This window comes from Helianthus annuus, chromosome 17 (assembly GCF_002127325.2).
Source record: "Helianthus annuus cultivar XRQ/B chromosome 17, HanXRQr2.0-SUNRISE, whole genome shotgun sequence".
NCBI lineage: Eukaryota > Viridiplantae > Streptophyta > Magnoliopsida > Asterales > Asteraceae > Helianthus > Helianthus annuus.
Genome location: NC_035449.2, coordinates 177,413,966 through 177,486,054, shown reverse-complemented (window position 1 = coordinate 177,486,054; position 72,089 = coordinate 177,413,966). Strand labels below are relative to the sequence as shown.

Genomic DNA, 72,089 nt, shown 5'->3' with positions numbered 1-72,089 from the left:
GCTTTTCTTATGTCATTACTGCATCATAAATCGGAATATATAAATCACTTTAAAATACATTTGATTTCAAACCACTGCCCTGTATTCAAATGTCAAAGGTCTGGCCCACATTCAAAAGGGCAAACCACTGCCCATCTCCAAGAAAGTATAACTTAGCAGATGTTTCCTTTGGCAAACGTATACCTTAGCAGATGTTTTGAAATTACCGGTAATTTCAAATTCAAAATGCCTGGGGATATGTAATTTGCAATTGATGCATGTCACTCACTCACTTCTGTCTTATGGTAAAGGCATCTTATGGTAAATGAAGAGGTTAATTATAATAATGATAACGTGTTTAATTTTATACTTTTCCCATAGAAACACACTTTTGAAATGTTTTGCATTAAAAGCCTAACCATCGTCGCATCATATTCTTTAACAGTATGTTAGTCTGACGATGTATTTAGTCATAACCGCCTTCATTGGGTATATAAAATACATTGGGCAGAGGCTTTCATCATTACCTCTTTCATCCATTTACTCAATCAACTTCAAAAGTTTTTTTGTTTATCAATATCATTACAATTTCTTTGGCTTTCAAACACGCATTTGTTCACTGCAAAATGGAAAACATTTGGTTTCAAGTGATTGTTGACGAAATTTTCACAAGGCTCTTTGTAGAAGATATTGGTCGTTTGAAATGTCTTTCCAAGAATTTTTATAGGGAACTGTCAAGTCATGCATTTGAGATGATGCATGCTCTCCGAAGTGGAGATTCACTACCAAAAGAAACTACTCTCCTTTAAAGACACGTCAATTGTCGTTGACGACATAGTTGCTGGTAATTTGGATGTCGTTAGAGGCAAAACCTTAAGTTTTCCTAACAATGTCCACCCTACCTTCTTACGTATTCTATTGTCATTTAATGGTTTGTTGTTAGTTTGCAATGAAGGCATTTGTTGTGAGCTGATCCTTTGGAATCCAACTACCAGGCGCTATAAGGTTTTGTCTGACGACTACTTAAATTATATTCATGATCGAAACTCTGATACAGGTGGAATTTATTTTGATTAATCCAATGATCTGAAAGTGCTGACATCAGATGTTACCGTAATGTGGCTACTGCTCGTGTTTACTCACGACGTCGTGAGTCATGGAGAACAATAAATTTCGGTAGCGGAAATAATTATGGTTCAAGCAGTTATTCATGGTCTCCAGGAATTTATGCTGATAAAACCATATATTTCATGGTTTCAAATTATTGGTATCAACTAGGTGAGAGGAACATCGTTGCTTTCGATGTTCTTTCTGAGACTTTCAGAATGCTTCGTTTTCCAGAGAGTATCATAGTCAATCCTTGCCAAGGGCATTTTTTGACCATCGCAAAGAGGCTGCATTTGATTGTTATTGGAAAGTCTGCTGAGCTAACTGCTGATTTGCTCAGATATGAAGAAGAAGGCTGGATCAAGGTGTTTGCTTTCAATAATCCTCATGTAGCTGATTTGCTAGGATATGAAGAAGAAAGACTAATTGTCACACCCCGATCGCGTATAACATGCAACCGCGGCGGAAACGTCGGGGAGTGTTGAGACAGAATTATTTGTTTCACAACTATGGCATACAAAGTTATATTTTATTTATCAACCACGAGTGTTACATTGTTTCAAAACAGGAAATAAAGTGTTTAGAACATATTCAAACTAAGTCTATCTTCGTTTTATGTCTCTAAGTCACAGGTCCGCCCTAGTGTCACAATCGTCATCCTAAGCGATAGCTCCTGAAAACACATGTGAAAGTAGGTACGTCAGCATAAAAATGCCTGTGAGATACATAGGTTTTGTGAAAATGGGATTCATGACTTGAGTTTAAAGAAAACGTTTAAATACAGTCAGTCATGAACCTTGTAAATTGTTTTGTTTTGTAAATCGTATGAAAAACGATAAGATCAGATGATATGTATAAATAAAGTGTAAGGTTAAATGAATAACCTAGTAAAATGAGTTTGTATAAGATAAGTTGTTTGTAAAAATAATGTCTTGTGAAGAATATGTTATTTGTGTAAAACGTAATATGTCTAAATTGGAATGATTTAAATAATGCTATGATAGGTAATATTATACAAACATTTATATATAGGAAGTACCAGCGGCGTATCCACCATGTTTGTATCATATTACATACGCCACGTTACTCAAACCATTTACCCAAACCAACCACCATGTAAATTGTTTGTGTATAAATCAATTGTCAAGTGTTATTGTGTAAACCATATCAAAATGTTCATGTCTAATGTAAACCACCAAATGTGTATATCAATGTCAATTTGTTTATGTTTAATGTAAATCATATAATGTGTATCCAAAATATCGTGTATGGCATGTGAAATATATCAACTAGGCCATAGGTAAAAATGCACAAAAACAGGGTATTGAATTAAACATAGTTTAAGTCAAGTTATGTTTTGTGGAAAAATTGCATGCTATACTGATACAAACATTTATGCGGTATTGTGAAAATGCATACATTCAAGCCTTTGTGACTGTGGTGATAGACCTTTAAACAAATTAAAGGTCTATATGTGTTATGTTCATCGTATTCGGTCATTCCTTCCAATCCAAACAAACCCAAGATTTCAGGAATGGGAGTTGTCAAGTCCTATGGTACCATTACCTACTAACGGGCGGCATGATCGGTGTTAATGAATGTACATTGTATAAGTTGAACAAACCAAATGTCATACCAAAATGTGAGCATGTGATGAATAAATGTACTAAGTACGCACACAATGGGCATACATAGCATAAAAGTCATGTAAATCAATGTGCTAGCATGCTATCAGTAAACACACATAGCAGAAATGTACGTAAATCAATGTACTAAGTATGCTAAGTAAACATACATAGCGAAACAATGTAATGTAAATCATGTACTAATAGTGTACTAATGAGCATAGCAAGTATATGATGTGAAAACAGGAAAGCACGAAAGTAACAAGTAGGCACATGTGTTTCTCCCCAAATCAGTATGGAAAACAGTAAAAGAGGGGACTATGTACTCACCTGAGATTGCTTTGAAGTTCTTGTATAACAACGAAATAATGCTAGAGATCATGGATGTCAAACGGCACCTAATATAGGTAACTATGTTAATGTACCGGACCTAAATCGGAGGATTTGGATAGAATGAGGGTTTGTAAACCAAACGAGTATGGAGACTCGTGTAATATGGTTTAACAAAGCCTACTTACTAAAATGAAACCTAGCCTAAGTGCTTACGACCCACTATGACCCGTTTAGGTAGCTTATGCTACCTTAACGCGTCGTTCGCGTAGAACGCGTTTGGAACGCCTAACATCGTGACCATAAGGTATAACCTCGGAAGGTTACAGCTATGGTCACCTAATGTGTTTGGTCGGATCCTAATGATCGACCAAGTGGGTCGGGTTCGAAAGTATAAGCGATTGTTTAGATCGCTTACCTTACGACCCTATATAAGCACTAAACTAAAAGTGACGAGCTAAGCATGTTAGAACATGCTTAACTAAGTTTAGAAAACAGGTTTGGTATCAAAACAAACGGTATTGATACTCACGAGTAGTTTGGTTACAAAATAGGCAAGAATGCGCATTTTGGCCGAAACTACGACTCGTCACTGAGCCTAGATAACGTGGTAATCAGTAGGTATAGTCACTACGGACTATAACCATCGTGATCACGCTCACGTTATGAAGTTCCAACGAACTTCGTGTTGACCATAAGCTGGTCAACGCAGAAAGTCAAACAAAGTTTGACTTTAGCACTAGAAAGCGATTAAAAGAACGAAAGAACACTTACGAAGGGTCCCCGAAAGCTAAACTTGATCCAGGAGCTCAGGTATGAAGCAATGGCATCAACTTAGAGCTCTTTGATCAGTTTTGTGGGTTTTACACCAAATGGGGGGGGGGTATTTATAGGAAAAGCAAAACTGTTAGGATCGTTTCTTGAATTTCGTGCCATGATCTCATTCATACACTTGTCAAGATGTTGTGGTATCACATTATGACCCTAACTCCAGAGATTGTGAAGGGGCATTGCCCTTTGGAGTGATTGAAAGGCCAAAAACAGCAAAAAAAACGAGTTTCTGCATCTGCAGGGCTGACGCGGCCTGCGTAAGACTTGGACATGGTCTTACGCGCCCCGCCTGGGACTTCTGATCTGCAACCAACTTTCAGAAATGACAGTTTAGGTCCCTGTTGTGGTTTAAGGCCATTTCCGACACGTTCAAGGCCCGTTAAGTCATCCTTAAGGCCCTAAAATGATGCCTAAACATTGAGGACATGAAACATGCTCAAAAATATGTCGGATGTTGGTTCGTTTGGCCGTACGATCGCGATGTTCGGTTAATTATGATGGAATGCGCATAAGCGCGAAAAACGATCCAAATTGCGCGACGAATAGATTTTTGACAAGCCAAATATTAAAACATAATATTAGGATGCTTACATAAATTTTTGGATGTCCAGATGTATTCAGAACGTAAGTTATGCGCGAAAGTGCAAACTTATGCACTTTTTGACACTTTTAGTCCCTGAATGATCCAAAAGTTTATTTTAGCATACCAAACCCCTCAAAGCCTATTTCTAAGCTATGTAAAGGATATTTATAGTATGTTTAACTTATGGACATGTTCCGGAATGTTTGTTACAGTTCAAATTGGCATACTTTCACAGTTTGTCAAGTTTAGTCCCTGTAGGCGAATTAACTTGTTTTTGCCATACCAAAGCCTTCAAAACTTATTTCTAAGTTATGTAAAGGTTATTTAAGGTATGTTGAGTATATGTTGGTGTTCCGGAGTATTTGTCGCATTAAACTGAGTACGTTTACGCACCAGTTTGCGTGTAATTCTCCAGAAAGTGATGTAGAGTTTGAAATTGAACAAAAGTCAAAACATGAAAAATGTAAAACATAACCAAACAAACATTGGGATCAAATAACATTGTTTTATTGATAACTGAACTGTTCACAATGATTTCAAGCACAAATGTTACAGTCTCCCCTACTTGTGGAAATTTCATCCCCAAATTTATTTAGAGGAAACTCGTGGAAAAAGATGCGGATACTTTGCCTTCATTTGATCTTCGCGTTCCCAAGTAAACTCGGGTCCACGTTTAGATTCCCAGCGAACCTTGACCAAAGGAATGCGCTTGCGTTTAAGCCACTTGACTTCACGTTCCATGATTTCCACCGGTTTCTCAACAAATTTCAGTGTTTTATCAACACGAATTTCGTCAAGCGGTATGTGGAGGTTCTCATCAGCTAAACACCTCTTGAGATTGGAAGGTTGGATGAACATTTCCAAGTTCAGGAGGTAACTCAAGTCTATAGGCTACCTTACCGATTCTTTCGACGATCTTGAATGGTCCAACGTATCTAGGTGCAAGTTTTCCTTTCTTTCCGAATCTGATCACACCTTTCCAAGGTGAGACCTTAAGTAATACACGATCACCGACTTGAAAATCCAAGGGCTTGCATTTTAGGTCCGCGTAACTCTTTTGATGGCTTCTAGCTGTCTGAAGGTTATCAAGAACTTTCTTAACCTTATCAGTTGTCTCTAAAATGAGGGCAGGTCCAGTAAGCTGGGCCTCGCCGATCTCATTCCAGCAGACTGGTGAATGACATTCTCGACCATAGAGAGCCTCGAAAGGAGCCATGTTGATGCTGGAGTGATAACTGCTGTTGTAGGAGAATTCAATCAATGGAAGATGTGAATCCCAACTACCACCAAAATCGATCACACAAGCTCTAAGCATATCCTCCAGTGTTTGGATTGTTCTTTCAGATTGACCATCCGTTTGCGGATGATAAGCTGTGCTCAGATTAAGTTGGGACCCCATAGCAGATTGCATGGTTCTCCAAAAATGAGAAGTGAAACGAGCATCTCTGTCAGAAATGATGTTCAAAGGAACACCATGTCGAGCTACTATTTCATCCACGTAGATTTTAGCAAGTTTGTCAGCCGAAAAATCCTCACGGATTGGCAAGAAATGCGCTGATTTAGTAAGACGATCAACAACTACCCAGATGGCATCGTGACCTTTCTTTGTGCGCGGGAGTTTAGTAATGAGATCCATAGTAATGTTTTCCCATTTCCAAACTGGGATCTCTGGTTGCTCCAATAAACCAGAAGGACGCTGATGTTCAGCCTTAACCTTAAGACAAGTAAGGCATTTTGATACATATGAGGCGATGTCTTTCTTCATACCAGGCCACCAATACTGAATACGAAGATCCTTATACATCTTATCTGAGCCAGGATGAATAGAATAACGAGACTTATGGGCTTCATCCATAAGCAAGGTACGAAGATTATCTTGGTTTGGGACCCACAAACGGTCCATGAAGTAATACGATCCATTGTCCTTCAGTTCAAGAGCAGGTGTTATGTGATAAGGAAATTCCTTATCCATCAAACCTTGTGAAACACAAGCTTGTTGAGCCTGAGAAATACGGACTTAGATATCGGATTGAGCTTGAATAACAGATTGGACACGAACACAATGAAGCTTAGAACGTTCCTTGCGACTCAAAGCATCGGCCACGACATTCGCCTTACCAGGATGGTAGCGAATTTCGCAGTCATAGTCATTTAGAAGTTCAACCCAACGTCGTTGCCTCATGTTGAGCTCTTTCTGATTGAAGATATGCTGAAGACTTTTGTGGTCCGTGAAAACCACACATTTTGTACCGTACAAATAGTGTCTCCAGATCTTAAGAGCGAAGATAACTGCACCCAACTCAAGATCATGAGTGGTGTAGTTTTTCTCATGTATCTTCAACTGCCTCGATGCGTAAGCTATGACTTTGTTTCTTTGCATCAGGACGCAGCCAAGACCCAATTTAGATGCATCGCAATAAACGACGAAATCATCATTGCCCTCAGGCAAAGTTAGAACAGGCGCGTCGCAAAGTTTTTGTTTCAAAGTCAGAAACGCTTCCTCTTGTTTGAATCCCCAATCAAATGGCTTGTTCTTCTGAGTTAGAGCAGTTAAAGGAACTGCAACCTTTGAGAAGTTTTCTATGAAGCGGCAATAATATCCCGCTAGACCAAGAAAAGAACGAACTTCAGTAGGAGTAGTAGGTGTATCCCAATCCTTAATCGCACTGATCTTGGAGGGATCTACATGAATACCTTGTTCGTTGACAATATGTCCTAAGAATTGAACCTCTTTAAGCCAGAATTCACACTTGGAGAATTTGGCGAAAAGTTGCTCTTTCTTTAGGAGTTCCAACGGAAGACGAAGATGTTGCTCATGATCAGCTAGCGTCTTAGAATATATCAAAATGTCATCAATGAAAACGATGATGAACTTATCCAAATAAGGCTTGCAGACCCTATTCATCAAGTCCATGAAAACAGCAGGAGCATTAGTCAAACCGAACGGCATGACTGTGAACTCATAATGCCCATAGCGAGTGCGGAACGCTGTCTTTCGAATATCTTCTCCATGCACACGGAGTTGATGATATCCAGATCGCAGATCAATCTTTGAAAAATAAGAAGCGCCTTGCAATTGATCAAAGAGATCATCAATGCGAGGTAGGGGATATCGTTTCTTGATGGTAAGCTTGTTAAGCTTACGATAATCGATACACATCCTGAAAGATCCATCCTTCTTCTTGATAAAAAGAACGGGAGCACCCCAAGGTGAAAAGCTAGGACAGATAAAGCCTTTGTCAGAGAGCTCCTGCAGCTGCTTAGACAACTCTTGCATCTCGGACGGTGCAAGACGATATGGAGCTCTGGCAATGGGATTTGCACCAGGTACGAGATCAATACGAAACTCGACTTGGCGTGCTGGGGGTAGACCAGGTAACTCTTCAGGAAATACTTCAGGATAATCCCGAACAACAGGAATATCTTGAATAGACTTACCTTTGCCCTTATCTGCTACCACATGTGCCAAAAATGCCACATAGTTCTTCCGCAGATACTTCCGAGCTTTAAAACAAGACATGAGTTTGAGACCACCAGCAGGTTTCTCACCACGAACCTGTAGGATCTCACCTGACGAAAGCGGCATACGAATGATCTTCTCGAAACAAACTATCTCTGTGTGATACTTGGCTAACCAATCCATACCCACAATAATGTCGAAGCTTCCAAGTTGCATAGGCGTGAGGTCAATAGGAAAAAGATGGTCGTTAAGGTTCAATTGGCAGTTGCGGAGAACAGAATTAAGACCAACGGGTTCACCGTTCGCCACTTCTACTGTCAATGGTTTACCTAGTTTTGTTCTAGACACGCGAAGCAATGGTTCAAAAGATAACGACACAAAACTCTTATCGGCACCCGAATCAAAAAGAACAGATGCTGGCTGATTATTAATAAAGAACGTACCGTTCACCACATTATCATCTGCTTGTGCCTCTTGTGCGTTCATGTTGAAGACTCTACCTCGAGCCTGAGCCTGATTCTGATTGGCATTCTGATTCTGGTTGGCTAGCCTTGGGCACCGATTTCTGTAGTGGGTCAGATCCCCACAATTGTAGCACGAACCAGGAGGAAAATGAGGTCGTGCAGCTTGACCTTGTTGCTGAGCAAGAGGCTGAGCTTGGTTCTGGTTAGCAGGAATGCGGCAGGTGGCAGCAAGATGACCATTTCTTCCACAGTTGGTGCATTGACGACACTGAACCTGTGGTGGGTGATGGCTGTTACACCTGTTGCACAAAGGTGCATTGCCAAGATAAGGCTTCTTGGCTGGAGGTTGTGCGGGTTGGTTGGGAGCTGCCTGGTTAACCTGGGCAGTGACAGCAAAGTTTTGGGAAGCCTTACGCTTCCTTGACCTCCTAGTAGAACCAGAATCTTTTCCCTTCTTGTTTTGACCTTTCTTGCTATCCTCGTTGTCAGACGCCTGCTTCTTTCCCTTGTCACCCTTTTTGTGCAGCTTTCCCTTTCGAATCTGCGACTCAGTCAGTGTCGCTGATAACTCGATTGCCTGACGGAGTGTGGTAGGGTTGCTACCAGTAATAATGTCTTGTACCGAGTCAGGTAGGCCGACGGTGTACCTTTCGATAGCCTTGTCGAGTGGGGCAACCATTGTCGGGCAAAGCAGACTCAACTCTTCAAACCTGTCAGTATATGCCCGGTGCTCGCCACTGTATTGTTTTAAGTCATCAAACTCTTTCTCCAAAGCTCGCTGTTCATGACGAGGACAGAACTCCCTCATCATTAGGGCCCTAAGTTCAGCCCACGTCTGAGCTAGAGCAAATTCTGCACCGCGATCCCTCATAACCCCGTTCCACCACGTAAGAGCCCTCTTCTGAAACACACTCGAAGAAAATTCGACCTTGCGATTGTCAGGACACTGCACGTGACGGAAAGTATTCTCAATGCTCTCAAACCATTGAAGAAGCCCAGTTGCTCCTTCAGAACCACTAAACTTGAGTGGTTTAGCCGAGTTAAAATTCTTGAAATTGCATGGAGCATTGTTGTTGTTGTTGGCTTGATTCCATTGAGCAAAGGGGTTTGGAAGTGCAGCAGCCATTTGTTGTGCAATAATTTCTGCCAGTTCGGCATTTGCTACTTGATTGTCGCGTCGAGGAGGCATTCTAGAAGAGGAAAACATGAAAGGAAACGAGTGAGATGATTGGATGAAGAGAATGAGATGAAACAAAATCAACAAAATCAAAGATGGTGGTTATGCATCGCTAAGCAAACAAGCGACACACAATGTCTAATCAAAGTAAATGGGTCAATAATAATGCATCGCGAAGACATGTTCGCCTATAAGTGAACACTCGCCCCAAGAGTTCCCAGGTAAGAGTGACTGGTCCGATTATGTGGACTTATACGAACACTCTAGCCTTAGACAGAAAACTCAGGGTACAGGCATTCACTCTTCCGGTTCGCACGTGTTCACACTATTAAAACCCAAAACTTTGACGAGATTTTGAAAATTCAAAGGGGTTCAAAACCATATAACAGAGGGTTCAAAACCTAGTAATCAATCATCCTAGAACAGATGATTAATTTTCAAAGCGGATTCGGAATCGCTATTCTCGTTATGGTTATCACCTAAGGATAGGTGAAGTGCATGTTTTAAAATCTAAACACAAGATAACTTGTGTTAGGGTCCTAGAAAGTTATAGTCTAGGTCAAAGCATTACGAATAACCTAATTCCCTATAACCATTGGCTCTGATACCAACTCTTCTGTCACACCCCGACCGCGTATAACATGCAACCACGGCGGAAACGTCAGGGAGTGTTGAGACAGAATTATTTGTTTCACAACTATGGCATACAAAGTTATATTTTATTTATCAACCACGAGTGTTACATTGTTTCAAAACAGGAAATAAAGTGTTTAGAACATATTCAAACTAAGTCTATCTTCGTTTTATGTCTCTAAGTCACAGGTCCGCCCTAGTGTCACAATCGTCATCCTAAGCGATAGCTCCTGAAAACACATGTGAAAGTAGGTACGTCAGCATAAAAATGCCTGTGAGATACATAGGTTTTGTGAAAATGGGATTCATGACTTGAGTTTAAAGAAAACGTTTAATAACAGTCAGTCATGAACCTTGTAAATCGTTTTGTTTTGTAAATCATATGAAAAACGATAAGATCAGATGATATGTATAAATAAAGTGTAAGGTTAAATGAATAACCTAGTAAAATGAGTTTGTATAAGATAAGTTGTTTGTAAAAATAATGTCTAGTGAAGAATATGTTATTTGTGTAAAACGTAATATGTCTAAATTGGAATGATTTAAATAATGCTATAATAGGTAATATTATACAAACATTTATATATAGGAAGTACCAGCGGCGTATCCACCATGTTTGTATCATATTACATACGCCACGTTACTCAAACCATTTACCCAAACCAACCACCATGTAAATTGTTTGTGTATAAATCAATTGTCAAGTGTTATTGTGTAAACCATATCAAAATGTTCATGTCTAATGTAAACCACCAAATGTGTATATCAATGTCAATTTGTTTATGTTTAATGTAAATCATATAATGCGTATCCAAAATATCATGTATGGCATGTGAAATATATCAACTAGGCCATAGGTAAAAATGCACAAAAACAGGGTATTGAATTAAACATAGTTTAAGTCAAGTTATGTTTTGTGGAAAAATTGCATGCTATACTGATACAAACATTTATGCGGTATTGTGAAAATGCATACATTCAAGCCTTTGTGACTGTGGTGATAGACCTTTAAACAAATTAAAGGTCTATATGTGTTATGTTCATCGTATTCGGTCATTCCTTCCAATCCAAACAAACCCGAGATTTCAGGAATGGGAGTTGTCAAGTCCTATGGTACCATTACCTACTAACGGGCGGCATGATCGGTGTTAATGAATGTACATTGTATAATTTGAACAAACCAAATGTCATACCAAAATGTGAGCATGTGATGAATAAATGTACTAAGTACGCACACAATGGGCATACATAGCATAAAAGTCATGTAAATCAATGTGCTAGCATGCTATCAATAAACACACATAGCAGAAATGTACGTAAATCAATGTACTAAGTATGCTAAGTAAACATACATAGCGAAACAATGTAATGTAAATCATGTACTAATAGTGTACTATTGAGCATAGCAAGTATATGATGTGAAAACAGGAAAGCACGAAAGTAACAAGTAGGCACATGTGTTTCTCCCTAAATCAGTATGGAAAACAGTAAAAGAGGGGACTATGTACTCACCTGAGATTGCTTTGAAGTTCTTGTATAACAACGAAATAATGCTAGAGATCACGGATATCAAACGGCACCTAATATAGGTAACTATGTTAATGTACCGGACCTAAATCGGAGGATTTGGATAGAATGAGGGTTTGTAAACCAAACGAGTATGGAGACTCGTGTAATATGGTTTAACAAAGCCTACTTACTAAAATGAAACCTAGCCTAAGTGCTTACGACCCACTACGACCCGTTTAGGTAGCTTATGCTACCTTAACGCGTCGTTCGCGTAGAACGCGTTTGGAACGCCTAACATCATGACCATAAGGTATAACCTCGGAAGGTTACAGCTATGGTCACCTAATGTGTTTGGTCGGATCCTAATGATCGACCAAATGGGTCGGGTTCGAAAGTATAAGCGATTGTTTAGATCGCTTACCTTACGACCCTATATAAGCACTAAACTAAAAGTGACGAGCTAAGCATGTTAGAACATGCTTAACTAAGTTTAGAAAACAGGTTTGGTATCAAAACAAACGGTTTTGATACTCACGAGTAGTTTGGTTACAAAATACGCAAGAATGCGCATTTTGGCCGAAACTACGACTCGTCACTGAGCCTAGATAACGTGGTAATCAGTAGGTATAGTCACTACGGACTATAACCATCGTGATCACGCTCACGTTATGAAGTTCCAACGAACTTCGTGTTGACCATAAGCTGGTCAACGCAGAAAGTCAAACAAAGTTTGACTTTAGCACTAGAAAGCGATTAAAAGAACGAAAGAACACTTACGAAGGGTCCCCGAAAGCTAAACTTGATCCAGGAGCTCAGGTATGAAGCAATGGCATCAACTTAGAGCTCTTTGATCAGTTTTGTGGGTTTTACACCAAATGGGGGGGGTATTTATAGGAAAAGCAAAACTGTTAGGATCGTTCCTTGAATTTCGTGCCATGATCTCATTCATACACTTGTCAAGATGTTGTGGTATCACATTATGACCCTAACTCCAGAGATTGTGAAGGGGCATTGCCCTTTGGAGTGATTGAAAGGCCAAAAACAGCAAAAAAACGAGTTTCTGCATCTGCAGGGCTGACGCGGCCCGCGTAAGACTTGGACATGGTCTTACGCGCCCCGCCTGGGACTTCTGATCTGCAACCAACTTTCAGAAATGACAGTTTAGGTCCCTGTTGTGGTTTAAGGCCATTTCTGACACGTTCAAGGCCCGTTAAGCCATCCTTAAGGCCCTAAAATGATGCCTAAACATTGAGGACATGAAACATTGTCACACCCCCAAAAATCCACACGCGGAGTATCACCGCTTGGGAGCGTGACTGACCAGGATCAAGCCACCAATCATATTGAACATGTAATTAATATTAAGTAAAATAAATGTAAACCATCCATTCAATACGATAGGTGTTCAAAACATAACCGTAGTTTCAAAGTGTAGCGGAAGCATAGTAAATAAACCAACAATAGTTAATAGTTTTAAATGTCATAATAGTTCAACGTAGAAACCACGATCCTTGCCCACAACGACCCGCTTCTCCAGTGCAAGCTCCAAGTACCTAACGATCTGCAAGGCATGTAACAGAATGATCAACAAACTAGTTGAGCGAGTTCACAGTAAGTAAATGCGTAACAGTAAGTAACGGGTGGCTCTACAGGGCCAATAGTAAGTTATACAGGTGGGGGCTTCCCATGTTATGTGACCACTAGACTATTCGTATCATCCCTGTTCTTCGTCCGAGAACAGTAGCGCGTATGGGGTGTGCGTAGGTTTTACGCACGTATCCTTCATAACCGAGGATAGAAGTAAGTAATGCGTACACGTAGGTTTTACGTGCGTGCCTGACATCCGAGGCAGTAATTGGCATGTGACCACGTAGGTGTTATCCCAACCTACGGAACCGTCCTGACATCCGAGGACCATGATAGGTGATAGTCTAGGAAAAGCATATATACGTTCTTAGTCAATGATAACCTTTAACCCATTCCCACGACCCGGGAATCCCATGCCTTAGTAGGAGTGTGAACTCACCTTGGTTTGCTCGGTATGCTAGGTTATGCACTCACAAGTAATTAATCACGTCCTATTGTATGCACGTATAACAAATCAGTTCATGTTCGCAATGATACGCATGCAATCTAATGTCACATAGTGCTTGATAGCCAATATCATGCATCAATCATGTATCACATAACAGTCAGTTTGCATATCGGCACAACACGTATCATTTCACATTTAATCATCAGCTAGTGTACACGAATACAAATGTTAACATTCATCACCAAGCATGGCATGCCAAATAAATCAAGCATACATTCCATCATTCAAAGTATGTTTATAACCCCCCATTATCTTTCGACCCAACTGTTATCTTTCGACACAACAGTTATCTTTCGACATATTAGTTATCACAGTTATCTTTCGGACCAATTGTTATGTTTCGAACCAAATGTCATCTTTCGACCAAAAGTCATCTTTCGACCACGCTGTTATCTTTCGGTCAACATAACTATGTTTCGGTCAATGCTATCCTTCGGTCAACACTACTATGGTTCGGTCAATGCTATCCTTCGGTCAACACTACTATGGTTCGGTCAATGCTATCCTTCGGTCAACACTACTATGTTTCGACTAACAAGTATCTTTCGGTCACAACTATGTTTCGAATAACTAATATCTTTCGGTCAATATCAGTTACGTTTACTCAAAGTTTCCAAGTTTATCCGTGATTATCAATTAACACAAATTCAAGTATTCGGTTACCTCAGAATCGATCAAACAGGGAGTTTCATATTAAACCTCATGAACCCTAATTTAACCACATGAACAATAATAACACTTAATCATATTATGTTCCGGTTCCATGAACAATAAAAATTCCGAATTGCATAATATCACAGCCGATCCACAAAACATTATCAATAAACATCATCACAACAGATCCGATTAACATACACATCCGATTAACATCCATATCCGATTAACATACATATCCGATTAACATCCATATCCGATTAACATACATATCCGGTTAACATACAAACAACATATTGCAAGACAATTGATAAATCATGAAATCATATACACTCAAAGCATCATCTATTAACATAGACAACATCCCACACTAACCGGAAAAATCTGGATTACGGAACGAGATCTTCGAACAGAGAATGGGTCTGCTATGCCGTCACACACACACAATGGAACTAGGGTTTTTGAAATAACTGTCGACTTACATGCATTCACGTATATAAAACGTATCACAGGAATGGGCCAAGCCCATTAGAAAGACTGGGCCGAAAGATGTCGAAGGATCCTATCTTTGCTCGAAGGATATGTTTCGTGATCCTTCGAACCGAAAGTTGATCCTTCGAATCGAAGGTTATCTTTCGTGATCCTTCGATCTGTAAGTCATGTTTCGTGATCCTTCGAAGGTTGGACCTATCCTTCGAAGGATCTTTGTGTTTCACACTAACAAGTTCACACATTTGACAAGTTTCACAAATACAACCAAACAATCAAACCATAACTAACTTCATGGCAATCAATACATAATCGTGCAATAAATACGAAATAGAAATTTTGGAAATTTGAGTTGTCACATTATCCCCAACTTAAAAGAAATTTCGTCCCGAAATTTGGTACGCACTCACTGAGGAAGCTGGGTAAGTTACATCGTTCACTGGTTTTCCTGGGGTGTCACATCATCCCCCCGTTGATTTGGAATTTCGTCCCGAAATTCAGTAGTAGTAGCTTCAGCCTCAGAAGTGGATGCATTGGTTTCGAATAGCTGGGGGTACTTTTCTTTCATCTGGTCTTCGCGTTCCCAGGTATACTCTGGGCCACGCTGGGAGTTCCAACGAACTCGAACAAGAGGGATTCTCTTGTGTTTGAGGACCTTAACATCCCGGTCCGTGATTTCAACTGGTTCCTCGACGAACTGCAACCGCTCGTCGATAGTGAGTTCCTTAAAAGGAACTATAAGGGTCTCATCTGATAGGCATTTCTTCAGATTCGACACGTGAAATACATTGTGAACTCCACCGAGTTCAGCTGGTAGGTTTAATCTGTAGGCTACCTTGCCAATCTTTTCTAAGATTTCGAATGGTCCGACGTACCGCGGATTCAGTTTGCCTCGTTTACCAAATCGAACCACACCCTTCCAGGGTGAAACTTTCAATAAAACCCGGTCCCCGGCCTCAAATTCCAATGGCTTTCTACGCTTGTCCGCGTAGGCTTTCTGACGGTCGCGTGCTGCCGCCATGCGTTGTCGTATCTGCGCAATCTTTTCTGTGGCGTCCACTACAATCTCTGGACCCGTAATTTGACTATCCCCCACCTCTGCCCAACAGAGAGGTGACCGGCATTTACGTCCGTACAATGCCTCGAATGGAGCGGCTTGAATGCTGGTATGATAGCTGTTATTGTATGAAAACTCCACTAAAGGGAGGTGCCTTTCCCAGCCGTTGCCGAAATCGATAACGCACGCTCGAAGCATGTCTTCTAGAGTTTGGATAGTTCGCTCAGACTGCCCATCCGTCTGAGGATGATATGCTGTGCTCATGTCTAATCGTGAGCCGAAGGATTTGTGCATCGCTTGCCAAAGCTCTGACGTGAATCGTGCATCGCGATCCGAAATAATAGAGGTGGGCACTCCGTGCCTCGAAACAACTTCTTTAAGATAGACGTCTGCGAGAGTGGAGAACTTGTCCGTTTCCTTGATCGGCAGGAAGTGTGCAGACTTGGTGAGTCGATCAACTATGACCCATATTGTATCGTTCCCACGCTGAGATCTAGGTAGACCTGTAACAAAATCCATGGAAATTTCTTCCCATTTCCATTGCGGTATCTTAGGCTGCTGAAGTAGACCAGCTGGTTTCTGATATTCAACCTTGACTCTCGCACAGGTTAAGCATTTTCCAACGTACGTAGCGATGTGAGCCTTCATACTAGGCCACCAATAAGTAGTGCTGATGTCGTGGTACATTTTATCCGACCCTGGATGTACCGAATAGCGAGACTTGTGAGCTTCATCCATTACAAGTTCGCGTAGACCGCCATAAAGTGGGACCCAAATACGCCCCGTTACATAGTAGGCGCCGTCTTCCTTTTGTTCCATGCGTTGCCTTGAGCCGCGTAAGGCTTCAGCTTTGACGTTTTCGGGTTTCAGTGCTTCTAACTGAGCAGCTTGTATCTGTGCAGGAAGACTGGACTGAATAGTAAGCTGTAGCGCTCGCACGCGCTTAGGTAGAGTGTCTTTCCGACTGAGGGCATCAGCCACAACATTGGCCTTGCCTGGATGATACTTGATGGCGCATTCATAGTCGTTTAGAAGTTCAACCCATCTCCGTTGACGCATATTCAAATCCTTTTGCTTAAGAATATGCTCGAGACTCCTGTGATCGGTGTAAATCGTGCACTTGGTACCGTACAGGTAGTGTCGCCATATCTTAAGCGCGAAAACAACAGCTCCCAGCTCTAAATCGTGCGTCGTGTAGTTCCGTTCATGAACCTTGAGTTGCCGCGAAGCGTAGGCAATAACTTTATCCCGCTGCATCAATACACAACCAAGCCCCTGTATCGATGCGTCACAATAAACCACGAAGTCATCCGTGCCCTCTGGCAATGAGAGAATAGGTGCGCTGCAAAGCCTATCCTTTAAGTACTGAAAAGCGGTCTCTTGCGTATTACCCCATCTGTAAACGACACCTTTCTGTGTTAGCATAGTAAGTGGTTGCGCGATCTTTGAGAAGTCTTTAATAAACCGCCTGTAGTAACCCGCCAAACCCAAGAATTGGCGTATTTCTGTTGGTGTTCGCGGTGCTGGCCAATTCCTGATCGAATCTACCTTGGATGGATCGACATGAATCCCATCCTTGTTCACCACATGGCCTAAGAAGTGGACTTCATGAAGCCAGAAGTCGCATTTTGAAAACTTTGCGTACAGTTGCTCCTTTCGAAGAAGTTCCAAGATAAGACGTAAGTGCTGCTCGTGTTCCTCCTGACTCTTCGAGTAAATCAAAATGTCGTCGATGAAAACAATGACGAACTTGTCGAGATAGGGTTTGCACACCCTGTTCATAAGATCCATAAAGACTGCAGGCGCGTTCGTAAGCCCGAATGGCATGACAAGAAACTCGTAATGACCGTAGCGAGTTCTGAAAGCGGTTTTGGAGACGTCCTCATCCCGGACTCTCAGCTGATGATACCCTGACCTTAAATCAATCTTGGAATAGTAACACGACCCTTGCAACTGGTCGAATAGGTCATCTATGCGCGGAAGAGGATAACGGTTCTTCACCGTCACCTTATTGAGTTCGCGGTAGTCGATGCACATCCTGAACGTACCGTCTTTCTTCTTCACAAATAACACTGGAGCTCCCCAAGGCGAAGAGCTTGGACGAATAAAGCCCTTTTCCAAGAGCTCTTGTAGCTGCTTCGACAGTTCTTCCAGTTCGGTTGGAGCTAAACGATACGGTGCGCGGGCTATTGGTGCTGCTCCAGGAGCTAACTCAATCTGAAACTCGACTTGACGATGAGGAGGTAAACCAGGTAAATCTTCAGGAAACACTTGAGGAAAATCACGCACAACTGGTATATCCTCCAGCTTCTTTTCCTTTGCTGATGCGTCAGTGACAAGTGCCAGAATGGCAGTATGTCCCTTTCGTAAACATTTCTGCGCCTTTAAGAAAGAGATGATGCCAACCACAGCACCACTCTTGTCACCTTGTACTTCGAGAGGTTCTTGACTGGAGCGAGGAATACGAATAACTTTTTCTTTGCATAAGATCTCCGCGTGATGTTGGGATAACCAATCCATACCGATGACGACGTCGAAACTACCCAAAACTATGGGTATGAGATCAATCGAGAAAGTCTGACCCGCTAGAACAATACTACAACCCTTGACTACCTGTGCGGCTTCTACACTTTTACCATTGGCTAGTTCTACGACGTGTTTGGTGTCTAGGGGTGTTGGTGTACGTTTTAATAATTTACTCATTTTCAATGACATATAGCTTGTATCAGCACCCGAATCAAATAAGACAGTAACATAAATATTGTCGAGAAGAAACTTACCCATAACCACATTGGGATCATTCACTGCGTCACCCCGACCTAGCACAAAAGCACGACCCCGAGCTTCGTTGCCATTGTTGTTGTTGTTTCCCCCGTTATTGTTGTTATTGTTCCCGTTGCCCTGATTGTTATTGTTGTTGTTCTGGTTCCTGTTTAGCTGAGGGCAGTGTCTCTTGATGTGACCTTCAGCACCACAATTATAGCACCCCTTGTTGCCCTGTTGCTGATTCTGCTGTGCCGGTGGTTGCTGCTGATCCTGATTCGCGGGACGAGGGCTTCTACAGTCTTTGGCCTCGTGACCCATCTTGAAGCATCTTTGACAACGGCCCTTGTTACACTGGCCGTTGTGGTGCCTGTTGCAGTTGTTACACTTTGGAAGGTTTCCTCGGTATCCACCCTGCCTGTGGCTACCTGACGACTGCTGGTTAGGGCTTTGATAGTTGCCAGTCTTTCGTTGCTGATTCTGGGACTGAACCGAAACTGATGCTTTGCTTGAATCCCCCTCCCATTTCCTCTTGTTGTCACTGAGGGTAACGGGAGTAGCTGAAGGAGTGACTGTAGCAGTAGCGCTGACGCGCTTAGGCAGTTTATTCTGATCCACTGCCTGATCGGTGATGCGATGAGCGAGACGCTGGATTTCCTGGATGTTGTTGAGGTTAGCCGAGGTAACGTGGCTCTGTATTTCTGGTGCCAAACCTTTGAGATACAACTCAATACGCTTGTATGGAGGGTCCACCATAGTTGGGCATAACACAGCCAACTCATTTGATCTCTTGGTGTAAGCTTCGATTTCCGAACCAACCATTTTCAAGTTATACAACTCGTCCTCCAACTTGTGAATGTCTTCTCTAGTGCAATATTCCCTCTTGATCAGTTCTTTGAAATCATTCCAGGGTGTGGCGTTAGCAGCTGCCAACCCTAAGATCTGCACTTGTGCGTTCCACCAAGTGAGCGCAATCCCTTCAAGTGTGCCAGTGGCGAACTTCACCCTGCGAGCCTCAGGGCATTCACACATTTCGAAAACCGACTCGAGCTTTTCAAACCAGTGGAGGAGTCCAACTGCTCCCTCCGTGCCACTGAACGAACTAGGACGACAATCCATGAAATTCTTGAAGGTGCACCCAGGTTGTTGCTGAGCGGGTTGACCTATTGTGTACGAATAGGGCAAAGTTAAGTACGAGAATTAATGTAGGATCTAAAGATCCTAGTGTCTATACTGCAGGGTATACTACCTGCTTGGGCGGCTGCAACTGCCGCAGCAACGAGAGCCTCTAGCTGGGCTTGAGTCATGTTAATTCGTGCGGCCATTGATCTTCACATCAAAGGCAACATAAGTGAGAAAGGTTCGCGAATAGTGCGATGACAGAAGAGTGTAAGCACATAAGTATTCTCATGCAATGACAAGTTGTGAGCAAGGTAATGTAAGCATACTACGAGCAAAGTTCTATGCAAATTCTAGCATGTAGGCAATAAACATAAACCTTAGTACCTAGGAAGTTGAGTCTTGCACGTGGAGCGAAGCGTCGTTGTGGATCGTTGAGAGCACTGTTCTGGTTATAGTCTGGTTTTAATAAAAACGTTTTTCCATATCAAAACCAAGTTCTCTATAACCAATGGCTCTGATACCAATCTGTCACACCCCCAAAAATCCACACGCGGAGTATCACCGCTTGGGAGCGTGACTGACCAGGATCAAGCCACCAATCATATTGAACATGTAATTAATATTAAGTAAAATAAATGTAAACCATCCATTCAATACGATAGGTGTTCAAAACATAACCGTAGTTTCAAAGTGTAGCGGAAGCATAGTAAATAAACCAACAATAGTTAATAGTTTTAAATGTCATAATAGTTCAACGTAGAAACCACGATCCTTGCCCACAACGACCCGCTTCTCCAGTGCAAGCTCCAAGTACCTAACGATCTGCAAGGCATGTAACAGAATGATCAACAAACTAGTTGAGCGAGTTCACAGTAAGTAAATGCGTAACAGTAAGTAACGGGTGGCTCTACAGGGCCAATAGTAAGTTATACAGGTGGGGGCTTCCCATGTTATGTGACCACTAGACTATTCGTATCATCCCTGTTCTTCGTCCGAGAACAGTAGCGCGTATGGGGTGTGCGTAGGTTTTACGCACGTATCCTTCATAACCGAGGATAGAAGTAAGTAATGCGTACACGTAGGTTTTACGTGCGTGCCTGACATCCGAGGCAGTAATTGGCATGTGACCACGTAGGTGTTATCCCAACCTACGGAACCGTCCTGACATCCGAGGACCATGATAGGTGATAGTCTAGGAAAAGCATATATACGTTCTTAGTCAATGATAACCTTTAACCCATTCCCACGACCCGGGAATCCCATGCCTTAGTAGGAGTGTGAACTCACCTTGGTTTGCTCGGTATGCTAGGTTATGCACTCACAAGTAATTAATCACGTCCTATTGTATGCACGTATAACAAATCAGTTCATGTTCGCAATGATACGCATGCAATCTAATGTCACATAGTGCTTGATAGCCAATATCATGCATCAATCATGTATCACATAACAGTCAGTTTGCATATCGGCACAACACGTATCATTTCACATTTAATCATCAGCTAGTGTACACGAATACAAATGTTAACATTCATCACCAAGCATGGCATGCCAAATAAATCAAGCATACATTCCATCATTCAAAGTATGTTTATAACCCCCCATTATCTTTCGACCCAACTGTTATCTTTCGACACAACAGTTATCTTTCGACATATTAGTTATCACAGTTATCTTTCGGACCAATTGTTATGTTTCGAACCAAATGTCATCTTTCGACCAAAAGTCATCTTTCGACCACGCTGTTATCTTTCGGTCAACATAACTATGTTTCGGTCAATGCTATCCTTCGGTCAACACTACTATGGTTCGGTCAATGCTATCCTTCGGTCAACACTACTATGGTTCGGTCAATGCTATCCTTCGGTCAACACTACTATGTTTCGACTAACAAGTATCTTTCGGTCACAACTATGTTTCGAATAACTAATATCTTTCGGTCAATATCAGTTACGTTTACTCAAAGTTTCCAAGTTTATCCGTGATTATCAATTAACACAAATTCAAGTATTCGGTTACCTCAGAATCGATCAAACAGGGAGTTTCATATTAAACCTCATGAACCCTAATTTAACCACATGAACAATAATAACACTTAATCATATTATGTTCCGGTTCCATGAACAATAAAAATTCCGAATTGCATAATATCACAGCCGATCCACAAAACATTATCAATAAACATCATCACAACAGATCCGATTAACATACACATCCGATTAACATCCATATCCGATTAACATACATATCCGATTAACATCCATATCCGATTAACATACATATCCGGTTAACATACAAACAACATATTGCAAGACAATTGATAAATCATGAAATCATATACACTCAAAGCATCATCTATTAACATAGACAACATCCCACACTAACCGGAAAAATCTGGATTACGGAACGAGATCTTCGAACAGAGAATGGGTCTGCTATGCCGTCACACACACACAATGGAACTAGGGTTTTTGAAATAACTGTCGACTTACATGCATTCACGTATATAAAACGTATCACAGGAATGGGCCAAGCCCATTAGAAAGACTGGGCCGAAAGATGTCGAAGGATCCTATCTTTGCTCGAAGGATATGTTTCGTGATCCTTCGAACCGAAAGTTGATCCTTCGAATCGAAGGTTATCTTTCGTGATCCTTCGATCTGTAAGTCATGTTTCGTGATCCTTCGAAGGTTGGACCTATCCTTCGAAGGATCTTTGTGTTTCACACTAACAAGTTCACACATTTGACAAGTTTCACAAATACAACCAAACAATCAAACCATAACTAACTTCATGGCAATCAATACATAATCGTGCAATAAATACGAAATAGAAATTTTGGAAATTTGAGTTGTCACAAACATGCTCAAAAATATGTCGGATGTTGGTTCGTTTGGCCGTACGATCGGGATGTTCGGTTAATTATGACGGAATGCGCATAAGCGCGAAAAACGATCCAAATTGCGCGACGAATGGATTTTTGACAAGCCAAATATTAAAACATAATATTAGGATGCTTACATAAATTTTTGGATTTCCAGATGTATTCAGAACGTAAGTTATGCGCGAAAGTGCAAACTTATGCACTTTTTGACACTTTTAGTCCCTGAATGATCCAAAAGTTTATTTTAGCATACCAAACCCCTCAAAGCCTATTTCTAAGCTATGTAAAGGATATTTATGGTATGTTTAACTTATGGACATGTTTTGGAATGTTTGTTACAGTTCAAATTGGCATACTTTCACAGTTTGTCAAGTTTAGTCCCTGTAGGCGAATTAACTTGTTTTTGCCATACCAAAGCCTTCAAAACTTATTTCTAAGTTATGTAAAGGTTATTTAAGGTATGTTGAGTATATGTTGGTGTTCCGGAGTATTTGTCGCATTAAACTGAGTACGTTTACGCACCAGTTTGCGTGTAATTCTCCAGAAAGTGATGTAGAGTTTGAAATTGAACAAAAGTCAAAACATGAAAAATGTAAAACATAACCAAACAAACATTGGGATCAAATAACATTGTTTTATTGATAACTGAACTGTTCACAATGATTTCAAGCACAAATGTTACACTAATATAATTGAAAACAACAAGTGGCTGATAACAAGCATTTGGGGGGATATGGTTGAAGTTGATCTGAGCAATGAAGTTTTGAAATACCTCCAACATGTTGACAACTACAATGGTCCGAAAGGAGCTTTATTTATCGAGACTACTGTTTCGCCCATTGGTTAGAAATTAGTATGTTGTATTTTATTGAATGTTGTTTGCTGTTTTGAACTTTGTTTATTATACAGTTACCTCTGTTTGACACTTGTACTTTTTATATAATTAGTTGTGTTAAAATTATTAACCATGTTTGTTATTTAAATTAATTAAATGAATATTTAGGTTTGAGAGTGTAAAAGCTTGTAATATTGGCAAAGGTCTGTTTAAATGATGAAAGCTCTGTTATTGTGAACAGATGTTTGAAAATAAAACAGTGGTTAATACATCTGTTGACTTTGGTCAACAGATGGATGAAAACAGATGTTTGAAACCACTGTTGGGTTAAAGCAGAGTGTTGTGGAGAAAACTATGGTTGAAACCGCTGTTTCGTTAAAACGGTGGTTTAAAACCATTGTTGGGTTAAAATAGTGTTTTGTGGAGGTTGAAGGGGATTGAAACGACTGTTGGGTTAAAATATTGTTTTTTGGAGAAGGAACATGCTTGAATGCAAATGTTATTTCGTTTACAAAAGATTAATAAATTGTATATTTTTGTATTTTTTATACACTAAACTTTAAGTATTTAAGGTTGAAGTTGAAGTTGGGGGGATATGGTTGAAGTTGATCTGAGCAATGAAGTTTTTAAATACCTCCAACATGTTGACAACTACAATGATCCGAAAGGAGCTTCATTTATCGAGACTACTGTTTTGTCCATTGATTAGAAATTATTACGCTGTATTTTACTGAATGTTGTTTGCTGTTTTGAAGTTTGTTTATTATATAGTTACCTCTGTTTGACACTTTCATATTTTATATAACTAGTTTTGTTAAAATTATTAACCATGTTTGTTATTTAAATTAATTAAATGAATATTTAGGTTTGAGAGTTTAAAAACTTATAATATTGGCAAAGGTCTGTTTAAATGATGAAAGCTTTGTTGTTGTGAACAGATGTTTGAAAATAAAACAGTGGTTGATACATCTGTTGACTTTGGTCAACAGATGGATGAAAACAGATGTTTGAAACCACTGTTGGTTAAAGCAGAGTGTTGTGGAGAAAATTGTGGTTGAAACCGCTGTTGGGTTAAAACAGTGGTTTAAAACCACTGTTGGGTTAAAATAGTGTTTTGTGGAGGTTGAAGGAACATGATTGAATGCAAATGTTATTTCGTTTACAAAAGATTAATAAATTATATATTTTTGTATTTTTTATACTCTAAACTTTAAGTATTTACCGACTGACTTATCTATTTATAAGTCTATAAATATAACCATATTCATCATTTATATTTGTTATGCATGGTTTTCTAAAAAACCACTCGTGTTTGCACACGGGTCTTACCGCTAGTACTATATAATAAAAGAAATCAATGAACAGACACATGTCACTCATTGGAGCCATCTATTTTTTAGTTTTATCATCTCTATCTCATACTTAATTATAATTAATATTAATTGAAAGATAATTATAAAATAAAATTTAATATAAATTTAAACAATTCGTATAGGAGAGATAATATAGTCTTTTGAAATATTTATTAGATTTCAAAATTATTTATCTTGAAATTAAAAAAAGATATACACTACATATAAATTAATATAATGTAAAGAGTTAAATGTCATGTTAATCTCTGTGGTTTGGGTCATTTTGTCAGTTTAGTACAAAGGTTTTATAATACACAGGGTTTATAAAGTTATAACAAGATATAACTTTTTATTGATTGGTATATAAAATTACATGTGCTCAACCCATACAATACATGAGGTTCTTAAAAATGTAATTTTTTTCATTATTTAATATATAAAATAAATTTACTCAACCCATACAATACACGGGTTTCTTAAAGATATAACTTTTTTATTATTTAATATTTAAAATTACATTTATTCAACCCATTTAATAAACGAGATTTTTAAAGATATATTGTTTTATTATTTGGTATATAAAATTACATTTATTCAACTAGTGTAATAAACGAGGTTTCTAAAGATATGTTTTTTTATTATTTGGTATATAAAATTACATTTATTCAACACGTGTATTACACGGGGTTCTAACCTAGTTAATATAAATATAAGAGATTGACTCGCTTAAAACTTGAATTGACCTGAGTTTGCCAGAGCTCTAGCCAGAAAAATAAGCTCTTTAGTAAATGAGCTTCTTATTTATATAAGTTCTGTTAAATATATTAAACTAGTAGTCGTAAATTTGCGCGTTGAGGCGAGGATGTTAATGTGGCAAAAATCTCTAGTGCTTGAATTAGAATAAAATTTAAGTTTGAGACGAAGATAAAAAGAACATCACAACGGATGAGATAAGAATGATCATTTGCGACACTTTATATCAGTCTATGAACTTCATCTACATCGTTTATATTATCTATGAGAATTAAGTTTGTTTAGAACATAGTTTCTATTTTAACTATTTCAATACCAGGTCCAAATTTTCAATCCTTATGAATTTAAAAAGAGAAAAATAGGAGACCAATTCAACAATCTTCCTTTTAGATATTATATAACTTAAAATCCAAAAACTGTGTTACCATTTTAATTTAAGTGTATTTATTATTTTCTTGAAATATCCCCACCAAGTTGAAAACAAGCTCGTAATTGACTCTTTATAACTTGATTCATCTTGTTGCTCGAAGAATTAACTCTTAGAGTAAAGTACAGTTTTAGTCCATGAGGTTTACACCCGCTCTCAGGTTCAGTCCCTATTTAAAAAAAAATCAACACTCCAGTCTCTGACGTATTCAATTACTCACAATTAAAACCCTGGCACTAACAGACCGTTAGTGTTTCTGTGAAAAGACTAAAACCCCCAAAATTTTACTTACAATTTCAGTCCCTGCAGGTTGATTTCTTAATTTCCCTCATTTTCAAATGTTTTTCTTAATCTAGTAACAAACCACATGTTAGCAGGAAAATTAAACAATAATATAAATGTACTAACACAACAACAACAAGAGATCAACACATGTAACCAGAATTAGAATGCAGCTTATAAGTTGAACTGGGTTTAACTTTTTGGAGTTGGGTTGGGTTTGACTTTCACGTATGACCTTTTTATCTGGTCAAACAGTTCATGTTATCCCTACCAAGATGTATGCTCCATGTTCAAGTGATTGACAAATCCTACTATGCATAAAATAGTCTATCAGCCCTGTTCCAGAGTTTGGTAAATCCAGTTGTGCAAAACATAGTCTATCATGCTTGTTCAACTTATAAGTAAGTCCAATTGTACATACAATGAGAAAACAATCAATGTGCATTTCATGTTTAAAGGTTTATGTGCATTTAAAACTTAATGTGGAGCAGTTGTTTAACTTATAAGTAAGTCCAATTGTGCATTTCATGTTCAAAGCCTTATGTGCATTTCAAAACTTAATGTGCAACGGCTATTCAACTTATATGTAAGTTCAATTGTGCATTTCATTTTCAAAGCCTTATGTGCATTTCAAGATTTAATGTGCAACAACTATTCAACTTATATGTAAGTTGAATTGTGCATTTCATTTTCAAAGGCTTATGTGCATTCAATACTTAATGTGCAACAGCTATTCAGCTGAATATAATCTAATGAAGATGTTATTAACATCATCCTAATGCACAACATAACTGATTATGTGCATTGAAAACATAATATGCTATTGACATCATCCTAATGCACAACACTATTGACATGATCCTGATGCACAACATAGAAAACACAATTGATTCTAACCCAACTTTAGAATCCTATTTGACAACTAAACACAATTAATGTTATCAAAGTCATTATCATCCACTTTATTAGCCACACCCTGTTTAATAACTTCAAACATAGTAGAATAATCATCATTAACACTTTGATTTAACCATTAAAGACTACCATTAGCATCCACTTAATAAGTAAAACACAGTTTAGTAAGCATCAAGAACAGTTTAATTAGCATCCTAATGAACATTACAAAAGGGTTAATCCTGATCATAAACTTCAAAAACACAAAAATGATCAGGATCAGTAAAAAAATCAACCCTTTAAAATGTTATACTTATCCTAATAATTAGATATAATATGTACCGCAAACCAAGCACACCCCCGCCTTCATCCTCGCCGGCTGAAACAGAGCTTAATCCTGAACACCCTTCCAGTCCTCAACAGACCCGGTATTGGATCCGGATTGTGCGTCGGGTAACCTGCACGCGAATTCCAACTAGAATTCAATGAAAACCGACCCACATTTCAGATTATATACATGGCACAAAAAACGAAATCAACGAATTTAAGTAAAATTTACACAATGTCATACCAACAATGTGGATTGTCATAAAGATAATTGTGTATTGCCTCATGTTTTCAAAGATCGGAGTTGGTCGGAGTTGTCAGTGAGCTTGGCCGGAAAATCGTTGTTCACCAGAGGGTTTTGGAGGAGAGAGGGAGTGATTGTGTGCTTCTTTGGGAAGCTAGAGGGTTAAATGGTGTGAAAAGGCTCAGTTTTTGGTAAAATGACCAAACTGCCCTTCACGCCGTTAAGTTATCTGACGGTCAACTGATGGAAGTTAGTGCCAGGGTTTTAATTGTAAGCAATTGAATACGTTAAAGACTTGAGTGTTGATTTTTTTTAAATAAGGACTGAACCTGAAAACGGGTGTAAACCTCAGGGACTGAAATTGTACTTTAACTCTTATTTTAGTGAAAACCTACTAATACAAGAAGAAAAGGTTGGCACCACCTCACAGACATTCGAAGGTAGTGCTTTACCGATAGAAAATGAAAGAAAATGTTTTGTGTTATAAATGAGATTTTTATAATTTGTTTCAAAACATCTATTATATTCTTGAAGTGGTCGGGATTTCATGTTCGTTACTTTTGGTCACGTCAATTGGACTTTATTTCTATATAAAAATAAATATGTAAAACCTTTTATTTTGAAAATTAGGTATATATTCTTTAGTAATCATTACAAATCAACATGATTGATAAGAATGGTGGGTATAGGGTGTGGGTTGTGGTGTTGAAGGAGGTTTAACGCCGGCTACATCACCCCGGCTCGGCGTTGGGCTTGGCGTCGCTCGCTTGGCGTGGGTATTCTGCCTGCTGGGGGGTGACATGGCGGGTTGTGGTTGGCTGGTTCAAAGTAGTCGTTGGGGGTAGCCGTTGCTAAGTGAAAAAAATTCCACATGGCTGACCATGCCCAGCTAAGCGACTCCCCACCACACTCCTAGTTTTTAAGTATTAGCTTGTGGATCCCACCTTTGCCACGTGTCGAGCAATGCCCCCAAAAGCCCCTCCACACCCGATATTCTAAGTCTCTTAAATTCAATCTTTCTGAATAAATTTTACTGTAAATCAGTTATTTTTACTAATATTGTGTGTGAAGTCAAATAACTTTTTTATTGGTCAACTTGAAAATAGAAACACATACATTTATTAGAATCTGACTTTTTCTGATAAAAGAAAATGGTGTCATTCACAACAGTAATTGATAGATACAATCTTAAAACACAATTAAGGTAGGGGTGGAACAGCACAAAGTTAGGGTGTCTGGAGTGGTCGGTAAAGGGGCGTGGCAAAGTCGGTTTGCCAAGCGGCAACACCGTCGCCAACCCCTTTACCGATCGGTGTGGTAAATGGATCGGTGATTGCTTGCCGACGCGGGGAAGAAGAGAGAGAGTGAGGGAGCAGGAGGGAGAGAGGGAATGTATGAGAGAGAGGGTGTTGTGAGTGGAGTCCATGCCATCTTTCAACCAATCACATTTTTTTTCCTTTTTTAAAAAAAAAAGTTTACCACTTCACCAAGTGTTTAAACCATTGGCAACACTTTTCACCAAAGATTAAACACTTTTCACTGATTGACGTGGCACACTATAATTGGTTGATTTTTTAGGTGCTGTTTGTTTTTTCAGAGGTAAAATATCTGCAGTCTGCGGACCACATCTGCAGACATCTGAACCAGAAGAGGTGGACCAAACCTCTACAGTCTGCAAGAAGAAGACTGTTTGTTTTTTAACTTATGCAAACTACTCAAATAATAGGCATGAATAACAATAAAAAATCAGCAAACTAACACCAAAATTTAGCAAAGTAACATCAAAAATTTAGCAAAGTAACACCAAAATTCAGCAAATTAACATCAAAATTCTGCAAACTAACACCAAAATTCAGCAAATTAACATCAAAATTCTGCAAACTAACACCAAAATTAAGCAAACTAGCACCAAATTTTAGCTGAAAAAAAACATATAATCTGAAAAAATGCAAACAAATAACCTTGAAATTAAACCTAAACCACATATGATCAGAAAAAACATATAACTTATAACCTATAAAGAAACATAGAACTTATAATCTGAAACAAAAAATAACTTCAATTCTGAAAAAAAAAAAAAAAAAAAAAAAAAAACATACCTGAGGAGTTTGTCGACGGAGATGGCAGAGGTGGAGATGGGTGAACGAAGGCAGCAGTTGAGGGGAAAACGCGACGGCAGAGGTGGAGATGGGTGAACGACGGAGGTGGAGGGGGTAGCGGAGGTGCGGCGGAGGTGGAGGGGGTAGCGGAGGTGCGGCGGAGGTGGAGGGGGTAGCGGAGGTACAGCGGGGGTGGAGGGGGTAGCGGAGGTGGAGGTGGTAGCGGAGGTGTGGCGGAGGTGGAGGGGGTAGCGGAGGGGAGGCGGAGGTGTGGCGGAGGTGGAGGGGGAAGCGGAGGAGGTGAGATCTCTGTTGGAGAAGTGGAGATGGGGCTAGGGTTTCTGAGGTTTGAAGATGTGCAGGTTGAGAAGTGGAGCTTGAAGAGTTTTGAAGAGGCAAGGCCACATCTATGTGGGGAAGACCTTTAGAAGAGGTTTTTTAATGAAAGCTCTTCTAAAAAACAAATACGTTGCAAACTCAAACGTCTGCGCGTGGTCTGCGTGGTGCGGGCATAAGAGGTTGTGAAGTACTTCTAGCAAAAAACAAACACCACCTTAGTTTGCCACTCCAAAGTGTTTAACCACTCCTTACACCCTTAGCATGATCAAACACATACTATACGAGTAGCATCATCCTTGGATATTAAAGAAAACGGGTCCTATCAAGTTTAAAACCTAATTCAAATGGTCAAAATCCATATTTGCTAGTATGTTGTTTGCCTAATGTGTCGTGGTGAGTATGATATGTGATTATAAGTAGAGTGAACCGAAACAAATCCAAAGTGCTGAATATATCGCTTTTAAGTCGATTGCAATGAAGTTGATGTTTTGAAACAACGTTTCCGTCTATACATGTTTTAGGGTGAAGGGTATCTGCCAAAAGTTTTCCAAGATTTTGGTTGAGAAATTGGCCCCGAGCTCCCTGACTCACTGCTAACTAGTGACAGAACTTGAACTTTTAAAGGGGGGGGGGAGGTTTTAAAGGAAAAGAAATGGAGGGGGGGTCCCTGACCCTAACTAAGACCCTCTCCTGCCGCCAACGATTCAATTGTGAATATGTTTTCCCTAGACTTTTGATTTACACCCTGATTTAATCTACAACCAGTACACGATGCTAATAAAAATCTTAACATATTTTAATTCAAGATAGATGATATAAAAATTATCTTCCTAAAAAAGAATCATGTTTTAATCAAAATAAAATACAATTGTTCTACAATGGAATCTACATGTCAACTAAGATTGAGTTTGGTAAGATTTAGAAGTAGGTTTTGTTTTTGTTTCTACTATTTTATAGTGTAAAAATGTGAAGATATATTTTTTATAAAATACTAGAAAAAGAGCAAGAACATCTTAGGTTCATGGAGTGGGTACAGGATGATCCATACGGGGAAAAACAGACGCAGACACCGCATGATGGGGGCGGTGCTCCCACACCTTCTGCAACCGTCTTTTCTCCGCTCACTCACACACCTTTCTCTACCCTCGGCCTTAATCTCTTTCAGCATCACAAGCTCGAGTCCACGTAAAATGATGGCTTCCCCAATGATGCTTCTTGGCGGACATTTAGGCGTGTTCTTGTTTTTAAAAGATAGAAAACTTATAGACATTATTAAATGAAATTTTTAAATTGAAATGAAAAGTTAAGTTTATTTATTTATATAGACTAAATTATTAAGAAATAATAATGTTTTATAATTCTTATGTGGTTTAAAAAATAAAACACTATATCAAATTATAAAAGCTTAGACATGTGGGGATCCTCCACCGACTAATTATTTATCGGTACCTAGAGAAAGGGCATAATATGGAGCCAAAAACGAAATATACAACTCGTTCTTGAACGATCTTGACAAAACCAAAATTTACCAAAAATTCAATTAAATATTAAAATCAAACATAAGCATAAAATTTCTTTTATTATAATATTTTCCGAATAATAAATTTAATGAAAATATGTATCAACATAATGGGGCTCTTTGAGGAACACCTTTCCTCTTATGAACACTTTTTTTAGCCTTTAAACTCGAAGTTAACCAAGTGCTCCTTCGTATGTCTTCTTCAACCGAGTCAAGTGATGAAGAGAATGATGATTCATTTGCATCCATTCGTCGTTCAAAATCATAATTTTCTTTACAAAAAGAATATGACACCGTCTTGTAGTTATCTTCTATACTTATATCGGCCTCTACCACTATTGACACCTGAAAAACATAAGTATGTTAAAGATTTGACATGATAACATACAAATGAATAAATAACCACCCTAAACATGGATTTTTTAATTTGTTCGTTAAAATATACCTTGCAAGCAATAGAACAAAACCGATTTGGAACATCTTGAATATGCCTTCGACAAGCTTCACAATAAGTGCCATAGACTTTAGATTTAAATGGTTTTGAGTCTTTCTGTTGTTGAGGCCGAGGATTCAAGTGAACAGCTTTTTCGCCATTAATTTTGTAAGTCTATTAAAAAGACAAACATAATAAATTTACTTCAAATAAATTGCATTCACATTTTAAACTTCGATTTTGTGTTTAAGTTGCATCAATCAAATTATAATCATAAACTTTACATCTTCCTAATTAAACTTTAAATGCTAGAAAAACCAATCAATCAACAAACAAAATATTGATATTAATTAAATCGGCTTTCAATTTAAATTTTAATTTTTTGAAAGTGCATATAATAATTTTCCCATATCTATTTTGAATTCAAATAAAAAATAACCTAATCAGCCAATTATCAATCATCATTGGAAATATTATGAACCATAAATCCAATTATAATTATAAAATTTACATCTTCTTAATTCCAAATTCTTGGAACTTCTAACTATAAATGCTAAAACCAACCAATCAACATACAAAAACTATGTATTATGTGGATATTAATTAAATCAGTTTATGCATTATTCAAATCGGATTATTCAAATTTTAACCTTTTAAACTAAATTAAAAAAATTTCCAGATCTACTTCGGATTAAGAATGACGAGAATTCACCAAATTATGTGAAATTAAAATTTTAAAAAACATAACAATTGTCCCAATGGACAGAATACACCAAATTATGTAAAATAAAAATTTTAAAGCACATAACAATTATCCCAATGGACATTCGATACGTAGATCAAATTTGTTTCAAAAACCAAATTCAAAATTCAATTCAGATGATAATCTGATTTGAAAATTCAAAAACCGAATTCAAATTTGGTTAATTCGATCCGTTAAATCATATAAACTCATAATTTAATTAAAATAAACTGAAATACATATAATAAATAAAGAAATTCAATGGTAAATTAATAAAAATGAAAAAAAAAGACTATTCATATTCATGCACTTTAATATCCATAACAACAACAACAACAATAATAATAATAATAATAATAATAATAATAATTATTATTATTATTATTATTATTATTATTATTATTGTTGTTGTTGAATTCAAATTTGGTTAATTCGATCGGTTAAATAATATAAGCTAATAATTTAATTAAATAACTTACCATTGAATTTCTTGAATTTTATTATATGTATTTTAGTTTATTTTAATTTAATTAAATTATTAGCTTATATTATTTAACCGATCGAATTAACCAAATTTGAATTCGGCTGACGGTAGAATTGAGTAACAACAACAACAACAACAACAATAATAATAATAATAATAATAATAATAATAATAATTAATATAAGCTAATAATTTAATTAAATTAAAATAAACTAAAATACATATAATAAAATTCAAGAAATTCAATGGTAAGTTAATAAACTGAAAAAAGACTATTCATATTCATGCACTTTAATATCCATAACAATAACAATAATAATAATCATTATAACCACTAGCGTAGGTTAGAAGGGGCCGGGGGAGGGGTTCCGACCCCCCGAACTTTTCGCTAAGCAGTATAACATTTTCATATAGAAACTTTTGGTTATATACGTTTTCGACCCCAAATTCTATAAAAATTTTTGGATATATACATTTTCGACCCCCGTCAGAAATCTCAAGCTTCGCCACTTATTGTAACTCAATTGTATCATGAAAATAATATATAAAAAGTGATGAAGAAGATAGGAAGAAAGACTAACTTGAATATCTGAGCAATCAAGATGTTTCTGAATATCTTGTATACGAACAACATCATGGTAAACATACCGGAAAATCTGCAAACGACGGTGGTGGTGGTGGTGACACCGTGGTTTAAAACCAGAAACACAATGTCCACATAAACAAAGATTACAGTCCATGCAAAACACATTCTTTTCGCTCTTCGCCATGCTTCCATGATCGATACAGGCCCCGAAAAACTTGCTTTCAAGAAGATTTACTATCCATTTGCATTTTTGGATCATCTTTGAAGTAGGTGAGAAAAATTGAACTGAATTTGAAACAATTTGGAAGAAGAATAATGAAGGGTTTGATTGTAGGGAAAATATATATGTAGGGAAGAAGAAGGAGAGTGAGAGAGTGGAGACTTTCAGCTTTTAAAGGATGGGGTTTAATCATGGAAATGGGAAAAATAATAAATTATATTTGCAAAAATTAATTGTTTCTTTTATAATTTAATTCAGATTTTTAGTTTTTTAAGTAATAAATGGTTGTTTAGTTTGTAAATTTTACCCGGTCAATTTCTAAATATTATTTTCATCATTTCTCTTGTTAAATTAATTACGTTGATTACATGAGTTATAGTTGTTAAAAAGGTTAATATTTAATAAATAGGACTATAGATATAAATATAAAGAATGTCAATGTAAATTAAAAAACAATGATCGAAAACGTAGAGTTTGTTTTAACTTAGAAAATTATAAGAATCATATAAGTACATTTACATGTTGGTTTAACCATGATAAACATTGTGATTATCATCTAACCTTATAATTTGTGGTGTCAAGGGTTTTTGTAACAGTATTGGAAATCAAACCTCACCAATTGACTGAGGTGCATTCTCTATATATATGAAAAGATTTCAAAATTATCTCCTATGAATACGTACAGAAAATAAGGAAACATAATAAATATAATAACAACAATATATACACGGAGGGCTTCGAACTGAGCGCGCGGAAGACTTTTGGTGAAAATATCAGCCACCTGAAGATTGGTTGGAACAAATTTTGTATAAAGTTTCCCAGAAAGCACCAATTCTCTAATAAAATGATAGTCCAAGTCAATGTGTTTAGCTCGTTTGTGTGAAACCGGATTCTGGGTCATGAAAAGAGCACTCTTGTTGTCACAAAGAAGAGTAGGCCGGTCGAAAGGCAAGGCATGTAATTCACGTAGAAGTTGAGTGATCCACACAATTTCAGCAGCAGTGTTTGCCATGGCCCGATATTCGGATTCACAACTTGACCGGGAGACTGTCGGTTGCTTTTTAGCACTCCAAGACACAAGATTTCCGCCAAGAAAAATGGAGTAACCATACGTAGATCGTCGTGTATCTAAACAACGTGCCCAATCGGCATCTGAATATCCAACAACCGAAGAATTTGACGGGCGACTATAAGTGAGGCCAAAGGAAATGGTACCCTTAACATACCTGAGTAGTCGTTTGACGGCTCTAAAATGATCAATAGTGGGGGCATGGAGAAACTGAGATAGTTGGTTTACAGCATAAGACAAATCAGGTCGAGTAATGGTCAAGTATTGCAGAGCACCAACTAATGAACGATAAAGTGTAGGGTCCGAGTGAGGTACACCATTAGCCGTAAACGACTCATGAGGAGCAAGAGGAGTATTAACCGGTTTTGAGTCATAAAGATTAGCCCGAAGAAGGATGTCTTTAGCATACTTAGATTGAGTGAGAAAAAGACCTGAGTCGGTATAAGCAACTTCAAGACCCAAAAAATAGCTCAAGTCACCAAGGTCTTTGATGGCAAACTCATTGTGAAGATGAGAAATAAAGGTGGTAAGAGCAGTATTATCATTGCCTGTAAGAATGAGATCATCCACATATACCAAAAGATACATAATGTAAGAGTCTCTCTTAAGCACGAACAAAGATGTATCCGCACGACTGCATATGAAACCATAAGATAAGAGGAATGTGCTTAGACGCTGAAACCAAGCACGTGGGGCTTGCTTTAAGCCATAAAGAGCCTTGGATAATTTGCACACGTGATTTGGATATTGAGGATTAACAAATCCTTGTGGTTGCTCCATAAAGACTGTTTCATTTAAGTTGCCATTTAAAAAAGCATTCTTTACATCGAGTTGATGTAAACGCCAATTGTGTAAAACAGCAAGAGATAGTACAACTCGAACTGTAGAGGATTTAACCACAGGACTAAAGGTATGAGAGTAATCTAAACCTGGAATTTGAGTAAATCCCTGAGCAACCAAGCGTGCCTTATAACGCTCCACTGTCTCGTCCGAGTGATATTTGATACGATAGACCCACTTAGAACCAACAACATTCGTAGAAGATGGACGAGGTACTAGTGACCATGTTTGATTTTGGTTCAAGGCATGAATTTCATCAACCATAGCCGCCATCCAACGGGGATCTTTAGCTGCCGATTTATAACCACGTGGTTCAGTAACGGAGGATAATGTAACATGTAAATTGTGTGTGGCAAGAGAGGCAAAGTTTGCTTGGTGCTTAGGTTTGAAAACTCCTGCTTTTGCCCTGGTTATCATCGGATGGGAATTTGAAGGTGGAGCATGCTCGACGGTTGGAGCTGAACTTGTGGTGGGTGAATCGGGTGTAGTAATGAAAGGCGTGGGAGCGGCTGGAGAGGTTGGTGAGTCGTTTGTAGCTGGATTTGGATTAACAGGTTCTAAAAGATGTGGATGGGCTGTGGTTGGTGGTATAGTTGATGGGGTGGCGGGCTGGGATGAATCATGTGGGCCGAAATATGGGCTTAAAGTGGAAGTTGGTGATGGAAAATTGGGAAATAAAAATGGGCCAGATGTAGTGGGTTGCAAGGGAGATGTTTCAGTTGGAGGGGGTGTGGCAGAAGAGGACATTGAACGATTAGTGTCTTCAAGGAATGTGGTAAGCTCCAATTTGTGAAGATCAGTAGTACTAGAAGAACCTTGAAATGGAAAACACAACTCATTAAATCTAGCATGACGAGTGATAAATACACGCGATGTGGTCGGATCCATGCACCGGTATCCCTTGTATTGGGTACTATAGCCAAGAAAAACACACGAGAGGCTGCGAGGTTCAAGCTTGTGTTTGGCATAGTCACGTAAATAGGGAAATACTTGGCAGCCAAATATACGAAAATTCGAATACCGAGGCACTTGGTTGAAGATAAGTTGAAACGGGGACTTTTTGTCCAATAGAGGGGTTGGTACACGATTGATGATGAATGTTGCGGAAGTAAAGGCGTCCACCCAATAACATGCTGGAACATGAGAGTTGAATAACATAGCAAGACCCATTTCTACGATATGACGATGCTTTCGCTCCGCACGACCATTTTGTTGAGGTGTGTACGGACACGAGTAGCGATGAAAGGTTCCATTATCTTCAAAAATTTTGCGAACCGTGTGATTTAAAAACTCGGTGCCACCATCGCTTTGAAAAACTTTTATTTTCCTTGAGCGTTGTGTTTGAACAAGATTAATAAAGGCGGGTAAAACCGAATAAAAGCCCGTTTTTGTTTTAAGTGGATAGAACCACGTGAACCTTGAATAATCATCAATAAAAATTACATAATAACGGTATCCATCTGTAGATGTAATAGGTGACGGTCCCCACAAATCACAATGTACTAAATCCAAGGGATTAGAAGAACGTTTTAAATTATTATTAAACGGCAAACGTTGTCCCTTAGCAAGTTGACAAGAAACACAAATAGTAGGTTTAGGCAATAATGAAGTAACAGATAAAGCACCACATTTAGTCAAAGTGGAAATAACATCAAAGGAAACATGGCCCAAACGAGCATGCCAAGTTTCATAAGAAGCTTTATTGACAGTTTCAGCAACAAAGGCTCTAGGTTCTTCCTTGAGCACATAAAGTCCATTTTCACAAGATCCTTTAGCGAGTACTTGCTTGGTGTTCCGATCCTGAATATGAAAAAAATGCTGAGAAAATAATACATCAACGGGATGATCAGCGGTTAACTTGCTAATAGATAATAATTTCTTGGTGAGACTTGGGATGACAAGCACATTACGTAAACAAAGGTTATTAGATATGGAAGAAGAACCCGTATGAGTGATTGGCAGTTTCTTACCGTTGCCAAAAATCACTTGGTGGTTACCTTTGTAAGGAGTCGAGTGATGAAGAGAGTCATGAGTTGGAGACATATGATCGGTGGCTCCGGAATCCGCAGTCCAATCTGGACCATCACTTGTCACATGACATTGTGCATGAAAAGCCTTAGCTAGTGATTCATCTGATGGTGGGGCTTGTGTGGCATAGCTACGCAGATTTGGACAAGCAGAAGCATAATGTCCGTTTGTTCGACAAAGCTGGCAATGAGGTGGCCTACGATTTTGACCACGGCCCTTTCCATGTGAACCACGGGAATAGTTTCCGCGACTAGAGAAGCCACGGCCCCGGCCTTGCGTTGAAGATCCACGATTTTGTTGAGCGTGGAACGCAGCCGGTGGTGTAGTATTACCATGCAATGATAGAGAAAATAGTTCATGGTTTTCGGCTTGTGCAACTAGATCACGAAACGGCGGAGCGGGTTTAATCGCCCGAATTGCAGTGGAGAAAACTTCATAGGACGGACCAAGTCCGCGAAGAAACCAATGCAGTTTTTCAGTTTCAACAACCGGATGTCCGATTGCTGCAAGTTGTTCACACAGAATGTTGAATCGGCGAGAAAACTCGGTAACTGAAGACGTACCTTTGGTAAGCTGACTGAGAGAGTCGCGTAGGGACTGGACGCGTTCGACAGACGCGTTGATGTATAAATTCTCGAGAGCAAGCCATATCTCCCGTGCACTTTTGAGGCCGAGAATCTCTGTTGCAACTTCCTCGGTTAGCGATGAAAAAAGGAGGAGTGCCGCCTTTTGATCCGATTCAGTCCATTTTGAGAATTCAGGGTTTGGTGATGTTTTGTCGCCGGTCGTGACGGTTTCAGATGGAGAAGAAGAGGATCCATCGATATGGGAGGAGAGCTTATGAAGAGCAAATAATAACATCATATGTTTGCGCCAGACAAGATAATTAGAGGATGAGAGTTTTGTGGTGGGAAGGTGAGATGTAGTGTTCATGTTGGTAGAATCAATGGAAGCCATTAGAGTTCCCAGGAAGAGATCGAAGAAAAATTGAAGGGGGAAAAGGACGATGGAAAGGAGGAGAGATTATAGGCTGATACCATGTAACAGTATTGGAAATCAAACCTCACCAATTGACTGAGGTGCATTCTCTATATATATGAAAAGATTACAAAAATATCTCCTATGAATACGTACAGAAAATAAGGAAACATAATAAATATAATAACAACAATATATACACAAATCATTTTCATCTAATAGTTTTCAATCAATATGTTAAATCATTAATTCTAAATAGAACCCATATATTTATTTGGATCGAATATATTTCCTAACTTGCACACACTTGAAATCGTGTATATTGAATCTAAAGGGTCCTATTCAAGTTAGGGGACGGGGCGCCATGTGGCAAGCCCATTCAGGGTTCGAAGTCATGCAACAACATCGTCGCCACCCCCTAGGGTTGCAGGGGTAGTTTGCCACTAGGCAAACCTTTGCCGCTTAAGGTGTGTGTGAGGAGGTGGGATCCATCTCTTTAGGGTGTATGTGATTGGTGGGTGGAGTAAAAGAGTGTGGTCCATGATTCTAGGGTACTTGTGGGTATGCGCCACTAGTGTTTTGGTGGTTTTTGGGTGTAGAATTGACATGACACCGTATGACTGGACGGGGCTAGGGTATTACCCTAGGATGCCCCTTCCATCCTTATAATCAAGTTGTAAATGTGTTAAATAAATGAGTTAATGAACTCTATTAAGTTGGTTAAACAAGTCGTAAATAAGTTGATGTCTGATCTGTTTGATTAAAGGGTTTAACATGTTAACCGGGATACGACTCGTTTATTAAACAACTAGTTAAGACAACTTAAAATCTTATTATTTTGATATTGTGTTCATGTAAAAAAATTACCACTCTAATTATTATCCTAACTTATTTTTTCTCCTACTATATAGACTAGCAACACTTATAAGAGATTATATGTTTTTCATATCTCTCTACTCAAACTTGCTAGATTCTTTTATTGCAAATAGGGCTATAAACGAACCGAACAAACACGAACAAGGCCTTGTTTGTGTTCGTTCGTTAAGGAAATAAATGTGTTTACGAACGGTTCATGAACACTTACCGAACGAGATTTTATGTTCGTGTTCGTTCATTAAGGAAATGAGTGTGTTCGCGAACGGTTCACGAACACAAATAAATTTGGCTACGCGACAAAGGATAAAGATAGATGGCCCAGAGAGTAGCACTCGAACTTGAATCCCTTATTGTGAAACGGAGGTCGATTGTATTCTGGAGGTAAATAATGAGAAATGAAAGGAAATGATGCATAAACAAGGTGAAAGTGAGTTTTCGAGTTTAATTGTTAGGGAAATAAAATAAATAAAAGTTTAATAATATAAAAAGTACAAATAAAACATAAGAAAGTACAAAGATCTTCAATTAAAACACAAAGATACGAACATAAATGAACGCAAATCAATGAATGTTCACGAACACCTTACCGAACGTTCACGAACACAATCGAACGAACGAGACCTCTGTCCATGTTCGTTGATTTAACTAATCGAACGAAATTTCTTGTTCATGTTCGTTAACGAACGAACATAAACGAACTTCCCGCCGAACGGTTCATGAACTGTTCGCTGAACGTTCGGTTCGTTTACAACCCTAATTGCAAATACTAAATTATTACGATTACCATGGTTGCAAAAGTCGCGAGGCGCCCCCTAGACGGTCGATTGGAGAGTTGAGAGTACTCGGCCTAGGCGAGGAGTACTCGGACATGTTAAATTATAAAGTAATTAGCTTTCGGAAATTAAAAATATGTCAAATAACATAAATTTACAAATATTTATAACAAAATACGTGAAATTGATATTAATTCTTTAAGATGATAGATATACGAATTATGTTTATTTTTTTTAAGTCAAACTTGGCCCGAGTTGACCTACTAGATCCGATTCTGACAAAGGTTGACCGCATTTGATCGATTCCGAGTAATTAGGCGGAGTTGAAGAAAGTCGCCTTAGCATGCTACCTTGTAGCGCTTACTCGGAAAGTACTCGACATTGGAGACCTTGTTTTACAACCATGTCGAGAACAAATATAAACCGCTTGATTATGTTATTTAATGGTACATATTGTTTTTGCATTTTTACTTTTTACATACAAATTTGTATGTTATATGCATAAAGGTTATATTGTTTTTTTTTTTTTTAATTTAAATAGAGATGAATAAACATTACATTACAATGCAACCATTTTCTCATAAAAATTAAAGTTAAAATATTTAATTATTTATGTTGTTTATGTTATGCTTAGTCTTTAACCCTCTCCTACATAGTAATTAGTTTAAAATTTTTGCATTATATCTCCTCCTAGAATTAAAAAATAATAATAATGTGTATTGTGAATGGGTAAAAGGAGAGATAAAAATGGAAAAATTGGGATTCCATTGGGTCCAAGGAACATGTAGAGTCGTAGCAAACCAAACACTTTGTAAAACCATTCACATTAATTTCGGCCGTAGATTTCGCACTTTGCGCCGGCGCCGTTTTGCCTCCCCAAAATAAGTAAATCTATGTCAACTAAAAGTAAAAACCCGGTAAAAAAAATAAACTTAAAAAATAATATTTATTTATCTTTTAAATTCTTAAATGCTATGATGAAAGGTAAGAACAGGTGTCACACATGTGGCGTCCTAAAAGACGAACATAGCATTGGAGATGGCCATTTGCTTCTCAACGTCCGGTTTTCCAAACGGAAGCAAGTGGATGATGATAGGGCCCTCTCTCTCACACAAATTATAATGTACATATTTATATTATTTATTTATTTTAAAATAGTGTTTGAAAGTAGAAGTAGCACTAGAGAGGAAATGAGTGTTTGAAATGGGGTGGGAATCTGATATGGCGTGTTTGGATGTATTTGAAAGTGGATGCATTGAAGATACTCAAGGTGAGCAAGGATAACCTGTAACCGATGACAAAACCGACCCACAAATAACCGATGTATAATTCTGTTTTTTTAGGACGGCAGACTTACACACCCATTAGAATCCGCACCACTTGAAGGGATATAATAATTCTTAACTTTGTAATTTGTCATTCTTACCTCCTCTTGTAATGGTTTTGAAGATAAGGCATATACAAGGGGTATCAGTTATATAAAATAATTTAAATTTAACACTTTCTGGTTCAATCAACAATGTCAATCAAAGAAATACTAGTTATGATGCAACCACATTCACGTTAATAACTTGCGGTTTAAAGTTTAAAACTATGTCCTCAGCTGCTGCAGCAGTGGCTGCACAGTGCTAATAGACAACATGTTTATAATGAGTTATGCTAATAATAACATTCTAAAAATATTTGACTTTTGGCGTATTACGGTATTGCAGATCTTCATCTAAAAGGTAGCAGACAACATGTTTATAATGAGTTGAAAATGTTGGAGAGATTTGGGTAACGGTGTTGTAAATATATACAGTATTACATAAGAGCAATCTTTCTGTCATGAATCCCACATCCCTCTTTTAAGTTTGAACAAAGTTGCAAACAAACATTCCTTGTAAAAGGAGAGACTTATAGTAGCAAACCCAAACCTTTTACATACCTTATTTTTTTGGTACATTGTCTTAGAGACCAAAATGATAGCAAAGACAACCTAAGACAAGAAACCTAAGTGAAATTTTTAGCCCTTTTTTAGTTGATAACCGGAAACTGAGCCGGCCTAAGACAAGAAACCTATAATAAAAAACGTAGTAGAACTGAACCTGAACGGTATTTAAATACATATAGCCAAAGTATTCGGTTTTGGTTCGGTTTGAGTCTAAAACCAAGCAATTGTATTTGTGAGAATATGCCTTTTGTATTTCAAATCCATGGATAGGTTTATAATCGTGTATTAATTCACTATCAGATTAAAATATTTTGTGCATATGAAATATCCATAGTCAGATAAAACATATTTTTTTTATGCAAAACACGAGATTGTTTTTATGTGAAAACGAGGTGTAAGTTCGTATGTAAAATAGACAAAATGAATCCTACATATAAGGGTTGAACCATTACAATTATTTATAACCGGGAAACCTTAGTAGAAACTTCATCAAGGAGTTATTATATTATTACTACTATGAGTTGGTGCTTAGCAGGTAACACTAAGCATAGTTCCAATCATCATAAGTTTATGCTCTTCACAAGTAAGTTAGTGATGAAGATTAAATTGCCACCAATAACTAGTTTTAGTTGTTCATCAATTTCAAATGACTACCACTTTTTATGTAACTTTTCATCAATCATACAAGTTTGTAGTGATTTTGATATCGTTAGTGGCGATGGTGAACTCGTATCAATCTTTATTCTAACTAGGTTTTTTCAACCTGGCGCGCGTTGCGGCGCCGTTTATAGTAAATTTAAGCATGGCATCTTGCCGTTTAACACTGAAACCAACGCGCACCGTTTATAGTAAATTTAAGCATGGCATCTTGCCGTTCAACACTGAAACCGGTTTGGTTAGGTTCGGATCTTCCCAATAACCTTTATACTATGTGACTTTCATGGATTTGATAGCAATAACAACCAGGGCAAATAAATGAATACTAATAAAGACTAATAGCCTCTAGATGCTTAAAAAATGAGGCTAGCTAAGCTTCATGTGGCATCACAGGATAGCTATGATTACTCACAAAATGTTATCTAAAACATAATTTCCTTTAAACTCATGTTTCGTATTGATTACTTTTAAGTTTTAACCAAATCACAGTACCCATTACAAATGCTCGTAATTGACTTCCCTTCTGGTCCGCTCACGTCCATAGAGAAGGATTTTTCACACTGTGCTCACCACATCCTACCACGCCACATCCTACCAACCCGTTTCTCTACAACAACAACCACGGACCTTCATGTGTGCCACGTTAGAGAAGGTCTTATACTTATTTTCCACTCATGTTTAACATTAACCTGCCACTGCCCTTGCTTCCAATACAGTTCACCATAAATGGCTACCATTTCAAACAAGATGACTGTAATAACTCTACAAAAATGCGATCGGGCAACCATGATCAACCGTAAGATAAAGAATAACTATACAAATATGATAGCCTGATCGAACTACCTCTCGGCCTCGAGCCATAGACTTCATTAAGTAGACAGTCAGTTTTAAACAGGTTCTCAAAAGTCTACCCAGAAAATATTAAAAAGAATCATTTGTAAGCACAAAAACAACACATACAGAATCAGTTCACTTGAAGTACCAATTGTTAAGCAAAGGCTAGCAGAAAGCTTCGTCAAAAGAGACTGTAAGTTATCACGTTTGGTCTCAATACTGTATTTTTTTCTCTGGAGCATGGATCTTTGGAAGACGCCACTTATCTGTAACACAAACAACAAAACTGTAACACATCGATCATTTCTTATGTAATATTATGTTTTTGTTACTGTTTTCATTTTGTTTTATTATATTTCGTCAATAACATGCTAGAAATCTCAAATAGATGCATGCTAGAAATCCAGTTATGGGTCAGAATTCCAGGTATGGTTCATACAGTGCTTATCATCATAATCATCATCACCCCTTTCCTGAATATTCAAATGAGCGAGAGCATAAAAAAACTGGAAAAAGTGGCAACACGTAGCAATGGACGTGTGGCTTTAGCATCAGATTTCATCCCTAAATCAAATTTCACATTTTTATAAATAAATAAGTAAACTATATATGGTGTATCTTCATTTTTCAACACGTAGCAACGTTGTAATTGTGAACTTACATCACTGGTGAGTAATGAAAACCAAGTTTCGTACTGTCTAAAAGTGTGGAACCCAGCTTCTTCATATTCTGACTTCTATAGGGGTCTCCCTGAACGCTAGATTAAGGTGGAATTTCAGGCTCCATTTGTACATACTTCACTTTCCACAATAGTCTGAAATATCACAGAAAGCATAAATTATTTGCACAATTTGGTAAAAAGTTTAGAAAAAGAGCATATTAATTGTCAATATTAAAAGTGTTGTGTTTGGTCTAAAAATTATGGTTGGTTATGGTAGCGTTTATACAGTAAGCAATGATGATATCTCATCACATTTCCCCTACTTCCGTGCATAAACACAAAGGCTCGCGCACTCGCGCATTACTAAAAATAATGTTAAAACAAAGACTTGCGCAGAAACACAAAGGGCTGCAGTACTAAACATAATGTTAAACACAAGGTGCATTGTTTTTCAAATAGGCCAAACGACAATATCACAAGTCTATCTAGACCTAACATACATTGTTGTATACGTATCTGATAAAACAACTGCAGCTCTTGAATTTGTGGGTATGCACTTGAAAACTTGAATGATTTTCGTGTGGTTTTGCTCGACACAAAAGAGGTTTATACAGATTTACCCCTTACCAACGGAGTCCGAGCTCTACTACGTGGATGCAAAAAGCTTAAGAGGTTTACCCTCTATCTTCTATTAGACTATGGGCCCACGGGCTCGGTTAGGTTTCTATGGGCCCACGGGCTCGGTTAGTCTAATATCTTCGACTCGGAGGAGTGACTGGTGTGTGTTTGACATATAACGGTCAAAACAGTCAAAATATAAGATGGATGCTGCTTGGTTATCTTGTAGAATCTGAGAGTACACCATAAACTTATATCATCGTTTGTCATAGGAAATATTGTAGGGTACACCTCATTAACCTTATCATAAAACATATACTTCAACAAAAGAGCTCAAAAGTAAAAAAAGTTAAGCTTTTAAGCAGGTGGCTGCTTGTTCGTTTTGATGAATATGGAGCAAACTCCAATTAGTTCTTGGAGTTTATCTTCAGCAAAATAATATGTAACATTATCAATTTTCTTTTACATACCTAGTTTGAATATATTAATTTCTATTCTGCATCAGTTTTACAAATCCTACACATTTGCAACAATTTTCGAAGAATTATATAAACACATTAAAGTTGCTCCACCCAAATAGGAGCCGAAGAAGAACAATCAAATCTGAAAACATTAACCTAAAAGAATAATGTTTGTGAAGCTGATTACTGAGACAGGAGTGTTTAAAGTTTACCAGAAAGCAACGGGGAAAGGATTCATAGGGTTTGCACCGCCGGTTGAAGCGTTTAAGGCCGCCGATGTACGGATCTAATTCGGTAAATCTCCTGCTTCAGCACCCTCATTTTCACCGGCTTCTGCGCCGGCATCGGATGTTTTATCTCTTAAACCTGTAGCGCCACCTTCACCGTTGCTTTCTCCTTCGACTTCAGCCTCCTACTGGTGATCTCCGTCAGATGGCCCTACTTCTTCGACGGTGAAACCTTTGCCCTAACAGTCGCCTCTCTCTACTCTATTTCTCTCCTCTCCAGATGTATCTCTCTACCCTATCCGTGACCGGTTTCCACCACGTCCCTACCACCACCACCGTTGTAACCCACAACCATGACCCAATCTGACTATAAAGGGTACATGCATACCTGGTTCAGGTCACCAGGTTCTCACCGGACCTCGTCGGAACCCTAGAAATCCCAGGTCTCTCACCGCCAGAGAACCCGGCACCGGGTTCTCACCCATTCCAACGGTTTAACCGCCGGAGACGTGGAAGCACCCCACCCTGCCTCTCTGTCTGCTGTGTCGCATATCTTCTCTGAACTCTCTCTGTCTAGCAGAACCCCTCTCTCTCTTTCAGGTCTCTCTCCATCAGTGATTGATACAATTAGGAGGTTGGAAATTAGGGGAAGCAACACGTGTGTAAGAAGCAACGTGGCACACACATCAAATGCCACCTGAGAACCACCCATCCCTTCATATGTGGCTGAATGAACAGGTGGTCTTTGGCACTGTTCATTCAGCTTCCCTATTATCATATATTGTGTAAGAAGCAACGTGGCACACACATCAAATGCCACCTGAGAACCACCCATCCCTTCATATGTGGCTGAATGAACAGGTGGTCTTTGGCACTGTTCATTCAGCTTCCCTATTATCATATATTAATAATATTAATTAATTAATAATAATTTATCATTTGGTCTCAAATAAATCTAATTATACTAAGACCGCCCGTAATGGGGCGTGATCTTTCAAAAATTTTCGAAGAAAACGCCGCATAACGCCGACACGCCATTACACCCGGCGTGTTCGGGCGTTTTTTTTTTTTGGCAAAATTCGATTTAGCGTTTTTTAAATAACGCTTCAAGGGGGTTTGACTGGCCAATCAAATGAGGGCATGTGGGTTTAGAGAGAGAGATGGAATGTGGGGTTTGATTTTGCCGGATTTTTGGCCGGAATTTCAAGAGGGTTTGTAGGTCACAGGTCACGAAGAAGGAGGGCCCTTTAGGTTTGTTTTAAAACTTTGATGTTGACACATTAGGCCCCTATAGTTTTAAACTTTAATATCTTTAATATTTCAAGTTTCAAAAATGCTATATCAGTCCCTAAAGTTTTGTTTATTAAATGTCTTATTTTGGATCTTTTATAAAACTTAAAATTTTGCAATGTAATTTTTTAGTATTGTATTTTTTTAATTTAATGAATTATTTTAAGTTTTTAATTAAAAAAAATAAGCAATTGTGTAATGATTGAATGGGACGTTATTGGGCATTATTCCACTATGCCACTTTTGCAAAAACGCCCAATAATGCCCCCATGCTGACTGGACTGACACATGGCAGAAAACGCCCATGAGTGGGGGCATTATTGCTCAAACCACTACGCATGGTTTAATATGATACTAATGACACTAAAATCACATCACAATATTTACCAATATGATACTAATACGAACCACACCTTTAGACCTAGGAAAACCTTGTCAAGCTATTTTTTCAAACCTCAAGCACACCACAAATATGTACCAAGCCTCAGGAAGGTAGTCTTTATAAACGGGAAGATGTCCTTGGTTAGTTGGTTATAACCGATATCTAGAGATTATTCGAATTAACTTAACCGTCTATCATTTGAATTAACTTAACAGTCTAAATAGAAGCAAATCAGCTGGTTTGTCATGTTTCAGATTTTGTTGTTCGTTAGTGTCTAACAATTTGTTTCACGATTTGAAACTCAATACCGGGCTTATAATCGCAATTTATTTCTTCTAGTTTTATTTTATTCGATAAAAAATAGTTAACAAAAAAAATCAATTTCTTTAGATAATTATAAATTGACATCCTATGAATATAAAATTTCAAAAGTTTTATAAATCTTTTATCCCAAAATTATGACATTAATAAATAAATACATTAGTGTTAAGTAAAATGTTATGATCCTCTAAAGCAAGGGGGCCCACTCCTAGCCCAAGGTGGGCCCGCGTATCCTCGGGGAAAAAAAAATTAATGCTATTTTCCGTCGAAAATTTCGGCCGCACCCCTTAAAATTTTTCGTCCGCACCTCTTAGAATTTTTCGTCCACATACCTTAGATAAAATATGTTATCGATTTATATTTAATTTTTTTTAGTAAACTCTGATTTAAAAAAAAACCACGTAAATTATATAAATTTATACTATCCAACTTAACCCAAATACCCAATACCTTAACCCACTATTTCATTAAACATAACTAGTCCACTAATTCTAACCCATTAATCAAACCCATCATAAGTTCAAACTATAGTAATTAAAATAAACCCAATAGTCCCTTAGAATTCCTCCCACCCTCCCACTCTTGCGCCGTCTCCTGCCAGCGATTAGTGAACACAACAGCCGCTACAACAGCACGTCATCAACAGCCGCGAACCACCGCCGTCCGACACCAAACGTTCGTCGTCCGACACCAAACCAACCGGAATCCGATAAAGGGTAAGTTTTTATGTCTTTTTTTTTTGATGATTTTAGTTGATATTATAGGAGAAAAAGGGTAATAAAATTGTTAAATAGGTTTGAAATTTCGTGTGTTTTGACGTTGTTTAGATGATTTTTAGGGTTATTATGTTGTTTAGATGATTTTTACGGTGATTACACACGATTTCTAGGGCTTGAATAGTTGAAAATTAAAATTAAAAGATTATGTTATGGAGCGAAGAACTTATGGATCAACTTGTTTATGATAGAAACCATGAGTAGGGACGTTATGGCGCTATTTCTTTTACGTATATACCTAGGGGCCGATACGAACCGACCTGATACGAACCGATTGTTTTAAATGAACCGACCCGACCTAAACCAATTTTTTTACTTATATGTCTATGGACCTAAAATTTTTAAAAATGTTCCACACCTCAATAGAAAAATTCATAGGTCCACCACTGCTCTAAACTGTTGAATAAAAATGTTTTTAGGTAAACCCAAACTTCAAAATAATCCTTTTTTAACAGTAAATTTAAGAGATTTTCTTAATTTAGTGTACATAAACATATTTTGATCACAGAAATGGGAGAGGATGAAATTGATGGAGGCCGCCGAATTTCCCGCGGGAACCATTTTTCATTATTGTTTATCATCCCCCCGCCGAACGCCACCGTCTTCTTTCTTTCCCAGCCGATTCACTTTTGCAAATCCCATTTTGCCGATCATATAATTTTCTTAAAAAATATCGGTACGTTTCATACCCATCCTTTTTTTTATATTATAATATTTCATGATTAACAATTATTGATTTTGCTTCAAACCCTATGCCTTGTGATCGATCATCTTCTGCCCCAAATGCATACAAGATATTCATTTTATGGGTATTTGATTAAATACAACCATGTGGAATTTGATCAAATAATTTGGGATTTTATATTGATTTTAGGGGGTTGAATAATAAAGTATAATTAAGAATATATGATATTTGGACCTTTGTGGTCAACGCTGGGTAAGAAAGAATCAACATATCATAATTGAATGAAGAAAGTCAAAGTTTGACTTGAAAAGTCAAACAAATGGGCAGGCAATTTGTGGTTTTATTATAGCAAAAGAGATGTTCGTTCACATGATGATGATATGCATGGCAGATTTCATTAGTTTGTGTCAAGTTCACATTTTGTTTCATGATAGATCTTAATAGTTCATGCCATTCGGTTCCAATTTATGTAAAGATGCATTGACTATCGATGAGAATACGGGTGTAAACAGGCCTAGCTTGGCCCGGCTTGTTTTGAGCTCTATTTTTAAGGCCCGAGCTTGAATTTGGTTAGACTTCTATTTGATTTATCAAATACTTTATTTATTTATTTATTTGAATACATATATAACTGTTTTTGTGTATATATGTATTTTAATATAACTACACATATGTGTGAGTATGTGTATATACACATATATCAGCATCAGCATCATCATCATCATACTCAGTAAATCCCACCAATAGCAAAGCTAACGTAGGGTCTAAGGAGGGTAAGATGTAAACAGCCTTACCACTACCCCCCGTAGGAATATAGAGGCTGCTTCCAGTGAGACCCCTGGCTCGATAGTAGTTTTGCATCAAGCCTTGGACATAAGGCACATAACACTCAGCAAAGGCCGATTACTGCATGTACCCCCTTGTCCTTCGGCTATCAACGCCACCACATCATGCATAATTAACCGTCCCCCGTTTTTAACGTTATTTTCACGAAATTAGGAAAATAACGTTAAAATTATTGCCCTTTCACTTTATATAGAGGAATATTTACTACGTGATTGTATATTTATTTATTAGATAAAAGTTAAAGTTATAATAATATAATTAATAGGCTCACAATCCTAGTCAAGCTGTGAAGCTTGGGTTTGAGCTCGAGCTCGTTTATTATAAATAAACTCCAATCTAGACTCCAACTCATTTACGTTCAGCCTGATTTAAGCTTTTAGCGAGTCATCTCGAGTAGCTCTCAAGCGGTCGAGCTTGTTTACACTTTTGATGAGAAGAAATTTCACAGTTAAACATGCTTGGGTGGGAGCAACTCATGATGGATGAACTCATGAGGTAGCAAAAAAAAAACAGGACACTATTGGTTGGTGCGAGGGTTCAGATTTTACAGAAGTGATTTTGAGTAGCTATTGTTACTCAAAGTGATTTGACCATCTTAAGTGCTTTCCGAACACATGATTGAACATCTAAAATTTTCAGGTTCCCATGGCTGCTACTCAAGCAAGAACCGAAACAGATGCTCTTCTTCCTTCTACACCTAAGTCGCCAACGAATGTTTCAGAAGTGAGAACCGAACATACTTGATTGCTTTCATTATGAAGAATCAATATTTTTTACTTTGGAAATAATTATTTATTTTTTGTTTTCTAATTGTAAATTATAATGATGTTATGATCTCAAATTAACAGATTAAAACGGTGGACGTGAGGAATGTCTCGCTGTCTGTCACCGAGAAGGATATATGGGAATTCTTCTCTTTTTCAGGAAATATCCACTATATTGATATGAAAAGGTTTGAATGTCAATAAAAGTTTATTTGCAATATGAAAATGCAAGGGTGGACCCACATACTAAACACCACCGGTGTCACACGACATCGGTAAAAAGTCCTTTTTATGTGTTATATAAAATCCAATACATGTTTAATGACACATTTATTGACGCTATTTATGTATCCAACATACGAGTAGTCTTATGTTTAGATGGTTAACTTAACTGTGCAGTGAAAGTGAAACCACGAAACACGCGTTTGTCACCTTTAAGGAAGCACAGGGAGCAAATACAGCAGTTCTTTTGACAGTAAGTTAACTTTTAACTAGTTTTATTAGACTAGTGGGTATGGAGAGCCTCATCCCCAAGGGGATGGGCCGCCACGTCGGCACCACGTAGGAGTGGCTTGGAGGGGATGGACCTAGGGGGGTGGGGGATGAACCCCTTTATGTATATATATGTATGTATGTATAGGTATATGTGAGAGAAGGGAGGAGAAGGAGGCCCGACGAGATCTGCTGGTGGGAGCCGGAAAGGACGGGACGGGGCGAGGGGGGCGGGGTGTGGGGGACCGGCGCCGGGCCTCGCCGGGCCTAAGCCGGCCCCCATACCGCTTGGTCTTATGGTCATCTTAATTTGTTTAGACAGTTATTGTTGGTATAACATGAAAGGGTATCATATTTAGTCAAGTCAAAGGCATCAACCCTAACCCAAACATACTTCATATTGTGTAACCCAAATATTTGTCTAAACGAGTCAAACAGGTTGACGGGCTGTAAATAAGATGCAATAAAGTTTTAAATGGGCTGTAATCAACAAGCTGGAGTGTTAACCTTATAAAATATAATTTTTGTTTTGTTTTATTTTATTTTATTTATTCTAGTTTTAAAAGGGTCGATAGGTTGACATTTGACTTTAAAATAGCGATTTTATAACTAGCAGTTATAAAAAAGGTTGTAACATAAAAATTGATTTAATGCCCGTTGTGGATTTTTTTTACTTATATAAATAATTTACAGGGAGCCACAATTGGGGATAAACCGGTTACAGTAAGCCATGTTGAGAATTACCAACTGCCTGCTGGAGCTCCTCCTTTATCACCGGTACTCCCTTGGCTAGTTCACTAATATATTTATTACTTTTCATGTATATAACATATTATTGACCCCCTTAAACTATGAACCAGAGAGGGGCACAAGGTTCAAATGCAGTTGCACAAAAGGCTGAGGAAGTGGTGAGCACGATGCTTGCAAAGGGTTTTGTTCTGGGAAAAGATGCACTAACAAAGGCTAAGTCGTTCGATGAGAGACACCAGTTAACGTCTAATGCATCGGCTACCGTCGCTTCAATTGATCGTAAGATGGGTTTGACCCATAAGTTAAGCATGGGGACCGCTGCCATGAATGAAAGGATGAAAGAAGTGAATGAACGTTATCAAGTGTCGGAAACAACAAAATCCGCCATTGCTGTAGCTGAACAGAAGGCGAACACTGCTGGTTCGGCTCTCATGAGCAACAAGTTTGTGTCCAGTGGAGCCGTGTGGGTTGCCGGTGCTTTTGCTGCGGTTGCAAAGGCGGCTGAAGGCGTGGGGTCCAAGACTAAGGAGAAGGTTAGCAAAGCTGAAGAGGAAAAAGAGAGGTCCAAAACTACAGAGAATGAAGTAAATGAGGGGTCAAAGACTAAAGAGAATGTTAAAAAATCCGAGGAGAAAAAAGAGGGGTCAAAGACTACCGAAAGTGTTGACAAATCTGAGGGGTCAAAGACTATAGAAAGTGTTGACAAATCCGAAGCAAAAGAGGGGTCAAAGACTACAGAGAAGGTTCAAAAAGCTGAGGTCTCTTCAAACAAAGACACTACCGTGACCCCTGTCAAACCATCCAACGATAACAACTACATTCCAATGCATTGAAGGTCCATTTTAATATTTTATTGGATGCTATAAAGAATCTGGTCATACTGAACTTAGAATATAGAACAGAATGTACGTTTTGGAACCTTGTTCCGCTTATTTTATAACTATCATCTTTTTGCTAGTTTAAAAGTGGGATATCTTTTAAGGACTGCCCGTCTTGCGTTCTGATCCGTATTGGCGTATTGACTGAACCAAGCACTCCATCGACTGTCATTGTACGAGTTCAAAGTTAGGAAGCTGTATGCAGTGTAGGTTAACCTATATACGTGGACCAGTCCAGTAAATTACCTTTATGCAGTCAGGTAGATCCTTATCATTCGACCCGTTCCGAATCTGAAAAAGGAAGACCATAGAGTGGGATTAATAGATGGCTAGATTTAGAACACTTTGGCTGCATATGAAGCAATTAAGTTATGTTTATAAATATAAATGTAGGTTATAAGTTTGTACCCTTGTGATTTGTTGGTGAGATGATTGTTTGTTTACAGTTAGACATGCTAAGCACACTAAACTGGCTGCTACAGTTGAAGGCCAGTAGGACAACTGTTCATGGCCCAGTAGTGCATGCGCCGCAAGACGCTTGGCAGCCTTGGCAACACCTTGACCGGCTCGTGCAGCTTTGAGATAGAACCTTTTTTCATATTTATAACATGGCAATGAATAAGAACAAATACAGAAATAATAGATTCAATCTGTTGATTTATAATTTTTGAGTAAATGCCATTTTCGTCCAAAGGTTTGATTTTCCGCATCTGGATCCAAAAGGTTTGAAATCTTACCATTTTCATCCGGCTCGTTAACTCCATCCATTTTCTCCGTTACGTCAGAGGTATTTTTGTCTTCTTTGCTAACTTAAAAGGTTAAAAGACAATTTGGTCTTTTTCACTTTATGAAAAAAAAAACCGGAAATACCTCTGAATTAATGAAGAAAAATGGATGGAGTTAACGAGCCGGATGAAAATGACAAGAATTCAAACCTTTTGGATCCAAAACTGGCCAAACCTCGGGGACGAAAATGACATTTTACTCATATTTTTTATTAGAAATGAAGACTTCTACATTCTAATGGCTAAAAAGAAAGGGAGGTATTTACGCAAATATTCTTGACTTTTTTTTAAAAAGAAATTATGAATTTTATCGTTACAAATGATTTCATCTAATCAAAACATGCCACTCGCATCACGTTATATGCCAATGATTCAGATTTTGGATGCTTTTGGGTCAATTAAAACACGTGTCAATATGTTATTGGTTGTCAGTGTAATCGGCGCAAAGGTAGTAGATTTTTGCACCAATGTCTAATCAGTGCAAAAGACCAAAAGTGGGTGAGTTTTGCGCCAAAATGGTCCGCATGTCCATTATTGATTAGTAATATAATGGGTCAAGTTGGGTCTACTTATAATATACAACACGGCAACTTTGGTCTACTTAATTTATACAATGAGGTAAAATAGGTCACTTTAATAAAACTTGATGCTTATTTTCTAAAATGATCCATTTCAACTTGTTTTGACCAGAATTCGTATTGACGCGTTAGCGATTGTGCTGTCAAGCTTAATATTGAGTCAAAATGGCTATTCACGTGATCTTCAATAAAAAAAAGCATGTGTAGACACAGTTATGATGAACTGAAAACATAGTTTACCATAAAAAGTTATAGATGGTTGGTAAATAGCACTGGAAGTTGAGGACATCCTGCACTAGCCATTCCATGGCCACCACTTCTGATCTGCTGTATTCATTGCTTCCAACGTTAAATATCTTCTGCCGAATGCTGCATACATAATACATTGATTTCCCAATCAGAGATATTAATATCATAATATAGTTAAGGATTTGCTATCACATCATGCTTCCTATTTAAAAGCTTGCAAGATATGGAAAATGCATTTAATCCTGATTTCTTTTACTTGCTCAAATTCATGATAATGTGACATCTTATTGTCATCAACTCATTAGAAATAAGACAGGATTGTCAGACCTGTTGTAAGGCTGGTTTTCTTCGATCCTTGTTGCAAGGGTGAGACAAGCAATGCCAGCAATTTCGAGATCTCTTTTGTTTCTGAAGTATCCTTTGGTTAGAAACCGATCCAAGAAGCTGACACCTAGGAACATGGTTTCCTCCTGGAGTTCCTTGTAAGCTGAATGCTGCTTTTAGAAAGTGTGAAGTATGGGTTCTGTGAGAAAACAAATTTCTAAAACACTTTGCATCATAAAGCAATTCTAACAAACCTTCATTATCCAATGCACCATCTTCGACCTTTGTAGGACAACCAAATCGCCATATTCCTTCATTCCACTGTATTCTGCAGCATAATCGTGTAGATACACTTGCCTCCTCTCCCTTTTCTTCATCATCTGGTAGCTTTCTTCGTGTACTTCATCTTCCGGTCTTAACAATTTCTAGACATCACAAAATAAACAGTAAACCATACTATATTTACCATTATAATCTAAAGTAATCCAGTAAACAACACATCAAACATCTCAAAGGAGCACCCTATGTCTACACTTAACATGTTCATGTTAAAACTAATCCCGATCTCGTTAGTTCGTTATGTTTCATTAGAAAGCTCAGTTAGTATAGTTGGTGCCTAATTGTAATTGTTAGAAAGTTTTGGCTGATATTGTAATTAGTAAATAGATTAAACGGTACGTCGCAGTTATTAGGCAACCGTCGCGTCAATTAGATACGATTTTCTGGCAGATATATATATAGGGGCCATCGCCGACCACCGTTGTAACATATTATACAGAAATCACAATACAAATCGGTTTTTGTCAATTATGTTTATCTTGATTTCATTATCATTGTGTTAATCGATCCATTACGGCCTACAGTGAATAGCAGCTACATATATAAGAAAAGTTAATTAATAGTTGTATAGATAAAGCTAAGTTCATCACAAAAGAGTACAACTTCTGAATATGGCAACAAAGTGACAAACTACTCTTTCTAAACTTAATGAGTTAATTCAATAACTAATGGAGAAACTAGCAACCTGCATATACAAATATCAATTGAAGCTAATGCAGTGGTGCATAATCACTTACAACAATTCGGTTAGAAGGCTGGTTATCTTTCTGTTCTGAAACTACTTTCGAAGAAAACTCCGATTTGCAAAACTTCTGACGATAAACGAGGAACAGTTGGAACGTCGGTGACGGAGTTGTATCACCGAACGATCGTTCAGAAAACTGACTACCGGAATCATACCACGTCGATGTATCAAAGTCAGATGAAATCTCAAACTCACAACTCTCCGTATTAGCATCCGTATACATAGCTGATGAGTAATCACACTCTTCATACCTGCTGGATAAATGTTCTGAACATTTCAGATCAAATTCAGATGAAATCAGCTTTGACTCTCCACAATTCTCCACTTCATCATCGTTGACTGTACCATCCGTTACCGAATTATTGACATACGAAGTGATTTCGAAACCAGAAGCAACTGATTCACCTTCGTTGATTGTTGCATCAGATAATTTGAAACGAGAAGTCGATTCGGATTTAGGTTTAGGAGAAACTCGTCGAGATGAAACTGAAACGACATCGTTTTCTTCATTAACTTGCAGGTTATCTCTTCCATCTGTCAACAATTTCGGAAAAACTGAACACTCAGATCTCGTCGTAACTTCTGAATTCTCGATTTCGCAGACAGTATTCTCTCTCAAAACTGAAACGACGTCGTTTTCTTCATTAACTTGCAGGTTATCTCTTCCACTTCCATCTGTCAACAATTTCGGAAAAACTGAACACTCAGATCTCGTCGTAACTTCTGAATTCTCGATTTCGTAAACATTATTCTCCGCTTCCTCTTTGAAAACTACAGATCCTTTTCGAATTACGTTCTTCGAGCTCGAATTCAACAGTTCAACACACGATGAAGCTTCGGATAACTCTAACTCTACCTTCTTCTTCTCCGCCATAATCTCCATTCGCTTGCTGTAAGATCTCGTAATCCTCCGAAACTCGCCATTTCCGTCGGCGAAACTTCTCTTCTTCGTCGATTTGTTGTTCGTTGATACTGTAGAAATAGAATCGGTTGAGAATGCAACATCTCGCGTTAAGTTTGAAGCAGAATCGATGATTGAACTGGAATTGAGTTTGAGAGCGATAGGTGATTTGAGAATTGGAGAGCAGTTTGTGCGTTTCCGGCGAGGTAGATTTGATCTGAGCTTCTTCATCGCGAACAATATGAAGCAGGTATGATTGAATTGAAGAGTTATGATTCAAGTTTCAGATTCAGGTTTGAATTGATGAGGACGATGAGTTAAGTACGTGTAGCAAGTGAAAGCGGTTATGAACGTTAGCAATGGAGGTTTTGTGGGGTAAGAGGGTGGGTCCCACTCAGCATTACACGTTCAAACAACTTTCACACAAATGCTACGTGATGATGATAGTTGTAGTGTAACAAATTAATGAATTATTAAATTTTATTCTATAATTTTATGTAATGTAACTAGTCATTTCTTTAGTTATAATTTTTTTTTAATAGTTATAGGCTTCTCTAACATACCATATATTTTCTTTTACAACATTACGTAAAGTTTTTTCAAATAATATTATGTGAAGTTTGTTACTTTGTTTGATTAGTACAACCAATAAGACTCATTGATGGTCTATATAAAAAAAATATGTTTTCAATGTATTACTATTACTATTACTAATATTATTATAAGACAACCAATAACACTTGGTGGTCTTTATAAAAAGAGTAAACTTCTGTTTTGCTCTCTGTGATTTGGTCATTTTAACGGTTTTGCCTCAAACCTTTAAAAATAGCCATTTTCCTCCCTGATGTTTCGATTTTGTCTCTGGTTTGCTCCAAGGCTCTAACTCAGTTAAAATTTTCAATTTAAGGTAAGGGGCATTTCAATAACTTTACTAATAAAAGAAAGGGCATTTTCATCTTTTCATATATAATATCTCTATATGTTTTTTTTAAACATTCACTCTTTCTATCTTACCCCTCTTTATACCAGACACCATCACCGACAACCACCACAGCTGACTACCATCGTCTGCAACCAATACTAATAGCCACCATAACCTATCACCAACACCAACAACATAGATCAACTGCCACCAAAAATCACAGATCTAAACCACATCGCAACTCAAGAGCATCATCCTTAAACCCTCTCTCCCCAAACCAAATCTGGATCCACAAACTCGATTTGAAACTACAACATCTTCAAGCGGCTGCGGCAAAGAGATCTACAACTCGATCTAGATCCACAAAATCCACACGAGATAAAAAAATCGATTTACAAACGAGATTTGAAACCATAAACTCGAATATGATTCGAAACCCTAGACAAGATTTGACCGGAAATCACTACAAACCTTGGCCGATTACAAGATTTTCAAGAGGCGGCGGTGGTGGTTGGGTACGATAACTTTAGCGGTGGTTAACTCCAACGACAATCATGGTGGTGGTTGTGGTCTGTTAGCAGAAGGGAAGGGGTGGTGATGACGTGCTGGCGGTGGTGGTGGTCTGTTAGCAGCAGAAGGGGAGGGGTGATGATGATGTCTGGTGGTGGTGGTATGTTAGCTGGAGTGGAGGTTTGACAGTGAATGGTGATTTTAGATGTTAGTGATATGTATGACGAATAAATAATTAGAATTATAATATCAATAAAATACAAAAAAATTAAGGAATAAATAAAATTAAATACTTGTATCAGTAAATTACCAAAATACCCCTACCTTAAATTGAAAATTTTAACTGAGTTAGAGCCTTGGAGAAAACTGGAGACAAGATCGAAATTCGAAACATCAGGGAGGAAAATGGTTATTTTTAAACGTTTGGGGCAAAACCGTTAAAGTGACCAAACCACAAGGAGCAAAACGGAAGTTTACTCTTATAAAAATTATGTTTTGAATATATTACTTTACTATATATCTTAAAAATGATGGTCGGTGGTTGTCACATCATAGCCACCGCCATATTTCATATATAAGTTACTTTGGCGTTAGGGAATGTATAATGTTTATCTGCACACCAGTGGTAAGTTGTGTTTGTGCTTATACAAGAGGTCAGCAGTTCGATTCTGTTCCTCCTTTTGTGGTTCTTTTTTCGTTTGTGGTTTATTGTAACTAGTGTTATCAACCCGGCGCGTTGCGCCTATGATTAGCGGGGCTTGATTCGGTTCATTTGTGATTCGTGGCGGTATAGACACTTGTAAAATATACAAATCTATTAAATTTAATTGTTACAAATACATAACTTCTAAATAGTTACAAATACAATAACTTCTAAATTGCTACCAACTTCTTCATGAAACACCACCTACCTTACCTATGACCAAATCATTCCATGTGTTGCTTCTTGTTGCATGTTTCAGAAAAGGCGCTACCTGTTCAATAAAGGGATGGTTTAAAGAATGACAATAGCTGCATTTTGATCTTCGTCATTGATATGAACAAAATGTATTTCTACTTCATACCTATAAAAACAAAACAAATGATGCACAACAAACAACTTAATCATTTTGTCAACAAAATGCATATAGTCCATGCCCGTAAGATCGAAGGCGATTCGACATGCCTATCACCGTCAATAGTGCGGGTGTATGCCAATGGCATTAGCTGGTATGTTGAACCATTCACCTCTCTTCCTCCTGCATCCCTTTGGGCGTTTTAAGTAGCATTTTTATTAAATTTATTAAATCAAATGCAGCAGCCCATGAAGGACAATGAGTAAAACATAAACGAAACTAATAACTTCCCCTTTGGAAATAACGAATCACCTAACATTTTATATGTCACACCCCGACCACGTAGGACAACAAACCGTGGCGGAAACGCCGGGGAATGTTGTAACAGAAGCTATTGTTTCACAACCATGGATACAAAAAGTTTCGTTTTATTGATAAAATTAAACATTACATTGTCTTAACACATCATAAACAAACTACATATCGTTCTATCACTTGTTATTATGTCACTAAGGCCTTGTCAAGATCCTACGTGACGCATGCATCCTAGAGTTCACATCAAGCAACAACACCTGAAACATATGTAAAAACAAAGTCAGCAAAGAAATGTTGGCGAGTACATAGGTTTTATAAGAGTATCGGAATCATGGCTTCGTTTACATGTTGCAGTACTTAATTAGACTACAAGAGTCAAAATACAAACCTTGTTTTGAAAAGTGTATTGCAACATAATTAACCAACTCAAATCAAGATGGTTATAGTTTATAAAATCTCGTAGCCATGATTCTTAACCCCAAAAACATTTGTTTTAGAAAACCAACTTGTAAAACATCTTGTAAAACTCGTTAATAAAACTCGTATGGTTTATATCCTTTAGAAAACATCGTTTGTGTGACATCGTTTCAAAATCGTTTACCCAAGTGAACTAAATAACGCCACGGTATGTAATATGATGAAAACACTTATATATAGGAAGTACCAGCGGCGTATCCACCATGCTTTCATCACATTACACCCGTCCCGTTATCTATACACTAACCAAAAATCAATCGTTTTTCCAATTCGTTTAACTTGTTCAAATCGTTTTCAAATTGTTAACTCGTTTAAATCATCCTGGTTTTAATTGTGAAAACTATATATGGTTGTCTCGCTAATAACATTCAAACCTTTGTGACTCGACTACCTCGCGTCTCGATTCTCGCGTTAACAAACCACCAAAGGGTAAATTAACTAACATCAGATTCAGTTGTTACCCACAACCCCCACACATAACCATGGGTGATGTAAAATAACGGGATTTGTCAGATCCTATGGTACCATAACCTAATACTGGTCCGCTTGATCAATGCTAATGAATGTCATTTGTTATGTAACTACAACCAACAAGTTTGTTCACTTTATTGAAATCGTTATTAGTTTGTATAAACCATCTTAATTGTTTTTTGAAAAACCATCATTTAAACTTTAAAAACCATTTCGTACATATGAATCACCCCAAAATAATTGAAAACAGTAAAATAGGGGAACTATGTACTCACATGAAGTGCAAAGTAACCTCGATCAATAGAACTTCAATCCAACTCAAGTAAACCAAGGAAATCAAATAGCACCTAGTAATCGAACCACTAGTCAAACAATAGACGCCTAAATCGGACGATCGGATAGAATGAGGTCTCGTAAACCAAATGAGTGTGGGAACTCATGTGATATGGTTTAACAAAGCCTACATCCTAAATTGAAACCTAACCTAAGTGCTTTCGACCCATTGCAACCCATTAAGGTAGTTTACGCTACTTTAACGCGTCGTGCGCGCAATGCGCATTTGAGACGTCTAACTAGTCCTATGACAAGTATTATATGCCAAAACATGTTTAATTATGTTACATAATCAGTTACGTGACAAAAGTTTGGGTTACATATGCTTAATTACCAATTATGTATGAAAAGGGCATTTTGGTAATTTACCTAAGGCATATAAACTACTTATCATACAACTACCTAAACTCGGTGACCATAAGGTATAACCTCGGAAGGTTATTCCCTATGCAACTATGGTCACTAAACATGTTTGGTCGGATCCTAAAGATCGACCAAACGGGTCGTGTTCGAAAGTCTAAGCGGGTGTTTAGTCCGCTTGACTTACGACTCTACACAAGCACTAATCTAAAAAGTGACGAGCTAAACATGCTAGAACATGTTTAGTTAAGTTAGAAAACAGGTTTTGATATCAAAACAAACAGTTTTGATATCCTAGAGTAGTTTGGTTACAAAATACGTGAGAATACGCATTTTGGCCGAAACTACGACTCATCACTGAGCCTAGATAACGTGGTAATAAGTAGGTATAGTCACTAGGGACTATAACCATCGTGATTACGCTCACGTTATGAAGTTCAAACGAACTTCGCATTGACCATAAACTGGTCAAAGCAGAAAGTCAAACGCAGTTTGACTTTAACGATAAAAACGAATGAAAAGAACGAAAGAATACTTACAGAAGGTCCCCGCAAGCTCTTGATTTTCCAAGTATTCTCAGGTATGAAGTGGTTAGCACTTCAACTTAGAGAAATCCAGAAATCAAGTGTGGGTTTTGAGCAAAGGGGTGGGGGTATTTATAGATTTCCTTGAACCGTTAAGATCGTTTCTCAAACAATGAGCTTCAATCTAGGTTGTACACCTCGTGCCCACTGATTTGAATACCATGGGAGCCTCCAAACCAACCCATAGATTCATAAAAACCATGAGCATAAGTGTGTAACAGCTGGAACAAGCTGGAAATCAAATTCTGATGCCTGAAACATGCTTACGGACCGTATGGAGTAGGGCTTACGTTCCGTATGCTACCTGCGGACCAGCAACTTTGAAATTTGGCAGAACAGGCCCCTGCACCACCAAACTTGGTTTTTGATGCGTTTTGGCACTTTAAGCCCCGTTAACCCCATTTTAAGGCTCTAAAATGAAGTTAAAGTATAGAGAACTTGAAATTTGCTCAAAAATATCACGGATGTCGGCTCGTTTGGTCGTACGATTGCGTTGTTCGGTAAATTACGACGAAAGTCGTAACGAACGCAAAAACGATCCAAATCAAGCGACGAATGGATTTTTATCATGCCAAACACTAAAACATAATATTTTAATGATTTCATGAATTTTTGGATGTCCGGATATATTCAGAACGTAAGTTATGCGCGAAAATGCAAACTTGTGCACTTTTTGACGCTTTTAGTCCCTATTAATCAATAAAGTTTATTTTAGCATACCGAACCCCTCAAAGCCTATTTCTAAGCTATGTAAAGGTTATATAGGGTATGTTTAACTTATGATCAATTTCCGGAATGTTCGTTACTATACAAATCGGTATAGTTTCGCAGTTTGACACAAATAGTCCCTGCGCTCGAACAAACTTGATTTCAACACACCAAACCATCCAAAACTTATTTCTAAGTTATGTGGAGGTTATTTAAGGTATGTTAAGCCTATTTCACTATTCCAAAGTGTCACACCCCAACCGATGGCGGAATCATCGGGGCGCGGCACTAGGCGAATCAGATTGCTCAAGAGAATCCATAACAACTATATTGCGATAATATTTATTACATTTGTCATCCCATACTAACAAACAATACAATCACATAAGTTATCACAGATTTCTTGTCCTCTCGAACAATTCAAATCCGACAACCTATAATTTAGATGAGTTTCTAGACTTCCTAGCTTGATTTGATGTAAACTTCGGCTAAACCTGCAACATACGTTAAAACTTTGTCAATACAAAAGTATTGGCGAGTATACAGGTTTGATATGTGATAGTGTGATAGATTGAAAGTGCTGCGAATTTCCACATGCATAAACGTAATACACAACATATATACTCACAAAACTGATACTACCAGCTAAGTCCTCGATGCTCGACTCTTGATGGCATAACTAGACCCCGTCGGGCGAAATAGTACTATACTAGTCTTGGTGGGACGTCACGAGTATAAGTCCTAGCATACATGTACTAGCATCACGTATATCTATGCATACAGCTATTCGCAAGTGATAAATAGTCCAATTAAATCATTCGTTTGATAAGTTTGGTTTTTATGGAACGTATGTTACACCCAAAATTCGATAAAAGGGGTCAAGTATACTCACAGCGCGTTTTCGGTTAGGTTTGCGGAACCGGTGCCGGAGAATATCCTGATTTCAGACAATTTACGTGAGTGATAGGTTACTATGCGTTAAACGGTATCGATTTGCGTGAACTCGGCAAAATTGGGTTGAAATCGGACAAAATGGTGAAATTGGGCTGGCCCAGTCGAACAGGCCACTCAATCGAGTGGGCCTGGTCGGTCGGACGGATGGGCCTGATCGATCGGACGGATGGGCCTGATCGATCGGACGGCTTGATCGATCGAATGGGCCGTTCGATCGAATGGGCCACTCGATCGATTGGCCTGTTCGATCGAATGGGCCACTCGATCGACTGGTCTGTTCGATCGATTGGGCCACTCGATCGACTGGTCTGTTCGATCGATTGGGCCACTCGATCGACTGGTCTGTTCGATCGATTGGGCCACTCGATCGACTGGTCTGTTCGATCGATTGGGCCACTCGATTGGCCATCCTGTTCGGCTGTTTTCGATGATTTTTCGAGCGTTTTTCGGCGTTTTGGGTCGAGTCGTTACGACGAGGTGTTAAGCAACTGAAATCCCGTCAATTCCAACCTGTTTCATCGGCCGGGAATCACCCCGTTCGTCGGAACTGGTCGTTTTTGTCGGTTTTTCCGTGTTTAACTCGAAATCGATCATTTTATCACTAGATCTGATGTAAAAACCTTGATTTTACTTAGGAAATGCCCTGGATCTGAGTTGTTCTTGATGATATGAGGTCAACACTTGAAGTTCATAAGAACTTTGTGATGAAATCTATCCGAACATCCCAAATCCGTGGCCTTTTGATTAGAAAAACATTGATTTGGTTGAGATTCATGAAGAATCGTATGTAAATCATCCGAATCTGAGTTGTTCTTCATGGGATGACATCACCTTTGAAGAACTTTATGGTGACATCACCTTAGAACACCCCAAATCCGTTGATTTCACGGTTAAAAATTGAGATTTGAAAGGTAGAAAGATGAAGGATTGCATTTGGATCAAGAATGTACAAGATTCGGGTTGAAAACTTACAAGAATCGGAAGAAATCGAGAGATTTGAGGGCTGGAGCGTCTTGGTCGGTTAGGAGCAGCAACACAAGTGTTTGGGAGTGAATGGAGGGGTATTTATAGGCAAGGAAGGAGAAAGGAAGGCAAAACAGCAGTTGGATCGGCTGGCCCAGTCGATCGGCTGGCCCAGTCGATCGGCTGGCCCAGTCGATCGGCTGGCCCAGTCGATCGGTTGGCCCAGTCGATCGGTTGGCCCAGTCGATCGGCTGGCCCAGTCGATCGGCTGGCCCAGTCGATCGGCTGGCCCAGTCGATCGGCTGGCCCAGTCGATCGGCTGGCCCATCCGATCGGCTGGTCCATCCGATAGGCTGGTCCATCCGATCGGACTGGCCTATCTGATTGGGCCGGTCTGACCAATTGGACTAGTCTGATCGAATTGATCCGTTCGGAAGCCTTTTGATCCCGTTTTTGGTGCGATTTCGACGGTTTAAGCCATATTTTTATATATTTATATAATTATTAATTTATTTATTATAATTAATCACAAAAGGGCCGTATATACGTATTTATGTATCCAATTCTCAGTGCGGTGATCGAGTTACGCGTGCCTTCGAGTGCGTTCTTCGATGTGATGTGCCACAATGATTATCGGGGCACCACTTACTCATATTGCCATCATCGTCATGACGGTTAGAGTCATAGTACTCACCCGATAACCCTCGTTAGCGTTGATTACTCACATTTTGACACCTCACGCTCATCGAGAAGGGTAGTTTAGGCCCATATTCGACATCATCGTGAGTGTTATGCAAAATAGGTTTGTAATAGCGATAGAATATGCGTAATTATTCGATTATACTTCGATTTAGCGATAAAATTGGTATGATTACATTATGATCCGAATCTCCGGTGCTAGGCGTAACGAGTGTGTCGAGTAGTAACAACGCACGAAGGTGCGGGTTGTTACAGTATCCCCTCCTTTAGGAAATTTCGTCCCGAAATTAATCCAATAGTAGGGTCGTAAGAGTTGATGCGATTGATGGAAGGGATTAATAGCGTCTAGACAACGAGCGATTGATTACGATTTGACGAGTGAGAACGGAGAGAAGATACGATTCGATTAGTTAAAAGTGATAACACACACAAAAGTAATTCCATAGCGTTTTAAACTTACCAATACTCGATTAATCTTCGAAGTTATTTAGGAAAATCTCCTCATGGCGCGGCGTTGACTGTATCGATGTCCACCCCAGCGCTATGGGGAGGGTTTTTGTTAGTTGATAATAGGTTTTGAGTTTTTACATTTTAAAAGAATCAGGTGGCAAAATAAGTTTTAAGAAAACTTTCCTACAACGTGGGTTCGAGCGGAACTCGACTGCCGAACCCTCGTTCTCGGGAAGATTCCTGTCGGTCATTGCAAAGGTTTTTAAGAAAAGAATTGGACTTATGAAATTTTCATTGGGCACGGAGCCAAACTGATTCAATGTTTTCTCCATGTTGTAAGGAATTTCATTTGTCCAACGGTTTTAGTAAAAATTTTATAAAAATAGGTTTTCCTTAATACTATGGAAAAATAACTTACATCGGGCCCACGTGGCACCTTCCCACAAAAGTTCGTTAATATGGTTAAAACACTTATATATAGGAAGTACCAGCGGCGTATCCACCATGCTTTACCCATATTAACTCTGTTTCATGAGGCAGTGTCATGCGTGCCGATAAGACACAGATAGAATTTCGATTCCCTTGATCCCAGCGATGAGGTGCTAGACCGAGTTTTGAATAGAAATAAGTTGGATGCAAACCAAGCGTAGGCAGCGGGTGCGAGTAGTCCGGTCGCACAACGCTGATATGGTATGCTTGGTTGGGCAACGAATGACACGATTTTGATTCGGGTAAATGAGATTTCGATTTGATTCCACACGAAGTTCGCATGGCACGTTTCCACAAGACTTGCTAATATGACAAACACCATGTTTTCATATTAGTTTTATCTTGTGAAGCAATGTCATGCACCCTAACATTACACCACCTGCGATGACTTCCAAGTAACATTCGAACATCGATAGACAATAGATTTCAACAGATTGATAAGCGACGATTGCTGCGTTGCGAGTGATAGACGATTGATTGAACTGATTACACCACGAATAGTACTAAGGCTAGCCCACACGGCCTTTTTCCACAAAGTCAACTAATATGGTCAAAACATCACCATGTTTCAGCCTCATTAGTTTCGTCTCATGAAGCGAGGTCGTGCGCGCTAACCTGACACGTAGAATGCATACATCGATAAGCAGTAGCGAACCGCGTTAAGAGTATCGAGTTGATGGATTAGGTGCGAGGCGCGTTAATAGTGGAAGGCGGCGAGTGATTGTCGATACTCGTCTAGCGAATCCACAATAGGCGATCCACACCAGCTGATAGAGGTTCACACAATTGACAATAACTAGCGTTAGAGATTTCTAGACAAACACATGATGCGATTGCGATTTCGAGCCACTTATCGAATGATTTGATTGCGAGATTGATCCGGCAAAACTGCGATTAAGTTGCGTTCTAGACTTTATGACCAGTCTCGCGTTGCTCCAATTGCTCTTCGGGGTGAACTTACCTAAGTTCATCGATGTGGCAATTTGTGTACGCGGACTTACGAGAAGCCTCGCAGTGATGCGGTTTAGTTTTGTTACGCCTTGTGATTGATGGTAGAGTGTCAAATTAACCATAATAGTATAATAGGTCTAATAACGTCCAACTCCACATGGCACTTTCTTCACGAAGTTTCGGTAGTATGGTAAAGCGTACCCCCGCGTCACCCCTACTACTTATGCCCCGTGCTTTGGTGTCACACTTTGTTGACACGGCCTTGACCGTGCTTTTAAACGTTATGGCACCATTAGAACTTCACTACGATCTCCGTGCACTGACCAAGATAATCCCGTGTGCACCCGTGATTAGTTGTCCCTTGCACGTATACCGTACCTCGTTCTAAGAGTGTTATAGGGATAAAATACATGATATAGTACATAGTGCTAGCGTCTAGATAGTGCTCGATTGTAAGAGAAATAGAATCCACACACGATGATATATGAAATAAGTTCCAGAAATGATAGCGATAAGTCGGATTATTACAACAACATTAGGATCAAAATAACGTTGTTGTGGATACTTGCGGAGATGGCGGTTGCTGATGACTTCCTTCCAGGTCACGGTCCTGTACGACACTGCGACGTATAATGCCCATACCAGTTGCAATTTGCGCAATAGCGACATTTTGCTTCTAGCGGGTGATGATACGTGCATGTGAAACACAGGGGATGAGATCCATTGTAAGCTCGCTTTGACTGAACTGGAACTGATCGGAGAGGTTCGGGTTGCGGCAGTCCAGTTGTTGAAGAGTCTGGGCTCACGGTCTTTCGTTTGCGGCTCGGTTGGGCTTCCTGAGTTGATGCGGCGTCGTCTTCGGATTCGCCTGACGATTTAGCGGAGGCATTGTCGGAGTAATTCTTAGAAGAATCCTCCGAGGAGCTGTCAGATGATCCATCGACCGATTCTCCAGAGGAATCGTCGGACGAGTTGATGATGATTGCTTGATGAGCTCGTTTGACAGGCTTCTTGGAGAAGAATCCGTCCACGACTCGTTTGCTGTTGAGCTCTGCGGCTAGACGGTAGGCTTCTTCGATGGTAGTAGGTTTTGCAGCTTCGACAAAATCACCCACACACTCTGGTAAGCCACGAATATACTTCGCGATAGCTTTCTTTGGAGTGTCGACTTGACTTGGGCAGATCATGCTAAGCTGTTTGAACCTTGCTGTATAGCTCGCATTGTCACCTTCGGTTTGCTTGATTTCCCAAAATTCGTTCTCTAGCTTCTGGACTTCGTGAGGGGGACAATATTCTTCCTTCATGAGTTCCTTCAGCTCACCCCATGAGAGGGCGTAAGCTGCGGAGATCCCACGTTTGTTGCGTTCGGCGGTCCACCAATCGAGTGCTCGGGATTGGAATACTCCGGTGGCGCAAGTAGTTTGAAGGTCCTCGGGGCACCCACTCTGACGAAGGGTAACCTCGATGGCATCGAACCACTGGAGTAATTGAGAAACATCTCCTTCACCCGTGAAAGGCATCGGATCACAGGCTTTGAAGTGTTTGTAGAGGAATGCAGATTCCGTCTTGACGTCTTCCGGGGCTCGAGAGTGGCTTTGAGAGTGCACTTGCGCGACAATTTGAGGAATGAGCTTGACCACTTCCTTGGTCACAATTGAGGCAATCCTCTTATCGGCGCGTCGTTGGGCTCTTCTCCTAGCTACTCGTCTCGAGATCGAGTTGTTGGAAGGCATCTAGACAGAAGGATTCGGAATGAGATTCGATCATAATGATTTCTGAACTTTTGATGCGATTTGATTCGATCAAACTCGGTATAGAATTTAATTAAATACATAGGAGCCACATAGGAAAATTCTAGGTTCCTAAACTCTCACATAATTGATTCGTTTTGTATATAGTACGTATAGGTATAGCTGTAGGTTACACATAGATATTGGTTCAGAATTCGCGAGGACGCGACGAGAGAAATGGCGTAAGCGAATTCGAGTACTTAGGCGTTTGTTTTGTTGCGATCATTCGGTCTTTGTTTTAGATTGCGATGGCTGTGCAAGTTGTGCGCTTTGTAAATCTAGGGTCGTAAATCCGATAAATCGAGAAATCGATCAATCGTAAAGTTTAAATTCGAAAACACCTAAACGTAATCGATACCATAAACGTAACAGCTTAGATAGAATGCCTTGGGTGTTTAGGCGTTGACTACCCAAGTAACCCGACTATACCCAACAAGTTCGGGCATACGCGTTGACCTAGGGGACTCATGCTTCCACTGGGATGCAGCTCCTGACATTCGTCTCTCTAGTCTTCGCGTAGCCTGAGTCGTTGTTATGGCCGTGACCTTGGTGAGAGCTTTTGTAAACCATTTTATGGAGTGGAACAGTTGATTAAGGTATGGGTTTCACCCCTGGCTTAACAACTTCGTTCCCATTTGTGGTGGCGATCATCGAATAAATTCGAGAGTTCCACTAGAATTTTGAAATGGAGACCTTTTGTCGAGATGCGGATGTCACTCCTGGCTCGACGAAGAGTTCTCGTGCTAGGAAAATACGCTGAGTGAGCGATCTTATCGAGAGTTCTTGGTTTTCACACCTGGTCTCGACTAGATCACCCGGTTTTGTTGTACGAGTAGTTTTGAAAACATGTGTATTGTGTCGGCCTTAGGGAAGGCTAAGTAATATTCTAGCCTTAGGAAAGGCTCTTTGTGTGAAGCTATAGTATACGGTGTTCACACAATAGTTGTAACTTTCAACAAATTCGATCGAGAGTAGCAAGTTGGCCCAAACAAACCCTAACGAGTTCGTAAGAGTCGGCCTGTGGGTACTTAGACTATAGGCTAGGTCAATTTTCTAAGACATCGACCCGGACTAGGTCGAGTCTCAAACTTTGCCTAATTCCCTATAGTTATGGCTCTGATACCAATCTGTCACACCCCAACCGATGGCGGAATCATCGGGGCGCGGCACTAGGCGAATCAGATTGCTCAAGAGAATCCATAACAACTATATTGCGATAATATTTATTACATTTGTCATCCCATACTAACAAACAATACAATCACATAAGTTATCACAGATTTCTTGTCCTCTCGAACAATTCAAATCCGACAACCTATAATTTAGATGAGTTTCTAGACTTCCTAGCTTGATTTGATGTAAACTTCGGCTAAACCTGCAACATACGTTAAAACTTTGTCAATACAAAAGTATTGGCGAGTATACAGGTTTGATATGTGATAGTGTGATAGATTGAAAGTGCTGCGAATTTCCACATGCATAAACGTAATACACAACATATATACTCACAAAACTGATACTACCAGCTAAGTCCTCGATGCTCGACTCTTGATGGCATAACTAGACCCCGTCGGGCGAAATAGTACTATACTAGTCTTGGTGGGACGTCACGAGTATAAGTCCTAGCATACATGTACTAGCATCACGTATATCTATGCATACAGCTATTCGCAAGTGATAAATAGTCCAATTAAATCATTCGTTTGATAAGTTTGGTTTTTATGGAACGTATGTTACACCCAAAATTCGATAAAAGGGGTCAAGTATACTCACAGCGCGTTTTCGGTTAGGTTTGCGGAACCGGTGCCGGAGAATATCCTGATTTCAGACAATTTACGTGAGTGATAGGTTACTATGCGTTAAACGGTATCGATTTGCGTGAACTCGGCAAAATTGGGTTGAAATCGGACAAAATGGTGAAATTGGGCTGGCCCAGTCGAACAGGCCACTCAATCGAGTGGGCCTGGTCGGTCGGACGGATGGGCCTGATCGATCGGACGGATGGGCCTGATCGATCGGACGGCTTGATCGATCGAATGGGCCGTTCGATCGAATGGGCCACTCGATCGATTGGCCTGTTCGATCGAATGGGCCACTCGATCGACTGGTCTGTTCGATCGATTGGGCCACTCGATCGACTGGTCTGTTCGATCGATTGGGCCACTCGATCGACTGGTCTGTTCGATCGATTGGGCCACTCGATCGACTGGTCTGTTCGATCGATTGGGCCACTCGATCGACTGGTCTGTTCGATCGATTGGGCCACTCGATTGGCCATCCTGTTCGGCTGTTTTCGATGATTTTTCGAGCGTTTTTCGGCGTTTTGGGTCGAGTCGTTACGACGAGGTGTTAAGCAACTGAAATCCCGTCAATTCCAACCTGTTTCATCGGCCGGGAATCACCCCGTTCGTCGGAACTGGTCGTTTTTGTCGGTTTTTCCGTGTTTAACTCGAAATCGATCATTTTATCACTAGATCTGATGTAAAAACCTTGATTTTACTTAGGAAATGCCCTGGATCTGAGTTGTTCTTGATGATATGAGGTCAACACTTGAAGTTCATAAGAACTTTGTGATGAAATCTATCCGAACATCCCAAATCCGTGGCCTTTTGATTAGAAAAACATTGATTTGGTTGAGATTCATGAAGAATCGTATGTAAATCATCCGAATCTGAGTTGTTCTTCATGGGATGACATCAC

The 72,089-nt window shown here is 38.8% G+C and overlaps 3 protein-coding genes and 1 long non-coding RNA gene across 5 annotated transcripts; 1 reads left to right on the top strand and 3 right to left on the bottom strand.

The window, feature by feature from the left end:
- Window positions 1–31,912: 31,912 nt before the first annotated feature.
- Window positions 31,913–34,357, bottom strand: LOC110923259. Its single transcript, XM_022167407.2, has 3 exons — window positions 34,074–34,357; window positions 32,279–32,440; window positions 31,913–32,178 (listed from the first exon to the last, which is right to left on the bottom strand). Exons 1-3 carry the CDS (start codon window positions 34,335–34,337, stop codon window positions 31,936–31,938), a joined length of 669 nt encoding a protein of 222 aa, XP_022023099.1. The 5' UTR covers window positions 34,338–34,357; the 3' UTR covers window positions 31,913–31,935.
- A 9,904-nt stretch (window positions 34,358–44,261) lies between these two features.
- LOC110922942 lies at window positions 44,262–47,070 on the bottom strand. Its single transcript, XR_004886647.1, has 2 exons — window positions 46,239–47,070; window positions 44,262–45,100 (listed from the first exon to the last, which is right to left on the bottom strand). It is a non-coding gene; the product is annotated as an uncharacterized LOC110922942 (long non-coding RNA).
- Window positions 47,071–49,496: 2,426 nt separating this feature from the next.
- Window positions 49,497–53,524, top strand: LOC110922291 (binding partner of ACD11 1). 2 transcript variants are annotated; one of them, XM_022166610.2, is made up of 6 exons: window positions 49,497–49,698; window positions 51,193–51,276; window positions 51,402–51,505; window positions 51,717–51,792; window positions 52,503–52,586; window positions 52,670–53,524. In XM_022166610.2, exons 2-6 carry the CDS (start codon window positions 51,199–51,201, stop codon window positions 53,390–53,392), a joined length of 1,065 nt encoding a protein of 354 aa, XP_022022302.1. In that variant the 5' UTR covers window positions 49,497–49,698; window positions 51,193–51,198; the 3' UTR covers window positions 53,393–53,524. The 2 variants fall into 2 exon arrangements, with proteins under 2 accessions (XP_022022302.1, XP_035842761.1); XM_035986868.1 differs by lacking the exon at window positions 49,497–49,698 and adding an exon at window positions 50,075–50,276.
- Window positions 53,355–57,764, bottom strand: LOC110922290 (cyclin-SDS). Its single transcript, XM_022166609.2, has 7 exons — window positions 56,450–57,764; window positions 55,628–55,798; window positions 55,377–55,543; window positions 55,041–55,169; window positions 53,846–54,026; window positions 53,684–53,728; window positions 53,355–53,602 (listed from the first exon to the last, which is right to left on the bottom strand). The coding sequence occupies exons 1-7, from the start codon at window positions 57,587–57,589 to the stop codon at window positions 53,537–53,539; spliced, it is 1,899 nt and encodes a 632-aa protein (XP_022022301.1). The 5' UTR covers window positions 57,590–57,764; the 3' UTR covers window positions 53,355–53,536.
- Between the last annotated feature and the right edge of the window lie 14,325 nt (window positions 57,765–72,089).

Excerpts from the sequence above, each read along its gene's own strand:
- LOC110923259 (XM_022167407.2), bottom strand. The coding sequence starts at position 34,337 with ATGATCCAAAAATGCAAATGGATAGTAAATCTTCTTGAAAGCAAGTTT. Across the intron at positions 32,441-34,073 it reads TTGATTGCTCAGATATTCAA|ACTTACAAAATTAATGGCGA; the intron begins GTTAGTCTTTCT and ends TCTTTTTAATAG. Across the intron at positions 32,179-32,278 it reads TTTGTTCTATTGCTTGCAAG|GTGTCAATAGTGGTAGAGGC; the intron begins GTATATTTTAAC and ends TATGTTTTTCAG.
- LOC110922291 (XM_022166610.2), top strand. The coding sequence starts at position 51,199 with ATGGCTGCTACTCAAGCAAGAACCGAAACAGATGCTCTTCTTCCTTCT. Across the intron at positions 51,506-51,716 it reads CACTATATTGATATGAAAAG|TGAAAGTGAAACCACGAAAC; the intron begins GTTTGAATGTCA and ends TTAACTGTGCAG. Across the intron at positions 52,587-52,669 it reads GAGCTCCTCCTTTATCACCG|AGAGGGGCACAAGGTTCAAA; the intron begins GTACTCCCTTGG and ends ACTATGAACCAG.
- LOC110922290 (XM_022166609.2), bottom strand. The coding sequence starts at position 57,589 with ATGAAGAAGCTCAGATCAAATCTACCTCGCCGGAAACGCACAAACTGC. Across the intron at positions 55,170-55,376 it reads GAAAACCAGCCTTACAACAG|CATTCGGCAGAAGATATTTA; the intron begins GTCTGACAATCC and ends TTATGTATGCAG. Across the intron at positions 53,729-53,845 it reads CTCACCAACAAATCACAAGG|ATTCGGAACGGGTCGAATGA; the intron begins GTACAAACTTAT and ends TTCCTTTTTCAG.